Consider the following 72089-nt stretch of genomic DNA (forward strand, 5'->3'; position numbering starts at 1 on the left):
GGTTTCCAGCCATACAAGAGCTTGTGGGAGTAGAGATATTGACAGAGGAAAAGTTTCCCAAGCTCTGTAAATGGAGCCATGATTTTGCCACTCACCCTGTGATTAAAGAAGCATCGCCTTCTAAAGAAGAACTCATTGCTCTCTTCAAGCCTTATTTGAACCCCACCAACTGAAAAATGATCATCATATCATGTTATCTTACTAAATAATATTGGATGTTGTTATTGTACGTTTTATATCTATCTATCTATATATTCTAAGAGGACTTTCAGAAATCATTACTAGTATTTTTATAATTAAGCTGTCAATGAGTTCCAAATCTACACTTTTCTATGTAAATTAAGGCCAACAGTAACCTCCCAAGTTTGGCTTCAGCTAGTCAATATTTCACATTCATTGTCTAACTAAATCAATCTTCGGTTTTATTATGGCTCAAATTGCTTTGGTTAAGATATAGTCTTATCTGTATTTGAACTTAGCCAATGCCAAAACTAGTTTCTGCATTGATATTGGCACGAATGAATGAATAGTGATGACTGAGCTAATATGTTGGGCATTCAAGCATGACTAAATAAACAACTTCATGTCATATGAGGAGAATCAAAACGAATATGACAAAAATTCAAATGATAGATAAAGAGTTCTTGGGCAGAGATGAACAACTAAACCAAAAGTCCAAATAAAAAAGAAAAAAAAAACAAATGGGTTTTACTTTAGAAAGTATGAAGCAAGAGAATTAGGCAAAACATGAAATATTTAAAAATATCTTACAAATGCCCGAATCAAATGCCCTCACTATGTTTTGTCTCAAATTCCCGGTTGACGAAATCAACTTGTGGGGCATATTTTTCATGTGGTTAAGCTTTGACAAAAACAAATGGTGGGTATTGTAGTGGACAAAATCTGTGTCCATGTTAAAAAGTCCAACAAGTCAGTCAGACTAGCTAGCCAGATCCAATAAGCCAACCAGACTAGAGAGTCATGCCAAACCCAACATAAACGAGCTCACATATACTGAATGAACAACACCAATGATCAGTCAGACTAGCTAGCCAAGCCCAATAAGCCAGCTAGTCATGCCCAACCCAACATAAATGGGCTCACATATATTGAATGAACAACACAAATGGTCATTCCATACCTGGACCTGAATTTAGATACACGCAGTCAGCCGAGGACCTTGAATTGGTCGAGATATATGCAACCCTTCCCATGAATTTCGGAAAGTAACCACTTGAAAGCGAGTCAGAAGGATCAGGAGGGCAGGAGGAACAACAATAAGGAAAACAACTATAAGGAAGACCCTAAGGGGCTAATAATGAATCATTTGATAACCATTACTTTGAATACTCTCTTTGACGAGCAATATTCTCTCGAGCTGATCCGATCAAGCTCCGCTGTCACCCTGACCACGAACCAGTTAGACTGACCTGACCGAATTATCAAGTTTCATTGTCATCCTAACCACGAACGAGTCAGACTGAGACCGGGTTGTCAAGCTCTGTCGTCACCCTGATTATCATTCTACTCACTTATTCACTATTACATACGTAATATTTTATTTTTTTGGTTATCTTTAACGACAATCTAACTAACTTGAGTGTGGAGTCCTTTGGCTGACACCCCACCAGTGCTCCGAATTGAACTACTTCCTCTTTCTTTGTTCTTAACAGGTTTCTGGTGCCCGTTTAATGAATATGTTTTAATTTTTGATATATTAGAATGGAATGAGATATCTTCTGTCTTGAGTTAGGATTAAATCTATTTATATGTATATACACTTAAATAAATCTTGTTATAAAGCCATTTAGGAGTCTTTTTTTTTTTGCCTCATGACCACCTTGGTAACAAGAGTATTTAGATATACATTTTTTTTAAAAAAAAAATAGCTAAATATCCATTTAGTACCTTGTGTTTTATTGAAATATAAATTTGTTACATTCTGATTTGGATAATTATCAATAGATACTCATATTTGTAAAATGTACATACTTTAGTACCCTAAGTGGGATTAAATTTTTATTATTCCACGTCTACCCGTAAAATTTGGATTATTTTATCGTTTTGTTATTTTTTAAATGGTGTTATTTTTTAAAATTTGCACACGAGCCGCGACATGCCCCTCCTAAGGCCGCGACTCAACCTGCAAACCCAAAAAACTAGCTTTTCTCTCAAGTTTTTCCTGAGCTTAAACCCATATTTCACACCCCAAACTTCACCCAACCTCAGAATTAAGCCCAGAATTCATACTCATACAACCTAAACATCCCAACAAACTCATAAACCACTTCCTATGCCCATCAAACATTCAAAGCCAATCCAGAAAATCAATTCATGCATGCCTAAGTTCTAGCAATCAAAACCAGCAGAATTTCAGTTTATCAACAGGTTTGAAAGCTTACCTTGAACCTGAATAAGTCTCTGAACTAATCCCCTAAGTTCCAAGCTTCTAGCCCCCAAAGTTCCAACTTTGAATTCCTCCCTTGATCCCAAAGAAGATCAGCTCTTCTTCCTTTTCTTTTCTTAGCTTTTACTTTCCTCTAGAGCTTCCAAAGATGATTCCAGTATATGCCTAGGTGAAGAAAATGTGAAGGATTTTACCTCTACCGGTTCTAGCTATCCTTAAAGCAAAATTCCCTTTTTGCCCCTTAAACCTATCCTTAACCCTTAAGTAATCCCAAGGGCAATTTAGTCATTTACCAAATCCCGTTAAGTCCCCGAGTATTCCTATAAATCCCCATTTAATCCCAACATATCTCAGACATTACCAAATTACTACTTGCTACTCAATAATTCTCGAACATATATAATATTCCCAAAATACCCATAAGCTCCTCCCGAGCAGGGTATTTGACCCCGCTGTGAGTTTCTAGCTAAACTGCTCCCTATGACTGTCTCGGATCGTGCAACTCAAATATATCACCACTCACACGTGGTGTCAATCACAATAATCACAAATATTTCATTTATGCCCTCAACATGCTAAAATTACAAACATGTCCCTAATAACCAAACGGGGCCCACATGCATATTTAATTCACCTAAACATGCATTTTTAATCACGTACTCATCAAATTCACACATTAACATAATAAACCACTTATTACCCTCTCGACACACTAATCAAGGCCCTAAGCCTTATTAGCAAATTTGTGACGCTACATAATCGGTTGGTATGCTCATTAGCATTGAATTATTTGTGAATATGTGGTATAATCTATATTGAGCCATCGTGATGAACATGGGGCCAGTCGACCATCATGCTGAATGTGGGGTTGAACGACCATCGCATTGAGCTTGGGGCTGGTTAGCAAAGTATGTGGAACGTAGGTCATGAAGGCGAGTCCAATATGAGGGTGCAGTCCCCACTCGCTCGACATGAACCGTGAGCTGAGTGCCTGAGTACGCATCTCGCTCGGTTGGGTCGTTCGACAATGATGTTTTCCTAGGTTGTGTAATTGATTATATGATTTAAATGAATATCTTTGTAACTGTGGAACATGTTTACAATTTATATGATTGGAATAAATGTATCTGATATCTATGAAGCATGTGTTTAATGCTGTGAATATTTGAGACTATTGTTATACCGTGTGAGGTTTTCTTGTTGGGCATTGGCTCACGGGTGCTCTTTGGTGCAAGTAAGGGCAAAGAGAAACTGGATCAACCATGAGTTGAAGAGTTTCGGTGGCGTTGTATATATATGAGGCATGCTCGATCACCACGATTGAGGTTGCTTTTACAAATCTAGAATTACTGATTATTTTTTCGCTTAGGACCACTAATTTGTATATTGTTTGTCTTGTATTAGTTTATAAACTCTTTTCTGGGATCTCATGTATATATTAAACTATTTTAATGAAAAATATTACTTTGTTGGCCAGAAATTTTAATACCTAACCATTATTTAGTTTAATTACACGTTTGAGTCCAAATGACTCGTTTAGCGAGTTGAGTACTGTTTTAAACACTCAATGTAACAATCCTAGATTAGTAGGGTGTTACACTAGCGGTCTTCAAGTTTAGCATGGGGAGGGGGTCTAAAATTTAATTATAGCAAATTAATTGGTGTCTTGGCATTTCGACCCTTACTTATCCATAACCTTGGACAAAATCCTACACCAACAAACTTTTTTTTTTTAATTTCTATATTATAATGCTAGAATTTTACAATTGAGAATTTGTAAATAGTTAATTTGAAATTATTACTTGAGTGGGAATTAGATTTATGAACTCATAAATTAGATGTTCCTTACTCAATGTCTTTGTCTAAATACTCAATTTATAAAGATTAAAATCCTTCGTAGTTCTCAGATTAAATAGATTAAATTTAAAAGATATTTTAATGGGAACCAATTCATATCACTCCTTCAAAAATTTGATATATTGCGGAGATATTCTAGAATGATTATTCTTTGGGTTTGAATACATTAATTGAATTTAGTGGACCTAAAATGTATTTGATAAAATCTTATTTTAGCTATAAACATGTGGACTTGGAGCAATTTTCGAATAAAGTCTATGTATGTGGACAACCAATCCTTGCTGTTGTCTTAACGTGAGTGGACCAATCAAATTAAATTCGTATGCTATTACATCACCATTTACCTTTATAAACCCAATGAATTTTAATATTTATTTATATTTTGCTCTAAGTTTTAATATTTATTTGATATAAAGTTAATTCTACTACTATGTTAACAATAATAAAACTAATCAGTACTTGAACTTGAATACACTTTTCTTTTTTCAGTTAAGGTCCTTTTAACAAAAACTCCATAAAATGTAAAATAAGTGTTGTGATTAAAAAAGATTATTAATTAGCAATTTTAAAATTTTAGATAAAAATAAAAAGAAGTAACTACATGTAATTTCTTCACAAAGTATAAATTGTCTTGTTCATTCTAAAATAAAATCTATAGACTGTAAGAGAACGTGATCTAAATTCAAGATGGTTTTCTAGAAAAATATTGTAGTATCATTGAGAAATATTCGTTTAAAAATGTTCAAAACCACTTAGAAAAATTACAAATTCTAACTAAACGATCAAAATTAAGACTTAAAAGGACTATGATTTTACTTTCAAAATTCTTGTCAATTCTTTGTATTTCGTCATAAACTGTGACATTTTGTACAGCAGTCAATACATTAAGGGTGCGTTTGGTAAAATTTTTGTTTTTAAAATTTTTAAACACAAAAATGAAAATAAAATTTTATTTTTATTTCTTTATTTTTAAAAAATAAAAATATATTTGGTAACTATTTTTGTTTTTTGTTTTTAAAAACAAAAAATAATAAACGTGTTTGATAATTTTTATTTTTATTTTTTGTTTAACAATATAAGGTGTTAGTTTAAAGAAGAGAAGAAAAAAAAAAGGAAAAATTAAAAACTGTTTAAAAAAAATTTGAAAGTAAAAAAATTCTATTTTCAAAATTTAATAAATTTTAATTAAAATTTAAAAAAATAAAAAATAAAAATAGAGTTACCAAACACTATTTTATGTTTAATTGTCAATTTTTTAATTAATTAAATAAAAAACTGTTTTTTCAATGGTTACCAAACAGGTCATTTATGTTTAATTTTCAAATTTTTGATTAATTAAATAAAAAATTATTTTTTTAAGTGTTACCAAACAAAACCGTGTTTTTGTTTTTCATTTATTTTGGATTATTTTACAAGAAACTAAAAATTCTCAGCCCTCATTGTCAAAGTCCACATTCTAACATAGTGCAATGTAGAGTTTTCTTGTCATTATCTTCAGTCTTACCCATTCAAATTATGTTTTTTTTCTCTCTCACTTTGTAAGTTTATTTATTTTATACGAAATTCATGATAAAAGTTGTACTTAAATTTGTATTTTTCTTCTTTTTTATTGAATTATTTTAAGAGAAAAGAAAAATCAATTTGACATAGTCCATTACAAAACTCAAAAAATCAGTTACAAAGCTTTCTAAAGAGTCTAATTAGATAATAGCCATCCAACTTCCAAATGGGTATTGACAAACCAACACCTACAATGCTTAAGACCATCACTAATAGATGATGTATAATTTGTTCAAATTTAACTAAAAATGTGTCAAATAATATATTTGGCCAATTTTTACTTACATTTATACTCCAATACACAAAGTGCAAACTAGCTAAAAAAAAGTCAATATAATTATTGATGTTTACTGAAAATATACAAAAACAATAATTTTTTTTATTAAAATATAAATTAAAAATTAAAACATTAATAATTTGTATTAATGAGTGGCAAAGAAGTAATTAAAAAAATGATATCTATTGTAGGTTAAATTTGGCTCATGTTATATTTTGTTCTAAATTTTGCAAAATTTTAACATAGGTTAAATTTAACATATATTTTAAATCACTATTAGAGTTCAATTTTTTGAAAACGAACTAAAAAATTGTTATACTTTTATAGCATTCCATTGAAGATATTCTAAACACCACAAATCTTTCAAAACTCCAAAATTCAACAAAAGAACTTAGAAACTAAGCAAACAATAAACAATGATCCATAATAAGTGGCAGGTATATATCTATACCAACTAGCTAAAAATTTATTTTGAAAATTTGGAATACATTGATAGTTTAATTATGAAAAAACTAGCAATGACTTGAGTAAGTTTTATAAACTTTATTGTTTATTTATTTGATTTGATATAACTAATACATTATATCATTTTTGGGTGGGTGCCTTGCTGGTGGACAATTGAGGCTTGTAGAAAGCAATAAGGTCTTCTTTCGAAGGCGATGCTTCTTTAATCACAGGATGAGTGGCAAAATCATGGCTCCATTTACAGAGCTTTGGAAACTTTGTCTCTGTCATTATCTCTATTCCCATGAGCTGTTGAAAAATTGGTAACCACTGTGCTATGACGTTTCCTGCTATGTCCACTACTCCAATGCTTTCTCCTCCAAAGTACTTGCCTTTCAGCTCTTTCTCTAGAAATTCTAAGTACTCACTTGCTTCTTTTGCTTCCTTTTCCCTATCTTCCTTGACCCAGGCTTCCCTCAGCGTTGGCACGATCTGAGAAAATCATATTATTCACCACCCAATTGTGACTTTTAAATACGCACATAAGGTGTTCGACCAAAGTTCTAACTCAAAAAATGGAAGAGCTTGCAGGATATGCATCAGTTTTATCCAAAGTTGATTAATAATGCAAATATCCCATGATTGGAAAAATGCTAAGGTGAGCAATCAAAATTATTACTCTACAGAAATTATGCAATCAAAGTGTTCGATGAAAGTTCTAGCTGAAAAAAATGTTACCTTGTCATCAATGAAACGAGTCCAAAAACGGGCTTGAGCTCTTTCATAGAGGTCTTGAGGGAAGATGGGATTAGTCTTCCATGTCTCCTCGATGTATTCAAGGATGACAAGTGACTCAGCTAAGGGTTTTTCATTGTGAACAAAGGCAGGGACCTTCTTGTGAATTGGGTTGTATTCGAGGAGAGAAGCACTCTTGTTCTTCAAATCTTCTTCATAGTATCTGTATTCAACACCTTTGAGTTTCAAAGCTATGTCTACTCTGCAACTAAAAGGGCTTGCCCAATTACCATAAAGTTTCACTTCTTCTCCCATAATCCTATTTTGTTACTACCAAAAATCACTTGTTTTGAATCTCTAGCTTGTTTAGGCTTCTTTATTTCTTCAATATATAATGGTTTTGTTCAACTACTTTCTTGACTAGTAACATTGTTTGGTGATGTTATTTTTTTCTTCAGGATTATACCATTTTTTATTTGTTTTAATATGATTGATGTTGAATGTATTATTGTTTGAATCTGGTCAATGAAGATGAAGAAATCAATAACACGTTTTTGTCTTTAAAAAATTTGATTTTTGTTTCAGAAATGAATTATATAATAGTTTTTAATTATTTAAAATAAAATTTAATTAGTTTCTTATTATTTTTTAATCAATTTATAATTTTTTTAATAAAATATAAATTAGACGAATATTATGTTAACACCTGATATTTGAATTATTTTAATTAGCACTTAAGTGACGAATGAAATTAAAAATTGAAAATATTAAGTCGTTATATCGCAAATACCATCTTCGAAGTGAAAGTATATTACTTATTAAGGTATTAATTATTAATTTATTTGACTAACAAGATTTTTTTTAGCATTGAGTGATTTATTTTACAAAAAGTCTGATTTGAATTGAGATGTATTCAAATTGAAAGAGTTGTGAAAACTAAAAAGGACAAAAAGGAGAAACAATAGGAGAAATATATATATATATATATATATATAGAAACATATCACAAAAAAAGACAAAAAAATATTGTAATTAGGGCCATTAATACATTATTATTAATTTTTTTTGCAGTAAGAAAACTTCTTATTTATCACTTTTTTTGTAGCAGGGTTCAAGATGACACATGTAGAACTAACGTAAAACAATTACACTAATTACAAAAGGACAAAATACAAAAATAGCCAACAAAATAATAGAATTAGTCCTATTAAAGTTGGGAAACTTCACTAATTGAACCTAATTAGCCCTTATTTATAACTCTAACTCTTAGATAATGTTTTTCACATTTTTTAACAAAATTATTCCTCTTAAACAAACAATTAGAAACAAATCTAACTTTTACCTTTCTCATCTCTAAGCTTCTTATTGAAAATCTTCTCAAATCCAACCATCTTCAACGTTATCGTCGAAACTTTGGTAGTGTTGTCGTCTGCGGCCAGCACCCACCTCGTCTCCGCCACACCGATGCATGTCCCCTCAGCTGCATCATCGTCTCCGCAACAACATTTTTTACTTTTATATAAGTATAAAGTTTAAAATATGATAAACATTAAATGAGGATTAAAATTAGTATTATCCTGTAAAATATGGTCAATTCATAGAATTTTTCTTTCTATTCCAAAGAAATAAAATAAATTTAAGGTAAAAAAAATAACTTGCAACTCTTCAACTATACGAATCTAGTCAAGGATTCCCAACTAAATCTATAAAAACTATTCAACCACACATTTATTATATACAAAAATACATGAAAAACATCTTGCTGCTCAAGAAAATTGTGGCTACAAAACCATTATAAATAGAGGCAATAGAGAGGCCTAAACAAACACAGCTAAAGATCCAAAACAAGTATTTTTTTTTTGTTAGTAAGGAATACAACAATATGGGAGATGAAGTGAAGCTTTATGGTTTTAGGGGAAGCCCTTTCAGTAACAGAGTTGATGTGGCTCTGAAACTCAAAGGTGTTGAATACAAATACTATGAAGAAGATTTGAAGAACAAGAGTGGTTCTCTCCTCAAATACAACCCAATTCACAAGAAGGTCCCTGCCTTTGTCCACAATGAAAAGCCCTTAGCAGAGTCACTTGTCATTCTTGAATACATCGACGAGACATGGAACACTCATCCCATCTTGCCTCAACACCCCTACGAAAGAGCTCAAGCCCGATTTTGGAGTCGTTTCATTGATGACAAGGTAACAGTTAATTCTTCCCAAATAATCTTTTTTTTTTTTTGAGCTAGAACTTTCGTCGAACACTCTTTGATGTTCATGCGCGTATTGTAAAGTAATAGTTTTGACAGTGAATAATATGACTTTCCAAACTCGTAATAAAGCCCATATGATAAGTCAGACATTCTCTTTCATTTTTTGAGCTTGAACTTTCGCCGAACACCTTATGTGCGAATTGTAATTAACAATTTGACGTTGAATATGGTTTTCTCAGGTCGTGCCAACTACATTGAAAGTGATTTGGGTGAAGGAGGAGCGGAAAAAGGCATTAGAAGAAGTAACTGAGTATCTGGAGTTTCTAGAGAAAGAGCTGAAAGACAAGTACTTCGGAGGAGAAAGCATTGGGATGGTCGACATAGCAGGAAACTTCATAGCCCAATCGATTCCAACCATGCAAGAGCTTGTGGGAGTAGAGATATTGACAGAGGAAAAGTTTCCCAAGCTCTGTAAATGGAGCCATGATTTTGCCACTCACCCTGTGATTAAAGAAGCATCGCCTTCTAAAGAAGAACTCATTGCTCTCTTCAAGCCTTATTTGAACCCCACCAACTGAAAAATGATCATCATATCATGTTATCTTACTAAATAATATTGGATGTTGTTATTGTACGTTTTATATCTATCTATCTATATATTCTAAGAGGACTTTCAGAAATCATTACTAGTATTTTTATAATTAAGCTGTCAATGAGTTCCAAATCTACACTTTTCTATGTAAATTAAGGCCAACAGTAACCTCCCAAGTTTGGCTTCAACTAGTCAATATTTCACATTCATTGTCTAACTAAATCAATCTTCGGTTTTATTATGGCTCAAATTGCTTTGGTTAAGATATAGTCTTATCTCTATTTGAACTTAGCCAATGCCAAAACTAGTTTCTGCATTGATATTGGCACGAATGAATGAATAGTGATGACTGAGCTAATATGTTGGCCATTCAAGCATGACTAAATAAACAACTTCATGTCATATGAGGAGAATCAAAACGAATATGACAAAAATTCAAATGATAGATAAAGAGTTCTTGGACAGAGATGAACAACTAAACCAAAAGTCCAAATAAAAAAGAAAAAAAAAACAAATGGGTTTTACTTTAGCAAGTATGAAGCAAGAGAATTAGGCAAAACATGAAATATTTAAAAATATCTTACAAATGTCCGAATCAAATGTCATCACTATGTTCTGTCTCAAATTCGCGGTTGACAAAATCAACTTGTGGGACATATTTTTCATGTGGTTAAGCTTTGACAAAAACAAATGGTGGGTACTGTAGTGGACAAAATCTGTGTCTATGTTAAAAAGTCCAACAAGTCAGTCAGACTAGCCAGCCAGACCCAATAAGCCAACCAGACTAGAGAGTCATGCCAAACCCAACATAAACGAGCTCATATATACTGAATGAACAACACAAATGATTAGTCAGACTAGCTAGCCAAGCCCAATAAGCCAGCCAATCATGCGCAACCCAACATAAACAGGCTCACATATATTGAATGAACAACACAAATGGTCATTCCATGCGCGGTCCTGACTTTAGATACACTCAGTCAGCCGAGGACCTTGAATTGGTCGAGATATATGCAACCCTTCCCATGAATTTCGAAAAGTAACTACTTGGAAGTGAGTCAGAAGGATCAGGAAGGCGGGAGGAACAACGATAAGGAAAACGACTATAAGGAAGACCCTAAGGGGCTAATAATGAATCATTTGATAACCATTACTCTGAATACTCTCTTTGACGAGCAATATTCTCTCGAGCTAATCCGATCAAGCTCCGCCGTCACCCTGACCACGAACCAGTTAGACTGACCTGATCGAATTATCAAGCTTCATTGTCATCCTAACCACGAACGAGTCAGACTGAGACCGGGTTGTCAAGCTCTGTCGTCACCCTACTTATCATTTTACTCACTTATTCACTATTACATACGTAATATTTTACTTTTTTGGTTATCTTTAACGATAATCTAACTAACTTGAGTGTGGAGTCCCTTTGACTAATACCCCACCGGTGCTCTGAATTGAACTACTTCCTCCTTCTTTGTTCTTAACAGGTTTCTGGTGCCTGTTTAATGAATATGTTTTAATTTATGATATGTTAGAATGGAATGAAATATCTTCTATCTTGAGTTGGGATTAAATCTATTTATATATATATACACTTAAATAAATCTTCTTATAAAGCCATTTAGCAGCTTTTTTTTTTGCCTCATGACCACCTTAACAAGAGTATTCATTCATACATTTTTTTTAAATAAATAGTCAAATGTCCATTTGGTATCTTGTATTTTATTGAAATACAAACTTGATACCTTCTGTTTTGAATAATTATCAATCGATACTCTTGATAATTTTACAAAATAGACAAAGGAGATTTGAGAAAGAATCAAAAGGGAGACTAGGTTTTCATTATGTCGAAAGAGATAAAAATAAAAGTATAAGAGCAAGAAAATATATAGTCAAAATAATGAGAGGCTAAAAAACTAAACTACCCTTACATATTAATAAAACTTATATTATTAACAACCCTATATTTGCAAAACGTACATACATTAGTACCCTAAGCGTGATTAAATTTTTATTATTCCAAGTCTACCCCTAAAATTTTGATTATTTTATCATTTTGTTATTTTTTAAATGGTGTTAATTTTTTTCTTAATTAAATTTTAAAAAGAAAAAAAATATAACAATTAATATATTTTAAAACATAAAGAATATTAGAAAAGGCATCGATATAAAATTGGTTCCCTATCGTCTCTTACACGCCAAGGTATCTTGAGGAGGACGTCGATCACCTTCGACGGAGAAGACGAATAGAGTCACCACCTAAGAAGACGACGACAGTGGAAGGCGACACCGTGCGTATCGCCAACAACAACAGTGAGCCATCACCTTCGTCTCTTAGAATTTTGTTTTTGTTTTTTTTTGTCTCTATTATGGGTTTCTTTGTCCTTCATTGTTCTTCGTTTTTTGGGTATTTTTTTTCCTCAATGGTTTCTTCTGACCAGAATATATGTTTTTATTTTTCTGTTATGAGTGTTAGGCTTTGTTGGGATTAGTTTTCAAAAGGGGTCTGATGAAAAAAGGTACTAGGAAGAGAGTTTTGCCTGTACTTTCACCATTTTCATTTGAAATCCATGAATCAGTTAAAGCTCTTGGCATTGTGAATGCAAATGAAGAGCCAATTGAAGAGAATCCAATGGACCTTGTCGCTAGTGAGAATGAGCCAATGGCCCCTGCTGCAGTAGAAAATGATCCTAGTACCTTTGCGACTGAAGCTGACTATCATGGTTTTCCAACTCAACAAACGAAACTTGGAGACACAAAAATGCAACTCGGAGTGCAACTTCAATGGAACAAGACAATACATTAGCCTTTGCGAATGATGGTGCGTTGCCAAGCCTGACTGATGATAGTGGCATGGAATGGAAAAAAGGAAAAAATGACACTTCAAGTGATGAGGAGGACAGTTCTGAAATAGGCGAAGATTGTGTTGAATCTGACATAAAGGAAGAGTTTGGGACGTATTATGACAGTGATGAGGCAGACCACAGAAATTTCATAAGAATGGAAAAAAAAAAAGAGTTAATTTACCCAAATAGTAAATTGCCAAATCCAGAAAAAAGGGGGGGCGGGTTGGGGGTATGACATTTATCTGAATGGCAACATAGTGCTTAGAAAGTGGCTAAGATTTAGAGATCACAAGCAGAACTGGGATGTGGTGAAAGATTATGCTATACAAGAAGGTTTTGAGCTTCAGAAAGTGAAGCATGCTTCTAGCATAATTACTACACGTTGTAGAGCAATGCACATGGCGAATCCATGCTTCTAAGTCACCAGATGGTACTGAGTTTCTCATAAAAACATACAATCTTGAATATAATTTCCAGTGTGTTGTGAAGAATAGGATAGTTACAGCGAGTTGGATTGCCAAAAATCTCTTCGTAATAGCTTTGCTAGAAATCCTACAATGAGTGTCGACAAAATGAGAACTGAGTTGAGAGACCATTTTGGAGTTGAGGCTACAAACAGGCGACTATGGGCAGCTAGACAGAAAGCTAGAGGGGCTTCAGGAGGGGCTTATTCATATGCCAACTTAAGGCGTTATGGTGCTATGATCCTTAAATTCAATCCGGGGAGTGCTGCTATTGTCCAGACAAACTTAGAGCCAATTGAAGAGCATTTGGAGGGTGACACTAATGAACCATTGATTGGTGTGGAATCAGTAATGAAGCTTCAATTCAAGAGAATCTTTGTTTGCTACGAAGGTGTGAAATCGGGTTTCAAAGCAGGTTTCGACCTTTTTTTGGGTTAGATGGTTGTCATCTGAGAGGGTCATACAAGAGCATTTTATTAGCAGCAATGGGGGTTGATGCAAATCTTCATTTCTATCCCATTGCATATGCTATTGTAGAAGCAGAGAATACTAGTAGTTGGAAATGGTTCTTGGAGATGTTACTGGAAGAAATTGAAAGAAATTGGGGATTCTGCCAATGGCAAGCCATGGTGTGTTATGAGTGACAGACAGAAGGTACATGAGATTCACTGTTGTTGCTTGTTATTGAACTAATTTTTTATGTTTTATTGATCTATTTATGCCTATTATTGATATGTTATTTTTATTAACTTGTATAGATTTGTTGCTACCCGTTATTGAACCAGTTTTTTTATGCTTTATTGATTTTTTGCTGCCTCTTATTCATGCATATCTGTTGGTGGTCGACTATTCATATATATTATATATTTTATTACGTGAATGTATCATACATAATCTTTCTTTTCTTTGACAAGGACTCAAGTGAATTCTAGCATTAACATACATTTTCTCCTTTATACACTAATACAAATAAAAAAACATGTATATATAATCTATATATTTATGCGGCTGGTCTTTCTTTTTTGTCTTATTTAGCTTCATTTCTATGTCATTCATAAGATGTGCATAAATATTTTTATTAACTTGTACAGATTAGTTTCTGCAGGTTATTGAACTCATTTTTTCATGCTTTATTGATCTATCGTTGCCTCTTATTGATGCTTGTAGGGTTTAATTGATGCCGTGGCTAACATCCCAGATGTATCACAACGTTTTTTGTTGTTTTCATTTGGAGAACAACATGGTGAAGAAATTTGGGGCATCAGAACTTAAACAACTGTTTTAGGCAGCGACACAGACATCAAGCTTTGATAATTTCAAGCGTATAAAGACATTCAACAAGGAAGCACATGAGTGGCTACCAATATTGACTTCAACCATTGGTGTATGAGCAAGTTTAACACAAATGTTAAGGCGGAGCATCTTACAAAAAACTTTGTAAAATCTTTCAATGGTTGGATAGATGGCCACCAATACAAGCCTCCTATTGAATTACTTGAGGGTATAAGAATGCAGCATACCTGAATGATGTATGTTAGGAAAAAGATAGCAGACAAATGGTCTCACAAGCTAACCCCAAAGGTGAAATTGAGGGCCAATGAAATCCAAAAAAAAAGCACGTTTCGCAACTGTTACAAATGTTATAAATTAAGAATTCCAAGTTGTTTATTCTGCAAAAAGGTGTATTTTTCGATTAAATGAAGGATATTGCATATGTGGCCTATCACAGATAAGAGGAATCCCTTGTATTCATGCAGCTGCTTGCATAAATACTATAAGGGCGGACATTACCAATTATTGCTCGCCATATGTCACCACTGAAATGTTGAGGAAGAGTTTTGAGTATGCTATTCATCTGGTAAATGTGGCCTCAATTTGACGATGAGGAATTACTACCACCTATTATAAAAAAAACTCCCAAGCAGACCCAAAAAATATCATAGAATAAGGGTTGCAGGAGAGAAGCGACATTTACCCACTGTTCTTGGAAAACAACCAGTTAGAAAGGGAGTTTCTAGCACTAAGAAGTGCAAGAACTGTCTTGAATTTGGCCATAACAAAAGGTCATGCAAGAAACCACCAGCTCCTACCCCATCTCAATCACAACCTGAAAATGCACCAGCAGCATGTCGAGGAAAAAGAAAGGCAGCAGGTCGGGGCAGAGGTCAAGCCAAAAAATAAAAAAGAGGCACATCACATGAGGTAAAATATTATGCATGAATTATATGTTATCATGGTCAATTTATCTGAATCAATTTACCATTTTTTCAGGCTTCTGTTCCAAGCTTGGAGCCATCTGCTAAAGAAATCCAGACAAATGCACCACCAATGGATTTGTTCTAAGCCCAAGAGACTCAGTAGACCCACCAAGTATAACAACAACATTTGGCAAACTTGATTTTAAAGAAAGAACCTAATTTTGAAGAGCCTATGTTTTTTGTTTTTTGTTTTTTATAAGGATGTTACCTATAACTTTTTTGCAAGCTGCTTTTGTAAAACCTAAACCAACTGTTGTTGGATTTCTTTTGTAACGCACTTACACAGTGACTACTTGTGTGCTAATTATTTTTGTAAAGCCTGAAACAATTGTTGTTGGATTCCTTTTGTAAATCACTTATACGGTGACTACTTGTTTGCTAATTATTACAAACTTCCAGCTGTGACTTTTTAATGAGAAGCTAATGAAACTCATTTTGCCAAAATGATTTCTGCTTGAATTTTAATACTTATTTATGTTTTATTGCTTAATCAATAAATATGGAAGATTAGTCTAATATACAGAGCTTATAACATAGCCATAAATTGATATCAAAACACAAATTCCTGAACAAGGCACGAAACTGATATTACATATGTACTAAACATGTCCCTCTAATACAAACCATAAAATTTCATCTTCCAAAACCTGAAATTGATATTACTTTTGAATAATGCAAAACCAGAAAATTACAAGTTCATAATTAAAAACACGACCATTAACATCAGACAAATACAAAACACATACAAACTATTTAACATAAATTTTCCAATGGCTACTTTAGCATCTAATCTCTCTACACGTTCTAACATCTTTGAATCCCATGGACCTGAAGTTTCTTCGTGGTCCCAACCTCCATGACTACCCTAGTTCCAGATTTCTTAATTCCACCAACCAAAATAGTCACCACCTTTAGCCCTATTCGGACATCAATAGAATAGTCTGTTTCGGATTTGTCATTGTCTCGCTGATTTTCATAACACATCTTCTTCCCAATTTGCATTTTCTATTTTTGAACTTCAAACCATGGCTGCTAGAAGCGTGGCTAGCATATGATGCCATGTAGCTATTGATTCAACCAAAAAACATTTTGGCATCCCCCAATCATTCAACATCCACAAAACCTTGTCCATTATAGTCCTATTCATACGCTCAGCCACGCTGTTTTGCTGTGGCGTTTTAGTACATGAAAGATGTCTAGCTATTCCATTTTCAACATAAAAAGAGCCAAATTATTTGTTACAAAACTCTAAACTATTATTGTAATACTCTACTACCCAGGGACCGTTACGTTGTGCATTTTAAACAGTACTAAACTTGCTAACCGAGTCATTTGGCCATAATCGTGTAACTAAGTGTGATTAATAATTTAGGGTTAAAATTTTTGGTTAAAGATACAACGTTTCACTAAAACATTTACTGTATACATTGAGATCCCAAAATATATTTTAAAGGTTAATTACAATAAAATATTTACAACCAGCCGACCTAAGTGGAAAAATAGGGTTTAACCCTAGTTCCTCTTTAAACCATCGACCGTGGTGGTCGAGCAGCCACATATGTACACATCGTCACTTAAGCTCTCAAACTCAAGGATGGTCCATGTTTCTTTTGCCTTTACCTGCACCACATAGCATCCATGAGTCGACGCTCAGCAAGAAAACTCAATATCCTCATGAACAGGTAATAACATGTCACTGAATCATAATAGCATGCCTAGCAGTAATAGCCCTATTCATGCATGCAGACAAGTCCAAATAAATGATTATGGGCCCTGCCCCCTGTATAGATGACTATCAAGTCAATCTGGGAATAGATGGCTAATGTGTCCATCTTTGAATACGTGACTAATGAGTCACACACTTAGGCTCTGCACCCTAATCAGATAAGTGACTAATGAGTCACACACTTGGGCTTTGCACCCTAATCAGATAAGTGACAAATGAGTCACACACTCGGGCTCCACACCCTATTCAGATAAGTGACAAATGAGTCACGCACTTGGGCTTTGCACCCTAATCAGATAAGTGACAAATGAGTCACGCACTTGGGCTCTGCACCCTAAGCCATGTGATGTTACAGTCACCTGAGCCTTTTGGCCCTGGCTCTAAGTAACTAGCCTTTAGACTAGACAAGCATTTTTAGTTTTCATCGAACTTGGGGTCGGTCAAGCATTTAATGCTCATGATGATTCATTTGATGCTCATGTTGGTTAAATCTAATCATTTTGGCTCTGCGTTCAATACACTTATGCCGCTCTTGACTCATAGGTCAATTCCATACGACTCGTGCCATTTTTGATTAATGAGTCAGTACCATACACAAATAAGCAATGCACCCAGGCATATATCATATGTCAAATATCCAAATATAAGGCATTCAGCATGCTTACTCAACATTCACTAGCATAATTATGATCATGCACATTTACAGAGACTCAAGCTCTGATAAATTCCATATGCAATATTCATGCCATGCCTTAATCATATGTGTTGCTATGCATTTACAATGCAATCAATGTCCATATATAGAGCACTCAACATGCTTCATCAATAACCATGCATGTCACATACTGGGTGCAATTTTCTTACCTTTGACCCAAGCATAGGTTAGCAATAAACAATCCTTAAGCACGATCCTGTTTCCAAGCCTCTAGCGATAACCTAGTCACAACCATAATATAAAACCTCATAAAAAATGAGTAAATAAATACTTCCAAACCCAAACCTAGTCTCCGGGACGTCGAATCCTACTCAACTGGGTAGTAGGATCGATCCTAGGACCTTAGAATTAAGTTCCCACGATTAAAACCAAATCTAGGAAAAAATGCACAAGCCGGTCGCGGCTTGGCCTAGTGAGTCGCGACTTGCCCCAAGTCAGAGAGCCCCTTGCCTGGCCTCTGGGACGGGTCACAACTTGACCCCTCTTGGGTCACGGCGCACCCCTCAAGCTTCCTCCTCTTGGCCTTTAGCTTCATCCAAGTCGCGACTTGACCACGAAACCAGCCATTTCCTTCGACTTCTCCCACTTAAAACCTTCCCAAACATATCCAAATCCCAAAATCAAAGTTCACAAACATCGTAATCATCCAACACCAATAATACCCAAGCTTCAATTCATCCAAAAACTCATCAAAACCTAAAATCCAATCTTAAAACTTGGATTACCTCCGATTGAGTCGTTTCCCAACTAAATCATTTGGTTAATAAGCTTCTAATCTTTCCTAGAATTGCTATGCCTCGATCCTTGCTTGAATCCGAGTCCTAAAACTGGAGTTTCCTTCGAAAATGTGAATGGGTGTCGAAAAGGGAACGGGAGGGAGAGACAACGTTCTGAACGTTCTTTTATAATTTTAACAGGTTACTTCAAGCTTAAGTAACCTCCAGCAAATCCTAATGCTCGGGGTCCCGAAAACGCCTCCTAGGGGTAAAATAGTCCAAATTCCCATAATTTTCCCCTGATCTCACTAACTCCTAATTTATCATCAAATAATCATTCCCATTACCCAATATCCTAGTAATGTGCTAAATACCCGAATACCCATTCACTCACTCCGAGTCAAGTATGGATCCCGTTGTGACTTTCCCACTAGCTTGTTCCCTAGGATCGTCTTGTGTCGAGTAACCCAAACATAACCATATAATAATGTAGTACCACAACCATACCACATATATGCCAAATATACCCAAAATGGGCCAAATTATGAAAATTGCCCAATTAAACAGAAATGGGCTCACATACATATTTAATACACCTAAAGTCATATTATAATATTATTCACATAATGATACACATAAATATTACATAATTCCATAGTTTTCCATCCTGGACCCCTAATCAAGGCCCTAAGCCTTATTAAGAAATTTGGGACGTTACAACTATCCCCTCATTACAGAAATTTCGTCCTCGAAATTTTATCTGAGTAGCCCAGAATATCAATCCTGCATATCTGATTCCAGTTTCCAAGTCGCTCCCTCGACCTCATTGTTTATGTATCATACCTTAACCAAAGGTATAGCTTTGTTCCTCAGAACCCTGTTCTTTCTGTTAAAATCTGAACTAGCTATTCCTCATAGGATAACTTAGCTAATTCCAGTTCCTCATAACTCAACACATGAGTTTCATCAACCACATGTTTTCTCAACATGGAAATATGAAATATATTGTATACAGCTAACAATGCCAAAGATAAGGCCAATCCATAGGCAACATGACCGATCCTTTCCAGGATTTCACATGGTCCTACAAATCTAGGGCTCAACTTCCCCTTACCTCCTCACCTATTTTCCATGGTGAGACTCTAAGGAAGACACAATCTTCCACTTGGAATTCCACATTTCTGCATTTAAAATTAACAAAATTTTCCCATTTACTCTAAGAAGCGAGCATCCGTGCTCTAACCTTTTCAATAGCCTCAACGATTCTCTAAACTACCTCAAAATCCAAATATAACATCTCACCCATCTCATTCCAATGAATGGGTGATATACATTCCCTACCATAAACATCTCATATGGTGCCCTCCAATAACAGGATAACTCTCTCTGATTTACCGCCAGTCTGAGGATAATGAACGGTACTAAACTCCAACTATATACTCATCGCTTTCCACAACCTTCCCCAAGACTTGGAAGTAATAACAGGGTCCTTATCTGATAAGATAAACCTTGAATTCCATGTAGGCGTACTACCTCTCTCACATAGCGGTCTGTAAACTGATCAACTGTATTACTCGTCCTTACTAATAAAAGTGCGCTGACTTTGTATACCGGTCCATAATGACTCGAACCAAATCATGCTGACCCATACAATATGGGCAGCCCCACCGTGAAATCCATTGCGATGTTCTCTTACTTCCACTATAGGATACACAAGGCTACAATGACCTTACTGGTTTCTATTACTCTGTCTTGACCTGCTAACAGGTTAAGAACTTTGTCATGTATTCCATTACGTCCCTCTCCATCCCAAACCACCAATATAAAGCTTTCAGATCTTGATACATTTTTCATGATGCCTGGATGAAGAGAATAAGAGGGTAGTATAAGATTCATCCAGAATCCCTCGTTTAATCCCAGTGTCCATCGGATCCCAAGTTTAATCCTTATACCTCAATAAACTTATACCTGACACCACATAATCCTTAGCTAATCCGGCTAAGACATTCCCCTCAATTCTTCCCATCTATGGGTTCACTTAACTGTTTTCCTTTAATCCCCTCTGAAATAGTAAACTCAAATGTAATGTTGGCCACCTGGCCCACCAGTAACTCTACTCCAGTTATGGTCACACCCTTCAAATAACATGATGCTTGGGCAATCACTTTTCCTGTCAATAAGATATCATAATAACCTGCAAACTGGTTATGATTTGTAAGAAGACTCAGAACTCTTCCACAAAAACACATGTAATATCCTGCCCGTCCCAGGAAACTTCTACCCTCTAAGGTGTTCCTTGACCTTGGCAAATCTCCAACTGAGAGTATACCACAATACCGTCGATCAAGACGATCACAAATCCAATTTAGATAATCTTTGAATACTCTGTTCATCTAATCCATCAAAATAACTCGACATTAATCAAATCCTCAAAACATAACTCAGCACTCCAAGTGCCCTCATCTGATATAAAAAATAGTCTTCTACATATCCTTCTCTCTGATCTTCAGTTGGTAATAACAAAATCAAAGATCCACCTTAAAGAATATTGTCTTACTCAATAAATGAGTCTTTATTTCTTACAGCTCTGCTGAAGCCGTTCAATACAGTGCTTTAGACCTGGTTCTGTCCCTGGCACCAACCTAATCACCATTCTATATCTTTATATAAAGGTAATCCTGGAAATTCCCCTGGAAACACATCCAGAAACTCACAGACTAATCCAGTCTGTCCTGGTCCCACTGGCACGACCTAAGTTGTATCCACCACACTAGCTAAGAGTTCTATGCATCCTTCTACAATAGATCTCTAGCTTTAAATAAAAATGTCATAAGCATACAAGGTCCACGCGCAGGGCCAACAAATACAAAGGTTTTTCACCCTCAAGCTCAAGAGTTGCCATCCTTTCCTTACAATCTATCCTTGCCCCAAACTTGGCTAACCAATCCATATCCAGGATCATATCGAAGTCAGTCACAACCAACCCTATCAAATCAACTGATGAATCATTTCACACCATAATCTAACCCATCTCTTAAAACTACCAATAGAGTACCACTTTCTCATCACAACATAACCATATAACCTGCATATCAACTCTATGCCTCTCTAAATGCAACAAGCAAATAACACACATGGCACCAAAACCAATCAACATAATACAAGAATCAAAACCAAAAAGCTGACCTGCCACCACTGAGGAACCAGCCTCAGTCTCAGTCTCAATCTCTGACTCTGGCTGCATTAAAGCAAACACTCAAGCTGGAGTCGAACTGTCCACCCCCTTTTCCTTATCCTTCCTTCGCCTTGGGAAATTTCTCCTAAGATGCCCAGCTATCCCACATAAGAAACATGGCCTTGCTCGACATTCTCCCAAATGACGCCTCTTACACCGAGTGCATTCTGGGTAAACTTTCCAATCCTTGTTCTTGCCCGATCCAATAAATGGGGGTATCACTATCTGAGCTCCGCGCTCTCCAACACTCTCATTCTCAATCTCATTTCATGTGCTCTCAACAACAAGAGCCTTCCCTACCACCTGAGCGTAGGTAGAGATTTCATGCACTGGGGCGACTCTAATGCCCTGAGCTATTCTGGGATTCAATCCCTAGATAAACCTTTCCTACCAAGCTACATCCGTGGGTACCATATCAAAAGCAAACTTGACCAACCCATCGAATCTGTTAACATACTTTGTTTTTGTTGCATTTCCTTGAACTAGGTTCAGAAACTCATTCATCTTAGCAGTCTTGACTGCGTCACAGTAATATCTTTCATTAAACAGCTGCCTAAATTCTTTTCAATCCATCACAGCTGTATCTCGTGTTTGGGATATCACTTCCCACCATGTCTAGGCATCATCCCGCAACACATATGTAGCACATATCACCCTATCATGACCTACCACTCCCATACTGTCGAGGATGGAACTAACCATGCCCATCCATTGCTCAGCTCTGAATGGATCTAGGCCTCCCTCAAAGATTGGAAGGTTATATTCATGGAATCTTCCATAAATAAATTCCCACTTGTTTTCAACCCTAGGTTGAGCCAATATTGGTGCCACTCCTGGCATAGCAAAGAAAGAGGTGTTCCCTGATAGATGTTGCTGTTTCAAACATCTAATCTCTTGCTCTTGCCTTTGCAATATTAATTGCATATCTGTAAACACATGCTGGAAATTCTAAGGGGCAGGTGAAAAACTCAAATCCTGGTTGTAATTCCCAGCCTCAGTATAACCACCACCGAGTCTTATTAACTGCCTTGGATACATACCTTCTGATTGAATCTGCAATCAATAGCTTCACCCATTAAACATGATGAGCATATTCAAAATCCTTCCACACGGGAACAATCATACCACACTACATTCACAACCAGTGCAGTGCTAAAAACATGCCCATAACATTCGTACATCAATTCATAACCCCTGCTCTTCCAACATACACACTATGCTTTCAACTCCAGCATGCAAATAACACATTTATATTTTCAATATGCAGATAATTATATAATCATATCAATAATCAAGAGCCAGAATCTATCAGAATCTCATGCTCCCTAATACAGCGTGCAAGTAAAGCATTTACATTCTATTTAAGCAGTTAAGCACATAACCACATAAATAGTTACCACACCCTAAGTGAAGCTTGTCATTAGTGATGAGTGTACATGCACAACTTGTCTACAAGAACCCTTAACCTTGGCTCGCTCTGATACCAATTTGTAACGCCCTAATATACAATATATCACCGACATGCATACAAATATACAATTACGCCCTCAATAGGCCAAATTACTAAGATACCCCTGTCATGAAATGTGGACCCACATGCATGGATTTAACATCATATTATAATATAATTCACATAAACATGCACATAATCATTTAATGGCATAATAAAAGAATTATGGCCCTCCCGGCCTACTAATCCATCCATTAAACTGCATTAGGGATTTCAGGGCATTACAGAAGCTCATTCAGCCTTTAGTGGAAAGCTTAGGTGGTGCTGTGTACATATGCAACCGCTTGACCACCACGTCCAAGGAGTTCTTAGAGGAACTAGGGGGTTTACCCTATTTTTGCCACTTAGGTCGGCGGGTTGTAAAATTTAAACAGTAATGACCATTTTGAGTTGTGAATAACTTGTATATGTTTTTTATGGGCCTATGAACAACTTTATGTATTGAATAAAATATATCATTTCCTTTTGATTGGTTTTCCACCTTAGCCTGTTAATAACACTTAGAAGCACGTTTTTAACCAAAGAACTCGGGTAGCGAGTTAAATTTCCGGTTCACTTGTCACCGTAACTGTTCTGGGGTAACCAGGACGTTACATTGATGAAGCATGTTAAGGGCTCTATTTATGGATATATGTTGCATCATGAATGCTTGGTTTCATTGTTTACATGATAAACGCACTGACTTATCAGTCAGAAACGACAATAGTATTGAGCGTTGGTTGTGAAGTTTTGACTTATTAGTTAGGAACGGCAATAGTGCTTAGTACTAGTCATATGACATTGACTTATAAGTCAAGAGCGGCAATAGTGCAACAAGCGCAGATCAATATGATTAGATCTAATCAACAGAGCATTATCAATTTGATTAGATCTAATCAACAGAGCATTATACTCTCGTCCGACCCTATGGTCAAAGAAAAACTAAAGATCTTGGCTAGTTACTCAGAGCCAAGGCTAAATGGCCCAGGTGACTTGATGGTCACATGACTTAGGGCACATGTCTCCAGGTTGACTTAACAGTCATCTATTTAGGGCGCAGGACCCCGGAATGACTTCACAATCATCTATTCAGGGCACAGGACCCCAGAATGACTTCAAAGTCATCTATTTAGGGCACAGGACCCCAGAATGACCCAAAGTCATCTAATTAGGGCTGCGAGCCGCATAATGATTTCGTGATCATTTATTAATACTTATATGCATGCAGTAATAAGTTTTTTGCTGAGCCTTGGCTCAAGAGTGCTATGTTGTGCAGGTAAAAGGAAAGAAAAGCTTACCCAGCCTTGAGTGGAGAGCTTAGATGGCAACGTGTACATATGCGGCCACTTGATCACCACAACCAAGGTGTTTTAGAGGAACTAGGATTTTACCCTATTTTTGCCGCTTAGGCCGGTGGATTGTAAGTTTTGAATTTTAATGACCATTTTGGATTGTAAACGACTTTGTAAGCACTATTATGGGATCCCATGTACAGATTAACGTTTTTAATGAAATATCAATTCCTTTTTTATCGAAATTTTATCCCTGGATGTTAATAACACTTAGATACACGTTTATGGCTTAATGACTCGTGTAGTGAGTTAAGCAATATTTAAAGTACAGTGTGACGGTTCTGGCTACCCAGGGAGTTAAAAGTGGGCTAATGCCCACATTGAATTTTTTTCTTTTAAAATAAAAGTTTAATATTTTTTTACAATTTAGTCTTTTTATGTAAATTTTTATATTTATGTCCTATAAAATTTACAATTAACTAATTTTTTTATGTATATTTTAATATTTATGCACTCTTGAAATTTTTTTAAAAAAATTTCACCCTTAGTGAACAAATTTCTGGATCTGCCACCGTTCTCAAGTAAGCCCCCACTATTCACTTAACAACTAGCTGTAACATCCTAAAATTCCTAATAAGGCTTAGTGCCTTGATTAGGGTGTCGGGAAGGCATAACTGGAATTATACGTAATTTTTTTGATTATTTATGTGATTATTTGAATTACATGAGTCATATTATAATATGAGTGATTATGTATGTTTAAGTGAATTGAATGTGCTAATAGGTCCGTTTCTATTAAAAATGGCATTTTCGTAATTTCAACTTGTTGAGTGTGGTTGGAGTATCTTGAAAGAATTTTGAGCATTCAAGGGAAGCTTTGCAGCTGCAATCATCCCCCAGCAGACCTTAGATTTCATTTTCAGAGAGGTAAGCTACTCTGTTTTTAGAGTTCTTCTTCAAGCTTGATGTTCTTGAGTGTTGAGGAAATTTTGAGCTTTTGACTTATTTCCAATTTTGGTGTTGTTATTGTGGATGGGAACTGATTTGCTAGCTATTCTAGACCTGAAACTAAGGTTGAGACTCTTGATTTTGGCTTGGGATCACAGATTTGGGGTTTACCGCAAGGCTCGAGGCAGGGTCGTGTTTGGGGTCGTACGATTATTCGGACAAGACCTGAGGTAAGAAAAATGGTATATGCACATATAGCTAATCTGTAACACCCTACTTCCTTAGAGTCGTTACTAAGTGAGTTATAAACGTGCAATCAACTCGCTAATCGAGGTTTTAGGTTAAAAGTGTAGCTAATACGTAATAAAAGCCATAAAATTAGAAAATATCATCATTCATTCAAAATTATAAAGCGATATACAATTGGGATCCCAAAATACTATTTAGAAATATTTACAACTCAAAAATATAATTAAAGTCGACTAAACGACAAAATCAGGTTTAGTACAAACATCTCCCAAAAATACCTCTGGCCGTGGCAGCCAGGTAGGCCAAACATGTACGCGTCGCTTCATGCTCTCCATACTCATGGTTGGTCGACTTTCTCCTTGCCCTTACCTGCACCACAGAGCACCCGTGAGCTGAAGCCCATCAAGAAAACTCCACACAAGAAAATAACATATGCATATCTATCATTCAGCTTACAAATAAACTTCCAATGGGCTAAACACATATGGCCATGTCATCCCAGGCGCTTTACCAGACCCTGGGTTCGCAGTCCACACCGTGAGGATATCTCAGGTATCCTATAGGGGTCTCACCCTGGCAACTCGCACTCTGCGTGCTTAACGCTGCTCCCAGCCCCTTGTCGTACTCGGCCTTCACCGTTCCTGACCCTTACCGTTCTCGGCCTTCGCCGTTCCCGGATCTTGCCGTTCATTCACATATATGCACACATAGCATAATTAAACAAATACTTAAACACGTATGAACATATTCAATGGGGCTACGCCCTGCAATACAATATTAGGAGTGTGTCCTAAAAGCATGTAAAGACATTTGTTTTTTTCTATGAATAAATAAACACAATGGTTTATTATTATTGTCATATTTAGATTGTTAAATTATTGTTTGAATAATTTTGTAAATATCAGAAAATTTCCATATTCATTATTGAGGATGTGATCTTGTATTAGTACGAGAGAATTAAGATCACATGAATGAATAAAAATAGTCAACAACAACAAATTAAAGTTATGGAATTCTTTAATTGGAGTTGTAAGTACAGTTTACTGAGTATCATAATGATACAAATAATCTAGATTCGGATTATTGATGTGGTAAGACATCTTGGTAAATGTGCTTTATATAATATGATTATATATGACATGGACCGATATGAATTAAAGTCTTTATCCAAAAACCATTTAACAATAAAAACTTGTAATTCATATCATAACTGATGATCATTTATAGATCAACCTAAATCCTGAGTGTTCATGAACTCCTGTTCATGTTTATTAAATCTTTTGATTCATTCGTTAAGGTCTCTTCAAAGAATGAGGCTAATGACTTTTGTTTTGGAGATTTAATATCATGGATGGCTGGGAACATGTATCAACAATACGGAATCTAATATTTCCTAACGGATCGTATATTAGTTCCCTTAAGGGTTAATTCTGGAACTGAATGATTTTGAGCTCAAATCTATAATTAGATTATAGATTAATTATTCACTAGTGAATTAATGGTACTTAAGGAATAAGAAGTAAATTAGAAAGGTTAAATGGTAATTCTCCCATTCTAATTTATGAACTAATTAATTAGAGGGTTGAACTATTGTAAGATGGTTATATCAATGGACGACTTAAGAAAAAGATTTCTGTAAAAGTATATCTATAACATAAAGAGTGCAATTCTGAATTTATAGTGGAGTAATATCAGAATTAATAAATTAACTATTATAATTAAAGAGTTTAATTATTTAGTTTCAATTTATTGGAGCCTAATGTTATAGGTCCATGGTCCCCGAAATGGCTCAAATAATCACTGTCAAAGGCAAATACAAAATGGGCAAAAAGGACTTATGTGATAAGTAAAATATTTTTCTATGTATCAAACATAATTATTGTTTAATTATGTGTAATTAATTAATTATTTGATTTATCAAAAATATAATTAATTTAAAATTAATTTATTTTTGGTATTTAAATAATAATAAAAATTGGGAAAAATCACATGCCTGCACATGCATGTGGTACACGTGTGGCACAGTGCACATGCACTGTGCTACACGCATAAGAGATGGACTGAGTCTCTTGATTCCACAATTTTAGTTATTTAAATATTAAATAAATAATGAGATATTTTAATATGATTAAAATATTATTATTTAAACAAAAATCTGATAACTGATCAGTTATTTTGAATTTGTTTAAGATAACAAATATTTTAATATATTGGATATTATTAAATATGGGATATCAGTTTTCACATAACGTAATTTTTTCAGGGATAGAAAAATATCTAGGATTCTCTCAGAGAAAAGAGAACAGTGACAAAAACAAAGGTCATTGTTCTTCACAAAACCTAGGCCCAAACTTTATCAGATCTCATGTGTTGAGAACATCTGATAAATAGTTATTGCTTATTATTTGTATAGCGAGCCCACACTCGTTTTTTGTGTGCCTGAGAACATTTTGGAAGATCTTGGTGTGAGATCTCAAGGATTCAGCCATACGAAAAGATAGTAGCAAGGAAGGACCTAAGGTAATTTTTCTATTCTTGTCATTGATTCAATATATATATATGAGTGTGAAGAAGTAGATCTAGAAATCTTATGGGATTAATCTGACAATTTGATTGTTGTTCCGCTGCGCATAATCTCTGATTTAATCAACAAAAACCAACATACAATCATATAGGGTTGTGCCCTGCAACCGAAACTATAGGGCCTCGCCCTGCTCTACGGGTACAATATTTTTCTTACCTACGTCCCGAGCTGTCCAAGCACCGATGTCCCGAGCACAGTCCCCTAGTTCGAGCCTCATTGAAAACCTAGTCACAACGTATCAATAACATTCATCCATCAAGTTCTAATCCAATAAATAACTTCAGGTTACAATTCTAGTTTCCAAAACCTTGGATTCTATCAATCCGGGTGATAAAATCCATCCCGAGCCTTAACAATTGGGTTCCCAAGCCAAAAAAACCCACAAAACAGCCAACACCTTGAACCAAGGCCGCGACCCAACCCCTTAAGGGTCGCGTCATGCCTCAAAACAGAGGAAAAATGCCTCCTTGGGAAGAGACACGGGCCGCAACATGCTTAGCCCAGCGTCGCGGCGCTCCTCAAGAACAGAGGCTTCCCGAGGCCTCACACACACACGGGTCGCGACATGCCCCTCCTAAGGCAGTGGCTCAACCTGCAAACCCGGACCTGAATTTAGATACACTCAGTCAGCCGAGGACCTTGAATTGGTCGAGATATATGCAACCCTTCCCATGAATTTTGGAAAGTAACCACTTGGAAGTGAGTCAGAAGGATCAGGAAGGCAGGAGGAACAACGATAAGGAAAACGACTATAAGGAAGACCCTAAGGGGCTAATAATGAATCATCTGATAACCATTACTCTGAATACTCTCTTTGACGAGCAATATTCTCTCGAGCTAATCCGATCAAGCTCCGCCATCACCCTGACCACGAACCAGTCAGACTGACCTGACCGAATTATCAAGCTTCATTGTCATCCTAACCACGAACGAGTCAAACTGAGACCGGGTTGTCAAGCTCTGTCGTCACCCTGATTACCATTCTACTCACTTATCCACTATTACATACGTAATATTTTACAACTTGATTGTGGAGTCTCTTTGGCTGACACACCACCGATGCTCCGAATTGAACTACTTCCTCCTTTGTTCTTAACAGGTTTTTGGTGCCCGTTTAATGAATATGTTTTAATTTCTGATATGTTAGAATGGAATGAGATATCTTCGGTCTTGAGTTGGGATTAAATCTATTTATATATATATATACACTTAAATAAATCTTGTTATAAAGCCATTTAGCATACTTTTTTTTTTGCCTCATGACCACCTTGGTAACAAGAGTATTCATTCATACATTTTTTTAAAAAAAAAAAAATTACGGTACTTTGTGTTTTATTAAAATACAAACTTGATATCTTCTATTTTGGATAATTATCCATAGATACCCCATATTTGCAAAATGTTCATACTTCAGTACCCTAAGTGTCATTAAATTTTTATTATTCTAAGTCTACCCCTAAAATTTTGATTATTTTATCGTTTTGTTATTTTTTAAATGGTGTTAATTTTTTTCTTAATTAAATATTAAAAAGAAAAAAAGATAACAATTAATATATTTTAAAACATAAAGAATATTAGAAGGGAAATTTGATAAATCATGCTTACATTAGCTTAATATTTAAAATTTGAACCAAAGTTAACTACCATATGAAACAAATGCTCATCTTTCATTTAATACCAAAAATACCCCCATACCTTTCCTCTCTATTCTCCATCTTTCTCTCTACCTTTCATTTAATAGCTTAATAATTAAAATTTGAACCAAAGTTAACCACTATTTAGAATGCTGTTTAGATGTTGGATTTGTAGTTTGTTGGTATTTTTTTGTAGTTTTTTGGGTGAAAATCGTGTTCTGTGAAAATCTGCGTTTTTTTTGGGTTCCTTGAGTTTTTTTCGAAATGCCCGATAGTGTCCGATAGAGGCCCGATTCGGGCACGATAGTTGTTGAGTTTCAAGGTTAGGGATGAAGGTCCGATGGAAACCCGATGGTTGCTCGATAGTTTTGGTTACCCGATAGTTGCCCTATCGTGCTAATGTCGTACCATCATCGTACATTTATGGCAAAAACTACAGTATTATACACCATCGTACCCACTAGCGTCCCACTGTCGTACCATCATCGTACCATTGACAAAGTAAGTTAACAATTTGAAACTAACTATTATCGTACTACCATCGTACCTATATCGTCCCACTACAAATTCTAAAATTACGATGTTATAGTAACTACTTAACAAATTCTATCGTACACCTATCGTGCTAATATCGTACCATCATTGTACCCATTATGGAAATAACTACAGTATTGCACACTATCGTACCCACTATCGTAATACCGTCGTACCACCATCCCTAACCTTGACTATCGGGCAACCATCGGGTTGTCATCGGACCTTTATCCCTAACCTTGAAACTCAATAACTATCGTGCCCGAATCGGGCCTCTATCGGACACTATCGGGCATTTCGAAAAAAACTCAAGGAACAAAAAAAAACGCAGGTTTTCACAGAACACGATTTTCACTAAAAAAAACAGCAAAAAATACCAACAAACTACAGATCCAACATCTAAACAACATTCTAAATGGTGGTTAACTTTGGTTCAAATTTTAATTATTAAGCTATTAAATGAAAGGTAGAGAGGAAGAGGGAGAATAGAGAGGAAATGTATGAGGGTATTTTTGGTATTAAATGAAAGATGAGCATTTGTATCATATGGTGGTTAACTTTGGTTCAAATTTTAAATATTAAGCTAATGCATGATTTATCAAATTTCCCTATTAGAAAAGGCATCGATGTAAAATTGGGCCTTTTCTCATTCCCTCATTTTCCCTATCGTCTCTTACATGCCAAGGTATCTTGAGGAGCACGTCTATCACCTTCGACGGAGAAGACGAATAGAGACACCACCTAAGAAGACGACGACAGTGGAAGGCGACACCGTGCGTATCGCCAACAACGACAGTGAGCCATCACCTTCGTCTCTTAGAATTTTGTTTTTGTTTTTTTGCCTCTATTATGGGTTTCTTTGTTCTTCGTTTTTTTTGGGTATTTTTTTCCTCAATGGTTTCTTCTGACCAGAATATATGTTTTTATTTTTCTGTTATGAGTGTTAGGCTTTGTTGGGATTAGTCTTCAAAAGGGGTCTGATAAAACAAGGTACTAGGAAGAGAGTTTTCCCAGTACTTTCACCATTTTCATTTGAAATCCATGAATCAGTTAAAGCTCTTGGCATTGTGAATGCAAATGAAGAACCAATTGAAGAGAATCCAATGGACCTTGTCGCTAGTGAGAATGAGCCAATGGCCCCTGCTACAGTAGAAAATGATCCTAGTACCTTTGCGACTGAAGCTGACTATCATGGTTTTCCAACTCAACAAACGAAACTTGGAGACACAAAAATGCAACTCGGAGTGCAACTTCAATGGCACAAGACAATACATTAGCCTTTGCGAATGATGGTGCATTGCCAAGCCTGACTGATGATAGTGGCATGGAATGGAAAAAAGGAAAAAATGACACTTCAAGTGATGAGGAGGACAGTTCTGAAATAGGCGAAGATTGTGTTGAATCTGACATAAAGGAAGAGTTTGGGACGTTTTATGACAGTGATGAGGCAGACCACAGAAATTTCAAAAGAATGGATAAAAAAAAGAAGAGTTAATTTACCCAAATAGTAAATTGCCAAATCCAGAAGGGGGGTGGGGGTATGACATTTATCTGAATGGCAACGTAGTGCTTAGAAAATGGCTAAGATTTAGAGATCACAAGCAGAACTGGGATGTGGTGAAAGATTATGCTATACAAGAAGGTTTTGAGCTTCATAAAGTGAAGCATGCTTCTAGCATAATTACTACACGTTGTAGAGCAATGCACATGGCGAATCCATGCTTCTAAGCCACCAGATGGTACTGAATTTCTCATAAAAACATACAATCTTGAATATAATTTCCGGTGTGTTGTGAAGAATAGGATAGTTACAACGAGTTGGATTGCCAAAAATCTCTTCGTAATAGCTTTGCTAGATATCTTACAATGAGTGTCGACAAAATGAGAACTGAGTTGAGAGACCATTTTGGAGTTGAGGCTACAAACAGGCGACTATGGGCAGCTAGACAGAAAGCTAGAGGGGCTTCAGGAGGGGACTATGCTTATTCATATGCCAACTTAAGGCGTTATGGTGCTATGATCCTTAAATTCAATCCGGGGAGTGCTGCTTTTGTCCGGACAAACTTAGAGCCAATTGAAGAGCATTTGGAGGGTGACACTAATGAGCCATTGACTCGTGTGGAATCAGTAATGAAGCTTCAATTCAAGAGAATCTTTGTTTGCTACGAAGGTGTGAAATCTGGTTTCAAAGCAGGTTTCGACCTTTTTTTGGGTTAGATGGTTGTCATCTGAAAGGGTCATACAAGAGCATTTTATTAGCAGCAATGGGGGTTGATGCAAATCTTCATTTCTATCCCATTGCATATGCTATTGTAGAAGCAGAGAATACTAATAGTTGGAAATGGTTTTTGGAGATGTTACTGGAAGAAATTGGGGATACTGCTAATGGCAAGCCATGGTGTGTTATGAGTGACAGACAGAAGGTACATGAGATTCACTGTTGTTGCTTGTTATTGAACTAATTTTTTATGCTTTATTGATCTATTTATGCCTATTATTGATATGTTATTTTTATTAACTTGTATAGATTTGTTGCTACCTGTTATTAAACCAGTTTTTTCATGCTTTATTGATTTTTTGCTGCCTCTTATTCATGCATATCTGTTGGTGGTCGACTATTCATATATATTATATATTTTATTACGTGAATGTATCAACATAATCTTTCTTTTCTTTAACAAGGACTCAAGTGAACACTAGCATTAACATACATTTTCTCCTTTATACACTAATACAAATAAAAAAGCATGTATATATAATCTATATATTTATGCGGCTGGTCTTTCTTTTTTGTCTTATTTAGCTTCATTACTATGTCATTCATAAGATGTGCATAAATATTTTTATTAACTTGTACAGATTAGTTTCTGCAGGTTATTGAACTCATTTTTTCATGCTTTATTGATCTATCGTTGCCTCTTATTGATGCTCGTAGGGTTTAATTGATGCCGTGGCTAACATCCCAGATGTATCACAACGTTTTTGTTGTTTTCATTTGGAGAACAACATGATGAAGAAATTTGGGGCATCAGAACTTAAACAATTGTTTTAGGCAGCGACACAGACAGCGAGCTTTGATAATTTCAAGCGTATAAAGACATTCAACAAGGAAGCACATGAGTGGCTTACCAATATTGACTTCAACCATTGGTGCATGAGCAAGTTTAACACAAATGTTAAGGCAGAGCATCTTACAAAAAAATTTGTAGAATAGATGGCCACCAATACAAGCCTCCTATTGAATTACTTGAGGGTATAAGAATGCAGCATACCTGAATGATGTATGTTAGGAAAAAGATAGCAGACAAATGGTCTCACAAGCTAACCCCAAAGGTGAAATTGAGGGTCAATGAAATCCAAAAAAAAAGCACGTTTCACAACTGTTACAAATGTTATAAATCAAGAATTCAAAGTTGATTATTCTGCAAAAAGGTGTATTTTTCGATTAAATGAAGGATATTGCATATGTGGCCAATGGCAGGTGAGAGGAATCCCTTGTATTCATGCAGCTGCTTGCATAAATACTATAAGGGCGGACATTACCAATTATTGCTCGCCATATGTCACCACTGAAATGTTGAGGAAGAGTTTTGAGTATGCTATTCATCCTATACCAGATGAATCAATGTGGCCTCAATTTGACGATGAGGAATTACTACCACCTATTATAAAAAAAACTCCCTAGCAGACCCAAAAAATATCATAGATAAGGGTTGCAGGAGAGAAGAGACATTTACCCACTGTTCTTGGAAAACAACCAGTTAGAAAGGGAGTTTCTAGCACTAAGAAGTGCAAGAACTGTCATGAATTTGGCCATAACAAAAGGTCATGCAAGAAACCACCAGCTCCTACCCCATCTCAATCACAACCTGAAAATGCCCCAGCAGCGTGTCGAGGTAAAAGAAAGGCAGCAGGTCGGGGCAGAGGTCAAGCCAAAAAAAAAAACAGAGGCACATCACATGAGGTAAAATATTATGCATGTATTATATGTTATCATGGTCAATTTATCTGAATCAATTTACCATTTTTTCTGGCTTCTGTTCCAAGCTTGGAGCCATCAGCTAAAGAAATCCAGACAAATGCACCACCAATGGATTTGGCAAACTTTGGCAAACTTGGCAAACTTGATTTTAAAGAAAGAACCTAATATTGAAGAGCCTATGTTTTTTGTTGTTTTTTTTTATAAGGATGTTACCTATAACTTTTTTGCAAGCTGCTTTTGTAAAACCTAAACCAACTGTTGTTGGATTTCTTTTGTAAAGCACTTACATAGTGGCTACTTGTGTGCTAATTATTTTTGTAAAGCCTGAAACAATTGTTGTTGGATTCCTTTTGTAAATCACTTATACAGTGACTACTTGTTTGCTAATTATTACAAACTTTCAGTTGTGACTTTTTAATGAGAAGCTAATGAAACTCATTTTGCCAAAATGATTTCTGCTTGAATTTTAATACTTATTTATGTTTTACTGCTTAATCAATAAATATGGAAGATTAGTCTAATATACAGAGCTTATAACATAGCCATAAATTGATATCAAAACACAAATTCCTGAACAAGGCACGAAACTGATATTACATATGTACTAAAGCATGTCCCTCTAATACAAACCATAAAATTTCATCTTCCAAAACCTGAAATTGATATTACTTTTGAATAATGCAAAACCAGAAAATTACAAGTTCATAATTAGAAGGGAATTTACTAATTTGGTACCCTATGTTTTTGCAAAGTATCATTTTGGTACTCTCTGTTTTCAATAATACTCATATGGTAACCTGTATTTTAAAATTATACATATTTGATACCCTAGACTCAGATTTGATAGATAAATTTTTGTCAATATAATCAAACTGTCATCAGTTATATGTAATTAACTAATTAAATTTAAATTCGGAACTTACATAATTGACAGCAGTTTGATTAAATTGGTAAAATTTTATTAATTAAATTTGAGTTTAGGGTGCCAAATATATACGATTTTAAAATACAGGGTACCATATGAGCATTATTGAAAACATAGGGTACCAAAATGATACTTTGCAAAAACACAGGGTACCAAATGGTTACCCACCCTAATTAAAAACACGGCTATTAACATCATACAAATACAAAACACATACAAACTATTTAACATAAATTTTCCAATGGCTACTTTAGCATCTAATCTCTCTACACGTTCTAACATCTTTGAATCCCATGGACTTGAAGTTTCTTCGTGGTCCCAACCTCCATGACTACCCGGTTCCAGTTTTCTTAATTCCACCAACCAAAGTAGTCACAACCTTTAGCCCTATTCAGACATCGATAGAAAAGTCTGTTTGGATTTGTCATTGTTTCGCTGATTTTCAAAACACATCTTCTTCCACATTTGCATTTTCTATTTTTGAACTTCAAACCATGGCTGCTAGAAGTGTGGCTATCATATGATGCCATGTAGCTATTGATTCAGCCCAAAAACATTTTGGCATCCCCCAATCATTCAACATCCACCAAACCTTGTCCATTATAGTCCTATTCATACGCTCAGCCATGCCATTTTGTTGTGGCGTTTTAGTACATGAAAGATGTCTAGCTATTCCATTTTCAACACAAAAATAGTCAAATTCTTTGTTACAAAACTCTAAACCATTATTGTAACGATCTACTACTCAGGGACCGTTACGTTGTACATTTAAACAGTGCTAAACTCGCTAACCGAGTCATTTGGCCATAATCGTGTAACTAAGTGTGATTAATAGTTTAGGGTTAAAAATTTTGGTTAAAGATACAATGTTTTACTAAAACATTTACTGTATACATTGGGATCCCAAAATATATTTTAAAGGTTAATTACAATAAAATATTTACAACTAGCCGACCTAAGCGGAAAAATAGGGTTTAACCCTAATTCCTCTTTAAACCATCGGTCGTGGTGGTCGAGCAGCCACATATGTACACATCGTCACCTAAGCTCTCAAACTCAAGGATGGTCCATGTTTCTTTTCCCTTTACCTGCACCACATAGCACCCGTGAGTCGAAGCTCAGCAAGAAAACTCAATATGCTCATGAACAGGTAATAACATGTCACTGAATCATAATAACACGCCTATCATTAATAGCCCTATTCATGCATGTAGACAAGTCCAAATAAATGATTATGGGCCCTGCCCCCTGTATAGATGACTATCAAGTCAATCTGGAAATAGATGGCTAATGTGTCAATCTTTGAATGGGTGACTAATGAGTCACACACTTAGGCTCTGCACCCTAATCAGATAAGTGACTAATGAGTCACACACTTGGGCTTCACACCCTAATTAGATAAGTGACAAATGAGGCTCGCACTTGGGCTCCACACCCTATTCAGATAAGTGACAAATGAGTCACGCACTTGGTGCGGATCCGCACCCTAATCAGATAAATGACAAATGAGTCAGGCACTTGGGCTCTGCACCCTAAGCCATGTGATGTTATAGTCACCTGAGCCTTTTGGACCTGGCTCTAAGTAACTAGCCTTTAGACTAGACAAGCGTTTTTAGTTTTCATCGAACTTGGGGTCAGTCAAGAATTTAATGCTCATGATGATTGATTTGATGCTCATGTTGGTTAAATCTAATCATTTCGGCTCTGCGTTCAATACACTTATGCCGCTCTTGACTCATAGGTCAATTCCATACGACTCGTGCCATTTTTGACCAATGAATTAGTACCATTCACAAATAAGCAATGCACCAAGGCATATATCATATATCAAATATCCAAATATAAGGCATTCAGCATGCTTACTCAACATTCACTAGCATAATTATGATCATGCACATTTACAGAGACTCAAGCTCTGATCAATTCCATATTCAATATTCATGCCATGCCCTAATCATATGTGCTGCTATGCATTTACAATGCAATCAATGTCCATATATAGATCACTCAACATGCCTCATCAATAACAATGCATGTCACATACTGGGTGCAGTTTTCTTACCTTTGGTCCAAGCACCTACCTAATACTGAACCTACCTGTAGCCCGACCTTGAAGCATACCCAATCTTTCCTTGTTTACCCACCTGAATCCCTACTGGTCAGCCTAGTTTTCATTTAGTCCAACTAAAGTACTCCAGATGATATCCCCTACAATCCATGGTTGTCTCTTAACAAATTAACTCTCATTCTGACTCATGTCGAGGCTTCCATATGACGAGCTCTATTGCTCTCACCACGAACCTCTCGAGTACTTATATCCCAATTCCTCTGCCAGAAATTTCTAATTCCTCCTCAATAAATACTAGTATATTCATCCTCTCGCACAATACCCTTGAAGCATAGTCTCTATGTCTAAATCTCTCTTGGCTCATTCTTAATTCCGAGCTCTTCCAGCTTATTATATAACCAAAAACGTGAATTATCCAGTTAACTGACCGTCTCTGAGGAACTAGCCTTGGGCTTCGAATATAACAAGGCATTCCCGTCTTCCATTCCCTAATCATGGGAAAACCACCCTAACAACTACCTTTACAATCAGACCCCTTCCTATAAAAAACTAGGTGCCATAGCACTGTCTGGGGTTCTTCTACCTCAATAACCGAGAATCTGTCCTTACTGAATTCTACCAATGGAAGTACTGTCTTTTGCATCCCTTGCCCTACAACATTCATGCTTTATACCTCACCTCCCCAGATCTCAAATAACATGGCCTTCACTGCTGCCTAAACACAGATGAAGATCTCATACATTGGTGCGACCCTTACGATCCGGCCCTTCCCAGAGTTTGATCCTTATATGGGTCATCATCTCTAGCTACATCCACCTGTATCAATTTCCAAAAAAAATTACCCAATTCACAAAACTCACTGACATACACTATCGATACCTTATCATTTTAAATCAAGCTTAGAAGCCTATTAGTCTCCGCAGCTCAGACTATGTCTTTATAACCTCTTTTATCAAATCACCATCTGAGTTCTTACCAACCCATCATGCCAATATCTCAGTCTGAATACCATTTCCTGGCATCCTTCTGCCACAAATACTTAGCACAACTCCTTATTTATGACCTCTCATCTACACACAACCAAGGATGGAATTAGCTTTGCCCATCCACTGACCCAATTCCTAGGCAAACCCGAACTTTTCTCAAAACCAGAGGATAACGCCTTTTAAGCCTTCCGTTTAGTACTCTTTATCTGTCTGTATCCCTATATTAAACCAACACCATTAACCTTACTGTCAAAATATACAAAGCAGCTCCTTCTCCAGAGAAGTCTGCTGCTCTACCATTTAGTCTCAGCTATTAAACCACACCGTTTACTCACATGATAGCGAACATCTCTGCGACTTTCAGGGGCAAATGGAGGTTTCCAACCCCGAACATCATCTGCAACCCCCCTGTAATACAATGCCAGATCTACTTAACCATCCTGGACGCAAGCCATTTGAGTTCATCTGCCACTGCTTACTAAACTTCTCAGCCCTAAGGTTCACACTCCGAACCAAACCACAACCAGGTCCAAATAACCACAATAATCATGCACACATAAAGCATAATAACCACTAATCCACAATTCTACGCATTTATCTACCACATTTTATTACAACCAGGTATACTCATACTTTATCATGCTTCCTACAAGCCAATAAACAAGTATAACATATAAATTCAATTCAGGCAGTTAACCACATACAATCGGTATGCAAACCATTATCCAAATATTCATTCACATGCAACAACAATGCTGATTAGCACACCTCAATCTCATCACACAATAGTCAAGGGCCAGACCCTATCAGTTTTCATGCTCCCTATAGTCATAAAGCATAATACATTCATATTTCAATCAAAACTTAAGCATATAGTCTCATATATTCAATTACAGAACCCTAAGTCGAGCTTATCTTTAGCGGCGAGTGTACATGTCCAGCCCATCTCTAGGAACCCTTAAACCTAGGACGCTCTGATACCAAGTTGTAACGCCCTGGATAACCAAGACCGTTACACTGTGTGTTTGAAATAATGTGAGACTTGCTAATCAAGTCATTTAGACAAAAATATGAATCTAACGACACAAACATGTTAGGTTTAGAAGATTTTGGTTATAAATGAATAATTTTCAATAAAATAAATGTTTGGTGCATGGGATCCCGAATCAGAGTTTAAATAGCATAATTACAGAATTTCCAACTCAAGTAAATAGACAAGCCACTCTAATGGCAAAATGCACGTTTTAGGTTTCCGTCCCTGTTTAATCCCCCGACCGTGGCGGCCAAGCAGCTGACAATGTACACCTCGCCCCCAGAGCTCTCCAACTCATGGTCAACTTGTCTTACCCTTGCCTTTACCTGCACCACGTAGTACCCGTGAGCCGAGGCCCAGCAAGAAAACATAACAACATAGTACAATCAATATCAACAACTAAGTAGTTCACAGAGCATAACCAAATTATCCAGCAAGCCATAACATTCATTCAACCCAGGACATCAACTAATAACCTGTAGAGTCCAAGAACTTTACTTAGCTAGTTAGATAGTAGTATTATAGTATTTATAGCATTATCTTTGTAACTGTGGATTTTTGGTTCAGACCGGGAATTATTTGGACACTCATAGTAGTACTTGTAGATTTTCTAAGTTTAACCTATAGTTTAAGAATATTAATTTTAACCTAAGGTTTGATTAATATGACTGATATTGATGATGATATTTATTATATTATAAGGTTTAGATAAACCCAATAAGATAGTAACACTTGTCTTATGTATGATTATTAAGGAATTATTATTTTAATGATAAAATAAGAGAAATATAAGACTTAGTATTCACCAAAATCTGATAGGAGCATGATAATTGTCACAATTTTATTTATTTGTGAATTAGGTTGTAAATAGATTTTTCGTAACTTTAGGGTACTGTAACGTCCGACCTGTTTTTGACCTAGTTACATTAGGAATTTCGAAAAATAGTATTTCTTAAAAGTTGTAGATAATTTAATGAGCTTTCTAACAGTATAAAGAGAGTCCAAATCGAAGTTCTACAGCGTCAGATATGTTGATTTTACTGAAGGGGAGTTTAGAGTTACGAGATTTAGGGAGTTAGAAGTTAGGATTCTATTTGTTTTTATTATTTTAAAAATCAAGCTTTGAATCCTTAAATCTCTCTGAAAAATTTGAACAATTCCTAAGCCTTTAGCTGAAGGATATTCAAATATTTTCAATTAAATTTATTATTTTTATTCAAAGCTAAAAAGAAGATTTTTATTCCTAGAACTCTATAAATAGGACCTAGTACCCAGCCATTATTCATCTTTTACTCTAAGTTCAGAGGCTGCAAGATTTCTAGGAGAGTGTGAGAGTTAAACACTTGGGTGGGGAAATCATAAGCTTATCAAACACTTTGGGAAGTAAGGTTCTATAGTATTTCGGTTGTGGTGTAGATTGGTCTTACAAGTCTTTGAGGGAATCTAAGTTCTTGAGCACATAAGTTTTGGAGTGTTCCAAAAGTCCCAACTCAGTCCACATATCCCGGTAACTTTGGAAAATAGCTTTAAGAGGCGGTAAGATTCGTGGACGCTTAGAGAATGTGTATCGATGGTGAATGGAGTCAAGGAGCCGAGCGTTATTCGATTCGAGGATGTAGTTTTGTTTTATGTCTTTTTACATGTATTTTCCGCACTATTTATGTAATGTCTCTTTATTTTAAATCATGTTTTGTTTTTAAAGACAATGGGATCCCATATCCTTCTTGGTATTTATTTTGTAAGTAATTTTTACAAGTTACTTAATAAAATTATGGTATTTTCGTAAATGTAAGTTCTATTAAGGATTGTATGTATAGTTTCATTAATGGTCCAAAAGTCTAGATTAGTTGGTCGTTACATAACCCATGATCTAGTTCCAGATATTCAACATATCATACACAACAATTAACAAAGGTATGCATGTCAAGCAACAACTAGGGTCAACGCCCATGGGCCGCACCCTCTATTTAACCCACTGTCTTTGGCTTGCTTAAGCCAAGCCCAGTGCTCACCCCACTAACTCCGGCCCGCTTAAACCGAGCTTAGTGATTATTAAGCTGTCCTCAGCTACCAGTGGCTAAGCCGCGCCCTGTGCGCAAGTAATGATTTTGGCACTCTTAGGCCGTTTATCTCATGTCCGCGTGGCACAATACCACCTCATGACATTCGTACAATTATAGGGAACTCTTAGTCCCAACATGTTCACATGTTTTATCACAATCATTTAACAGTGCATACAAACATAGGGAACACTTAGTCCCATCCTATCCACATATACAAGTTCAGTTTTCTTACCTTTAATTCCAAGTGCTTTGATGACGAAAGACGACCCCCGAGCACAATCCTGCCCCGAGCCCAAGCGTATACCTAGTCAAAACCATGATAAAGGATTCCATCAATAATTGTATAAGGGTTTCCGGATAAAGTTCTAGCCTCCTGGACATCGAATTCCACCAAACACGGTAGTGGGATCGATCCCGAGCACCCTAGGTTAAGTTCCCATGCTTAAAATCCCAAAAACACAAATATCCTTAAGGGTCGCGGCTCAAGCCTCCCCATACCGCGGCATGGCCCCAAACAGAGGCTCAACCTCGCCCAGAAATAGACACGGGCTGCGACCCTACACACCCCATCCCGCGACCCGCCCTCCTTCTCCAGTACCATATGTTCTAGAGGGCCGCGGCGCACCAAGAACCATGCCGCGGCCCGACCCCTTCAAACCCATAAAAACCACCATTTTTTACACTCAAAACCACCCATAACCATCCCAATAACATAATCCAATTATCCCAACATTCTAACATGATCTCAACAACATATCCCAACAGAAACCTAGTCTAGAAACTCATCAAAACAACATTTCAATATTTGAAACCCACAAGCTCAAGAACACCAAAACTAGTCCGAAAAACCCAGAATTCAAACACAATATCATTAATTGAAGCTTACCTTCACTAAAGACTCAATCCTCCAAATAATTACTGAGCTAACTCCCAAGCTTTCTGCCTTAATTCAACCTTTAATTTCAGAACCCAAGAACTCTTAGAATTCAGCCCCAAAGCTACATAATCAAATGATCAAAAGTATAATTCAATGCTTACCTCAGTTCCCGGTTTGATTCCTTAGCCTCTACGGAGTTAATCTTCCAAAACCTCTACTCAAATCACTGAGTTCCAGCCAATTTCCCTTAGCTTTTCTGTAGTTTCCCTTGAGAGAGTAAGAGAAGAGAGAGGAGGGTCGGTTCTAGGTGTTTCTGCTACCTTCCTTTGTTTTGTTTTACCTTATTTACTTCACTTAAGTTAATCTCAAAGCTCGGGGTGCCAAAAACGTCCCTGAGGGAAAAATGGTAAAATTCCCTCGGTATTCCCACCTAGGCTTCCTAACGTCAAATATATCTCCAATTATTTATTTCCATAACCCGATAACCCAAATAACTGTCTAATACCCCAAATACCCCTTGACTCACCCCGAGTCAAGTATCGGGTCCCGTTGTGACTTTCCTGCTACTTGCTCTCTAGGATCGCCTCGTGTCGAAAGCTGCAAACACATACATCCACATAATAATGTGGTCTCAACAGTTTATCACAAATAATCACGTTTATGCCCTAATGGGCCAAAATTACAATTATGCCCTTACCAACCAAATAGGGCCCGCATGCTTATCCAATACACATAAACATGCATCTCACACCATTAATTCATATAACCTCCAATTATGCCCTCCTGACATACTAATCAAGGCCTTTAAGCCTTACTAGAAATTTTGGGTCGTTACAAAATCCTTTGGCTAATAAGCTTCTAATCTTTCCTAGAATCGCTATGCCTCGATCCTTGCTTGAATCTGAGTCCTAAAACTTGAGTTTCCTTCGAAAATGCGAACGAGTGTCGAAAAGGGAACAGGAGGGAGAGATAACATTCTGAACGTTCTTTTATAATTTTAACATGTTACTTCAAGCTTAAGTAACCTCAAGAAAATCCTAATGCTCGAGTTTCCGAAAAAGCCCCCCCCCCCCCCCCCCCCCCGGGATAAAATAGTCAAAATTCCCAGAATTTCCCCCTTATTTCACTAACTTCTAATTTATCATTAAATAATCATTCCCATTACCCAATATCCTGGTAATGTGCTAAATACCCAAATACCCCTTGACTTACTCCGAGTCAAGTATGGATCCCGTTGTGACTTTCTCATTAGCTTGCTCCCTAGGATCTTCTTGTGCCGAGTAACCCAAACATAACTATACAATAATTTAGTACCACACCCATACCACATATATGCCAAATATACCAAAAACAGGCCAAATTATGAAAATTGCCCAATTAACAAAAATGAGCTTACATGCATATTTAATACACCTAAACATGCATATGAAGTCATATTATAATATTATTCACATAATGATACACATAAATATCACATAATTCCATAATTTGTCATCATGTCCCCCTAATCAAGGCCCTAAGTCTTATTAGGAAATTTGGGACGTTACAATTATCTGTCCTAAGTCTCTTTATTCTTTTACTAGTTTGATTTTCTACTAAAGCTTTCTATGTTTTCTACTAAAGCTTTCCATGTTTTAAACACAAGACATAAAGAAGAAAATAAATAAAAATTAAACAACTAAATATTCAATTCACCACTATTTTCTTATAAAATCAAGTTTAAAAGTATGATAAATAACATATCACACCTTACTTCTCACAAAAATATTACCAACCCTCTTACATTTATCACACCTCTTAGAAAATTCATGAGAATCCTTGAAAATAGACGGCTAATAAAACTCCGATTGAAAAACCTTGGCTGCTGTCCTTTGACCCCCAAAATGCCCTCCATAAGGGGCTGAATGACAGTGCTCCAAAATGCTTTGAACTTCCTCTTCCGGATCACAACGCCTCATCAGATCCGAACATTGTTTATAAATAAATGGCTCGTACCAATAATAAAACTTCACATCATGAAGGAGCTTCTTGATTTGTTGGCCCTTCAAATCAGATGGAGTCCTCCCACTTGCCAAATAATTCACAAAATCAGCATACCATGGCATTGAAACTTGTCATACCACCAAGAGTTGCTTATTGAGGAATGTCTCCTTAATTGGTTGCTCAAAAGTCTCTTCATTACTATCTTCAAGTCTAGAGAGATGATCTGCCACTTTATTCTCTATTCCTTTCCTATCACTAATTTCCAAATCAAATTCTTGAAGAAGCAACACCCAACGAATGAGTCTTGGTTTGCCATCCTTCTTCGCAATAAGATACTTGATGGCAGAATGATCTGTGTACATTACAACCTTAGTCTCAACAAGGTAAGCTCTAAACTTATCAAAAAAAAAAAACACCACAGCCAAAAGTTCCTTCTCTATAGTAGTGTAGTTAAATTGAGCATCGACTAGTGTCTTGCTTGCATAATAGATGGAATGAAACACCTTCTCACTTCTTTGGCCAAGCACAACGCCTAGAGCAAATCACTAGCATCACACATTAGCTCAAAAGGAAGGGACCAATCAGGAGCTACAATAATAGGGGCGGACACAAGAGCTTTCTTCAAAGTCACAAATGCTTCTTAACACTCATTGGTAAACTCAAAAGCTCAATTTCGCTCAAGTAAAGAACAAAGAGGCTTAGAGATTTTTAAGAAATCTTTAATAAACCTCCTATAGAAACCCGCATGTCCCAAGAAACTTTGAATGCCCTTGACTGTAGTTGGTGGTGGAAACTTCTCAATAACTTCAATCTTTTCTCTATCTACCTCAATGCCTTTGTTAGAAATCCAATGACCCAATACAATACCTTCTTGTTCCATAAAATGGCACTTTTCCTAATTAAGTACCAAATTTGTTTCTTCACATCTCTCTAACACTTTCTCAAGAGTTGCCAAACAAGCATCATAAAATTCACCAAATACTGAAAAATCATCCATAAACACCTCAAAAGTTTTCTCACCATATCGGAAAAAATAGACTTCATACAACGTTGCAAAGTAGCGGGGGCATTACATAACCCAAATGGAATCATTCGGAAAGCAAATGTCCCACATGGACAAGTAAAAGTGGTCTTTTATTAATCTTTAGGAGCAATAAAAATTTGATTGTAGCCCGAATACTCATCAAGAAAGCAATAATGCTCCTTCCCCGCTAATCTATTAAGCATTTGATCAATAAAAGGCAACGGAAAGTGATATTTTCTTGTTGCCTTATTTAGTTTATGATAATCCATACAAACACGCCAAACCGTCACCGTTCTTGTGGGAATCAACTCATTGTTGTCATTTGATAACTCTACAAAATAGAGTTATTTTACCACTTTTTATGTGCTAATTGTTGCTTAATTCTTGAGTTTTTAAGTAATTTATTAAGTTTTTAAGTAATTTTGAATTTATTAGTCTTATTTTGATTTTATATGTTTTTGTGTGTTTTTATAGTTAAAATGTTGTAGTTAATTATTTGAATTATTATTGTTAAGTTAGTGGTAAAAAAATGTTGTATTATTGAACTTAAATGTAAAATATAAATTAAGTTATAATTAATATTTTCAAAGAATTAAATTGATTTATTTTATAAATTGAAAATATTGTATTATGATTTATTTTATATTTATTTTTTAGGGAATTTATGCTCTTGAAAAGTAAGGAAAAAGAAAGAAAGGAAAATGACATTTTTAAAAATGTCATGGATCAAGTTGCAAAGGCCCAAACGCCAAGCCCACGAAACTTCTCCACCAAAGAAGCCATGGCCCAAGCCCAACAACTCCTCCAAATACCACCTGCCACTACAAAGCTTCTCCTTGCCTCCAGCAAGTTCCTTTCAATCCGCCTGATGCAGCATCACACCTCACAGCAATGCCTTGCACCTTTCCCTCTTCAGCCACATATGCCAACAGCCCATCTTCTCTTCCCAAGCCCAGTTCCAATCAGGCCCAATGCCTCACGGGTCACACCTGCCAGCATATCCAGGCCCATCGCACCCCTGCCCAGCCGTGCCTGCTGCTTTCCCTGCCTCCAGCCGAAGTCACCAAGACCAAAGCAGCTGCCATTTCATTTTGAGCCCACAAAAAATATACCAAAGTACCATTTGTCCCCTTGTCCAAAAATATCACATTTTTACCCAACTTTCTACACATTTTACCCCAAAACATCATTATTATACCCTATAATTTACCCCTATTTTCCATATTATAATTAATTATATTAATTTAATCAATTTAATTATTTTAATGCCCGTTTTTTGGCTATAAATAAGGGATTTGGTGTCCATTTTGAGGGGGAGGTTACAATACCAAATTTTTTACACATTTCAAAACCTCTCTATTCTCGTCATCTTCTTCTTCTTTTTATTTTTTTCTATGTATTTTTAGAGGAAAAATTTGGGGGTTTCTCCTCCAAATTTTCCTATTTATGTTTGTAATTTTTAGTTTGTATTTGCTATTCTAGTTATGAGTTTCTAATCTTTTTAAGATTAATAAGGTGATGATGAAACAATTTGTAACTAGATAGTTTTTATTTTGTATGTTGATTTCCCATTTTGTGCAACAAAGTTTATGGAATTTTCTTCTTCAAATATCTTCTTTCATCTTAAATATCATGTATTTTGGATTGTTAGCACATATTTACACTTTGTTCTTCATTAGTGCTAAAACATAATATTCTTTGTGTAAGATGTGTCATTAAATTGTACACATCCATGCTTAGAAAAAAATATTATGTTTTGCCTTATAAATAATGTTCATTGATTTATTTGTTATTTCATTAGATTGATTTACACTAAATACTTTGAAATTATAATTTTGAAAAGTGAAGAAAAATCTTATCTTTTTAGAAGTAATTTGTGCTTAAAATTATAAATCTATTTGGAAAATGATAGTTTGATTTAGTTTAACTATCACTAAAACTTGGGAATCAATATACTTATAAATATTATTGAACTTATATTTTGTGGATTCTAATCCTTAATAATCTTATTTTACCATCTTGATTTCTGCTATTAATTTATGTTTATACATTGTCTTTAATTTCTTTATTATTGTCTTTTATTTTATTTTTATTGTTACAAGTTCTCTTCAATCTTTGGAGCTAGGTTAGAATTTATTACTTTTGATTTAAAATAGTTTTCTCTTTTCAATTTTAGAAAACTCATTTGGGTTCGACATCCTTGCTTACACGATCACTATTCTATTTGAACGATTCGTGCGCTTGTGATTTATAAATTTTTAAACATACCCGTTTTGGGTCCATCATCATTAGCTACCACCGTGACTCCACCTTTCTTGGGAACACATTGAACTAGGTTGACCCAAGAACTATCTGAAATTGGGTAAATAATCCCAGCATCTAACCACTTGATCACCTCCTTTTTCACCACTTCCTTCATAATGGGATTAAGCCTTCGTTGTTGCTCAACAGAGTTGCTACTTCAATCTTCTAGAAAAATCTTATGCATACAAAGTGAGGGACTTATACCCTTTATATCCTCCACAGTCCAGCAAATAGCCTTCTTGTATTTCTTCAACTCATCAAGCAACATATTCTCTTTTACAACTCCTAACATCGCAGAAACAATCATGGGAAAAGTCTCTTCATAACCCAAATGAGCATACTTCAAATGACTAGGCAAAGGCTTCAATTCCAACTTTGGTGGTTCTTGAATAGATAGGTTGGAAGGATTGAAATTTCTTTCCGATAACTCCAAGGACTCAAAATTCCTTCCAAATTTAGTAAAAGGCTGCTTGGATTCCACCCATGTAACTTGGGTTTCTTCCTCTTCACTCATTTCTTCAAGCTCTTCAAGCGAAATCACCCCCATTCAATATTTACAAGTTTCTTTTTGCAATTTTTCAGCGACAATAGCATCAATCACACTCAAAGAAGAGCACTCATCAATCTCATCATAAAACTTCATAGCATTGAACACATTGAAAGTCACTTGTTGGTCATTCACCCTCATAGTAAGCTCTTCTTTTTTAACATCAATCAAAGTCCTTCCCTTAGCAAGAAATGACCTCCCCAAAATTATTGGAACATTTCTATCTGCGTCATAATCAAGAATGATAAAATCTGGCGGAAAAATGAACTTATCAACTTGCACAAGAATAACTTCAATCTTGTCTTCCGGATATGCCATAGAGTGGTCCACTAATTGCAAAGTAACAGTGGTTGGCCTTGCTTCACTAATTTCCAACTTCTTAAAAATTGGCATGGGCATCAATAGAACAAGGAATTTTAAAACTGCCCAGATCCTTCAACTCATGAGGAATTTTATTCTTCAAAATAGCACTACATCCTTCAGTCAAAGCTACCATTTCAAATTCACCAAGCCTCATCTTCTTTGTCAAAATATCCTTCAATAAATTCACATAGTTCGGCATTTGTTCCAAAGCTTCCACCAAAGTTATGTTGATGTAGAGTTGCTTCAAAACATCCAAAAATCTCTGAAATTGGCCATCCTGTTGCTACTTTTGAAATCGCCGAGGAAAGGTGGTGGGGGTTTGACATTTGACTTCTTTGCCACCGTTTCCTGAGACAATGCTGTAGCATTCTAGGCAGAATCAACATTTAACAACCCTGAATTTCTTGCTTCTTTTCTTTTTTCCTCCTTGGTTTGGATTGAAGTGGGCTCATTTGTGCTTTTAGATTTTTCCTCATTCAACTCCAGATTTTTACCACTCCTCAAAGTGATCGCTTTGCAATGATCTTTGCCATCTCTCCTTGGATTTTTGGTATCACTAGGCAAGGTGCCTTGTGGTCTATTCCTCAATTCATTAGCTAGCTACCCCATTTGAATCTCAAGATTCCTCAAAGACACTGCTTGACTTTGAATTACTACATAATTCTTGGCCATATACTCTTCCATCAAATTCTCCAAAGAGCTTGTTTGAGAAACTTGTGGAGGAGGCAGTTGAGCTCTTAGTTGTTGTTGAGAAAAACCCAGTGGATATGTAGGCTTGTTTGGCATGGCTGGTCCACATGAACTAGCCCCTTGACCTTCCCAAGAAAATTTTGGATGATTCCTCCAACCCGGATTGTAAGAGTTGGAATATGGATTGTTGCAGTTTGCATTTTGATTCCCCAAGTAACAAACTGAAGCGGGATTAGGCAGACAACTATCAAATGTATGCCCATCTCCACAATAAACACAAGAAACCTCTGCTACTTAGTCCATAGGAGTAGGTTGTAAGTTACACCCCCCCCCCCCTCCCCCCCCATACTCATGGTCTTCAAAAGGTTGGTCATAGATGAAACTTGAGTGGTCAAAGTTGTAAAAGCATTTACCTCATGAATACTCGTTACTTTCCTTCCCGTTGGGGCTCTAGTATTAGACCATTGATAATTATTGTTCGCAATCCACTCCAAAATCTCATATGCTTCATTGCAGGACTTAGGGAGAATATCCCCATTTGTCTAAGCATCCAAAACCATGCGTGAAGAGGCGTTGAGACCCTTATAGAAAGTCCCCATTTGAATGCAATGTGGGATACCATGATGTGGGCACTTCCTCAATAACTCTTTGAACCTCTCCCAAGCATCACACACCGACTCATCCTCCCACTATTGAAAAGAAATAATCTCATTCCGAAACATGGTATTTTTCGTTGGAGGAAAATACTTCATCAAAAACTTCTTAGCTAGCTCATTCCACGTAGTCACTGAGTCGAAATGAAGTGTATTGAGCCAAACTCTAGCTATGTCCATTAGAGAAAAAGGGAACAATTTCAACCTCAAGGCCTCTTCAGTAACGTCTTGCAACTTAAAGGAATCTCTCACCTCCAAAAATGAATGAAGATGGAGATGAGGATCCTCTGTAGGCAGCCCACTAAATTGACCCACTATCTACAACATTTGGGACATCATGGGCTTCAACTCAAATTGAGCAGCTTGAATTTCAGGCCTAACAATTCCAGGATTCAGCTCATTAAAAATTGGGGCAGCGTACTCCATTATGGCCCTCTCTCTATCATCGACCATAACAATTGCGTTAGTGGCGTTGAAGGCACTAGTTGCATCATTAACAGCTCCAACAACCTTATTAAGCATGGGTTGAGCTCTCATTTGCTCAACCCCTTCACTTTCTTGAGCCATAGCAAGGTGAAGTTGAACTCGTTGTTCCCTTAGCCTTCTTCGAAATGTACGCTCAATCTCAGGGTCAATAGGGGCTAGCTCAAAATCTTCATGTTCATTCATGCAACAGAATCAATCTAGCAAAGCACAAGATCAAGCAAGCAAGATTAGTGCAAAATAAGAAAAACAAATTGCAAAGTAATTAATAATACACAAAATTCTAATTTCAATCCCCAGCAACGACGCCAAAAAACTTCTTGTGAAATTTCTATATTATCATTGTGCAAGTATACACAGTCACAAACACAAGTAATACAGTAAGTGACTATTTAGATTTAGATTGTGCAAATCAATACTAAGAAAATTGAAACTTGGAACAAAAATAATTGAGATGATATTTTGATTGTTTAAACTAATTAAACGAAATTTAAAATTCTTGGAGTAATCAACAATGAGTAGGAATTAACACAAAAGATAGATTCACCAATTAAAAGTGGACTTGGATTACTATATCTCCCTGAATCAATATTCTGCCGAGAATGCTACAACATTTTTGTTAGCAAAACCTCCCAGAGTAACGAAAATTCCCAATTGTTTCATATGATTTTCCAAAACTTATGATAAAAGTTCCTTAATCTAATTTAACATATTCCTATGCCAATTCAGATATGTGAACACGAATATAAGCACAAGGCAAATAATATATTCCTATACTATTCACTAAATACCACCTAATAAGGGTGCTATCTTGCATTATCCAAGTAATTTCCACTAAATCTAGACTTTCCAGCAATAGATCTAGCTTATCAACTTGCCATTGATGGCCAAACAACAACAAGAAATAGGCATTGAACACACTTAGATGAACAAAGAGAGATCTCACTTAATAATGCATTAAAACTTCATAACTATGAATTAGGGTTCATTAGTAATCCAAGTCTCAAAGAGTTTAGCTCATAGTAAAATTCACAAACCAAAACCCAAATTCAAATTCAATATCCATGGGTATTTAAAAATAATTATTCAAAAGAGAAAATAAAAAGTTAGAGAGAGGGGGGGGGGGGGGGGGAGAAAAAGAAGAATAAGAACAAAATTTCTTCAATGATGATGTGTGTTTTCTCCTTTTTCCTTTCTTAGACTTCTTGTACTTCTCCTTCTTCTTCCTATGTACTTTCTGTTATGAAAATTCTCTCTAAAATATGGCTGACTCCCCTCCATTACGGCTGGTACTCTCCTTTTTACTAGGGTACAACTTCCCTTCCAAAATTAGTAAGCCCAACTCTTTTTCTTTCCACCTTTAGGCCCACCTCCAACTGGTCCATCATAATTCTGAGATAAGTACGCCCATGTGACAATTTTTTACACCCCACGCCAGCTATCAAACCACTTTGCATTGACTTTTTTCAGCTAGGCTATGGTTGACCACGTAGCTCCAGAATGTTGCATCAATTTTTTTAGCAATTCAGCACATGTCAGCACTTTTCAATTTCTTCTTGCCAATTTTTCCACTCCTTTTGCTTCCCATTCTAGTTTAAGCTCATTTTACAGCGAAAATGAAAGCAAAATAATTATTTAATTCCAAAATAGCTAAAAACAAAACTCAACTCTAAAATTCAATTATACAAGACATAAATATGAAAATAAATAAAAATTAAACAACTAAATGCTCAATTCACCAATATCTTCTTATAAAATGAAGTTTAAAAGTAGGATAAATAACTCTATATCATAGGGTTATGAAATGTATATGGGTACATTGGACTAGGACTAATATTGATTATTGATAGATAAATAAGTATCGTTGTCATCGAATCCAATCAATGTCACAACGTTGACCATATGTCAAGTTGATCTTAATTTTGAGTGATAATATTCTGCTAATTATATTATTTAAATCTTTTGACTTGTTCGCTACCAGCTTACCCTATAGTCTAGCTCATACTTACTTCTTGGAGATTTAGTAGTCTAATTGAGTGAGAGTATTAATCATAGATATGAAATCTATATCTTCTGTATGAGAGGTGAAAATATGACTTCCTTAATAGCTTAGTCAAAAATGGTACATGAGTGAGTGCTCATATCTGTGATTAATTTCACATATTTATCATTTACAAGGGACTTAGTGCGAGTTAATGATAAAATGCAAATGAAGGGTAAAATGGTAATTTGTACCCGAATCGTTAGTAAGTCATCGATAGAGGATTGACTGAATGTAATGGTTTTAACAATGGATAACATATTTGTGGTTTGGAAAATACGTTCTATGAAATCAAGAGTTCAATTCTGAATCTATAGTGGAGTCATAGGAATTAATAAGTTGTGAGATAATTTATTTAATAAATAAACTCACGAAAATTTATTGAGCTTGTATTCATGGATCCATGGTCCTCGAATCATATTTGAGTAAATCATCTAGAATGTCTCAATTAATTGATTTAATTATGAATTATGATTTTTAAAGTTGACTAGGCCAATTTTGGAAAATTTTACAGAGATAAGAGATTTAGAGAATAAAAGAGAATCTTTGGGAAAATTTATTAATATTGATAAAATGGTGTCAATATAAATAAATAATATTAAATTAAATTTAAAATTATAATTAGTTAATTTGGATAAGGATTTCATTAATTAATTTAAAGATAAATAAATAAAAATGTTTTGATTTTAGGCCCAGTTGAGATTTAAATTCAAAACAAAGAGATTGGATCCAAGTCCATTTGTAGTAGCCCAAGGATTTTATTTTTTTGTTTATTAATTTTAATTAATTTAATTTTAAATTTAAATTTAAATAAAACTCATTAAGTTGCCTATATAAGGAATATGATATCTAGGGTTTTCAGAAGTCAGTCTCAGTTGGTTCATTAGGTAAGTGAAAACCTAGACAGTCTAATCCTTTCTTGGCCACTCACTCTCTTCTTGTTGTTTTCTAGATTCTATCTCATGTGTTGAGAACCAACCCACACTAGTTCTAGGTTGATCAAAGGCTTGGTGAGGAAGATTGTGTGTGTAATGCCCCGAATTCTCCGATGTGGTTTAATGGCGAGATTAGTAGGCCGGGAGGGTCATACTTGTTTAATTAAGCCATTAAATGATAATATGCATGTTTATGTGAATTACATTATGATATGATGTTATATGCATGCATGTGGGTCCACATTTGAATATTATGTTGTTTTGATAATCTGGCCCATTGAGGGTGAATATGTGTATTTGGGTGCATAATGTGATTTTTGAATGAGATCCCGTTAATATGGAGATATATTCGAGCTATTCGGCATGAGACGGTCATATAAAATGGATTAGCGGTTTTGTCATAACGGGGTCAATTATGGGGTAATAGAAATATTTATTTGAAGATAAATTGGGAATATTTGAGATCAGGAGGAAATTTCAAAGGTTTTGACTATAATGTCCTCGGGGGTGTTTTCGGGACCCCGAGCACTAGGTTTTATTTGAGGTTACTTAAGCATGAAGTAGCTTATCAGATAGAACGTACGCTAGAAAACCTCTCGTTCTCCCTTTCGTTAGTTCGTTTTACCGTTTGAGCCTTTTTGATGAAAACTCGAGTTCTAGGAGTCGGAATCAAGCGAGGATCGAGGCGTAGCGATCCTAGGAAAGATTAGAAGCTTCTTAACCGAAGGATTTTACGGAAAACAACACAATCGAAGGTAATCAAAGTTTAAGTTTTGAGTTTTTCGAGTTTCTAAGCTTTGAATTAGATTTCGTAAATTGTTGAGTTTTTGGTTGGTTTGAACCTTGGGTTTTGGAGGTTTGGGAAGCTTGGGAACTTTTTTTTGAGGATTGGGGAATGTTTATGTATGATTTTGGAGGCTTTGGAGTGTTAAAAACACGTTTGGGAATGGTCCAGAGTTGAGGGCCGCGACCCTGTTTTTGGGGTGCCGCGACCCTGCCTTGAAGAAGCAGGTGGGGCTCTTTGTGCTTGCTGGGCGCCGCGGCCCTTGATGAAGGGCGTCGCGGCCCTTGCTTCAGGAAGTTCTGGGGGCCGCGGCCTAGGGTGCTAAGGCCGCAGCCCTTGCCTAGTTTTCACCCCGTTTGCATGTTTTGACCCCGGGAACTTGGTTATAGGCCTCGGGAGTGTTCCTACTACTTGGATTAGTGGGGATTGATGTCTTGGAGGCTAGATATTGGTTTGGAAACCTATGTTGATCATTATTATTAATGATTTCCCGTGTTTGATTATGATTAGGTGACCGCTAAAGGACTAAAGGTTGATCGTTCTCAAGGGTCGTTCTTTTTATCATTCTAGCTCGAATCTGAGGTAAGAAAACAGTGTATGAATACAATTGCACCCTGTATATGTATATGACATGCGTGATTGTTATTGAGGCATGTTGGTTGATAAATGTGGACATGGATTGCATATTATATGCTAGCGAATGTTGTATACTTATATATGTACTGACTAGTCAGGGATACTGACCTAAGAGTCAGAAATGGCATAGCGTCATGAACGGAAGGCCAAATGAAGATTAGATCTAATCGATATCAGCGTTGAATGGCTCTAAGGCATTAATGCTGGACCGACCCTATGGTCGATGAACATATAAGCGCTTGGCTAGTCTAAGACTAGTTACTCAGAGCCAGGGCATGAGGCCCCGGTGATTGTTATCACATGGCTAGGGAACGATGTTCCAGGGTTATGACTCTATGGTCATGAGGAAGGTTGTGTTGGTGACTAGTCACCATACACCTATCCTGGTCAAACTTATGAAAAGTTCACTTATCTGTTAAGCCCTGGTGACCCTATCGTCACATGGCTAGAGGGGGCTATACCCACTTTTGTGACTTTTACGACTGTTGCCTATCTGTTTTGGACTGATAGTCCTGAATGATTCTTATGATCATTGTTGATATTATATCATGCTGTATTGAGTTTTCTAGTTGGGCCTTGGCTCATGGGTTCTATGTGGTGCAGGTAAAGGGAAAGAAAAGCTCACCCAGCCTTGAGTGGGAGAGCTTAGGTGGTGATGTGTACATATTTGGCCACTTGACCACCACGACCAAGGCGTTCTCAGAGGAACTATGGGGTTTACCCTATTTTTGCCGCTTAGGTCGACGGGATTGTAAATTTGAAACAGTAATGACCATTTTGTACTGAGAACAACTTGTAAATGTTTTGATTAGCTCTACAGAGCAGTTTGTAATGAAAAATATCCTTTCCTTTTTATTGGTTTCTCCACCTTAACTTGTTAATCACATTTAGAGCACGTTTTTAACCAAAGGACTCGGGTAGCAGGTCAAATTTCCAGTTCACCATTCACCGTAACTGTTCTGGGGTAACCAGGGCGTTACAGTGTGTCTGATCTAGTTCAACTCTTGATAATACTTTGCTAAAAAAAGGAATCAAGGGTTTGAGAGATTGAAGGAATGAGTTGTTCCAGTTCCGTTGCGTATTCGTAAGTTTCTACATATTTTTGTTTATGTTAATTTACGAATCTGATGTTCATATGTATGTCATGTTATTCTATGTGTTTACTTTTTTGGAAAAATAATAGGGAGCATGCATCTAGATTTATATTCAAAGATCCTACAGTAAGAACAACCTTATTTATCCAGCTGTCCTAGAGAAATCAGATTCATTTTCAACCCTGGTATGTGCCTAACCCCAGTCAAAATCGTGACTGTACCATCCCACAACTTTAGATATATTCTCCCTTCACCAACAACATCACATGCCTCGTTGTTGCCTATGAGTACCTTGTTTCCCTGAACAATTTTGGTAGTCAATAAACCATTCCCTTCTAAGTGTCAGTATACCCAAAATCTAAGACCCACTTGTCCTTTGAATTTGCATTACTGACTGTTAAACCATCCGAAACGACTGTCAAAACATCGACTGTACCGAACTCATCTGAGACAGCTGCTACGATTCCAAAAGTCTTTTTTCCTAACTTTTGATCCTTGTTAGACTTCCACTGAGGACATTGCCTCTTGTAATGACCCTTCTTATTACAAATCCAACAAACCTTTGATCCTTGAGCATCATTTCTTGACTATGACCTAGACCTTCCTTTTCATTTCATGTGATTTTCCCTATTCTCTGACCTTCCTCTAACACTCAAACCTTCCCCATTCTGTTTGGATTGCTTTCCATTAGCCTTCAAATCCAGTTTTTTGGGGTAAGCAACTCCTGTCACTTCCTCTAGAGTCAAAGTATCCTTTTTGTACTTAATGGTGTCCTTGAGTTGGTCATATTGCCGAGGAAGAGAATTCAAAAGAAAAATAGTTTGGTCTTCCTCATCTATTTTAACTTCAAGATTATCCAGAGGTGAAACTAACTTAGTGAATTCATCTATATTTTCATCAATGGTTTTGTTCTCATCCATCTTGAAGCCATAAAAATTTCGCTTAAGATAAATCCTATTTGGTAAAGCCTCTGTCATAGGCAACTGTTCTAACTTATCCCACATTTCACAAGTTGAAGTTCTTTGATTACCTTTCTTAGAACTGAATCGCTCAAACTCAGAATGATTGTGTTCCTTGCCTTCTTGAGAATTTCAACCTTGTTCTTAATTGAATCCCCCATCTAGGACTCACCTTTAAGAGCATCATCCAACCTGATATTTCCCAAATGCGCCATCATCTTTTGTCGCCATAGATGGATATCATTCTTGCCATCAAAATTTTCTACTTCAAATTTAGAGGTTAACATGATTGAAGAAGCTTTTGCCCAGGAAGTCTTTAACTAAAATTTCTTCTAGTAGAACCCACCTTTTGACACCAAAAACTTGTATTCTTTGAACCAAGAACTTCAATCTTCTAGCCAATTACACCAACCTGTCTTTGATACTAGTATGTTAGGATTAAACCTAAAGACAATAGATGAAAGATGAATACAATAATCCAGAACAAAGGCATAAACACACAACACCAAGTTTACTTGGTTCAGTAAACAAAAGCAATATGCTTTTTCTACCTACATCCAAGGCAGGGCAAAGCCTTAGAAGAAATTCACTATGAAAATGTAAGAGAATACAACCACCAATGTAATATACATAGATCTAAAGAACCACTCTCAAACCCCAATTGTGTATCATGAACAATTAGAATAAAGTTACAAACCCTAGAGAATAGTTCCCCAAGAACTAATCTCTCTCTCTAGAAACCCCTCTGAATTACAAAATGCACTCTCTAATTCGATTTGGATCGTTCTGAAAAAATGGGTAAATATAATTATAATAAAAGAACCTACCACATCAGCAAATCTCGTCAAAACTGATTTTCTAATATAAAAACCAGACATGTTGAGACATCCAAAAACACATGTTAAGACATGGGCTCAGGCCGCAGCCACTAACATTCTTGGTCACAGCTGTTGCTCTCAGACTGGGAGGCTGCGACCAAACATGATCCAGGCCGCGACCATTGTGTAAAAATGACGTAAATCTTCAATATACCCCAAATAATCAAGAAAGAACAACAACGAAAAATACACAACTAGAAACCAAAATTATAAGATGTGAAAAACAAGCAGTTAACACAATATATGAGCAAAGTATATGAAATGTATCTCAAGTAGGAAACAATACAAAAATAATAAACGTAGAAGACAAAAACACCTAGATTTATACTGGTTCGGACAATTTGTCCTACATCAATTTGAGCACCACTACAAGCTTTATTAATATTCGAACAACTTTGTGCAACCCTCCTTCACAGCTAAGAAGAACACACACTAAGTGACAGTACATAATCTATTGTACAATAAACTCCACCAAGTTTTCTCCCTTTCTTGAAGCTTTCTCTCACTTAAGACTAACTCGTTCCGTCTCTTTCTTAAAAGAATAAAACTACACAATACAAAGCTAACTCTTTCTCACTCTCTCACTAGAGTTTACAAAAGTATTCACGTCACCTTTATATTTTTAAAATGACTATCACAACACCTATTTATAGATACTAGGCTTGTAACCAACTCAACCTAATAAACTAATAGGAATGGACAGTTACTAGCTTGACCAATAGAAAAGTAACACCTGGTTAAGTCTAGAATGAACAATTGCCACATCATCTATCTTAATCATGGTTATGATTTCAAAAAAGAGAATTGCTTCTTTAAAAAGATGACGATGTTCATTTTGTATGTAGTTTATCTTGATAAAGTAAAACTTGATTGTGAAAGAAGCCACTGGCTTCAACTTCATGCTTTAAGAATAACAAATAAAACCAAGTTCAAAGTTTCAAGTGATTGGTGTGTACATCTCAATTTATAATGCTGAATTTTAGGTTATTGGTTTCACTACACCAAAATACATCTTTTGTGTCAGTCAAATGCGATAGTGAACAACGTCGTTGACAGAGAATTAGCATTTCTGTCAGTTGAGCACTGCCACAAATGCAAGGGTATTTGCCTTAGTTTCAATACTGACAACGTTAATAGGGAAAATTTGCATCAGTGGTAATATGACGTTAGCGTCAGTGCCTAACTGACGCTAACAGGAGGTTTGTGTCAGTGGGGCACTGACGCTAACGTCCCTAGACCAACTTACATTTACAACTTCATCCCCGATTGCCATTTGCACTAAAAGCTTCTAAAAAAATTCTCTGGGCAAAAACTCTCCACACCAGCGCCGCCTTCAACTTTCATGACCCATTTTGGTGAGTTTTTTTTTTTTTTTTTTTTTTTCAATTTTAAGGTTAAATTGATGAATATAATATGTTTATGAACCTTATAGATTTTTTTTTAATTTTTTGTATAGATTTTTTATTTTGAAGATTATTGTTTGAAAACCCAAAAACCCTCCTCTCTTGGGTTGTGAGTCGTGGGGTTCGTGGTTCGGGGTTGGGGTTCGTTTCTTTTCTTTTTTTCTCTTATTGGGTTTCGTTTTGCAGGAACCTCTTGGTGTTGGTCGCAGGGGTCGTGGGGGGAGGCTGTGGTCGCGGGTGGTGGGAAGGACTGGGGTCGTGGGGGTGGCTAGGGTTGAGAGGGTGGCTGGGGGCTGGGCACACAAGGTCAGGGTTAATAGCATTTTTTATTTTTTAAGATAACATTTGCGTCAGTGCCCAACTGTCACAAACATGGCATTTGTGGTTGTTTTCCACTAACACAAACGTTTGTGACAGTTGGACACTGACGCAAATGACATGCTGGTTTGTGTCATGGGATTCCTCGCCAGTTTCAAAACTAACGCAAAAAATCAATTGTGGCAGCTGGGAACTGTAATGCCCCAAAATCCCTAATGAGGTTTAATGGTTGGATTAGAAGGTCGGGAGGGCCATAATTGATTTATTATGCCATTAAATGATTATATGCATGTTTATGTGAATTATATTATTATATGATGATAAATGCATGCATGTGGGTCCACTTTTCATTATAAGGGTATTTTGGTAATTTGGCTCGTTGAGGGCATACTTGTATATTTTCATGCATGTTGGTGAATTATGAATGAGGCCACATTATTATGTGGATATGTTCAAGCTTTTCGGCATGAGATGATCTTAGAATGCAAGTTAGTAGTTTGGTCATAACGGGGTTAATTATCGGGCTCGGGGTGAGTTCGGGGGTAATTTAATGATTAGTACATTACCGAGAATTAAAGGGTAATGGGATATGATTTATTTATTATTTGAGAATATTGGGAATAACTGGGATTGGAGGACGTTAATTATGATTAACATGATTAGAGGAGAAATGACACTTTTGCCCTTGGTGGCTGTTAAGAAACTAATTAGGCATGGGGGCATTTTGGTCCTTTAACCTTAGGTTATATTTGACTAAGGAAGGTTGTAGAAATATAAAGCAAAAGACAGAGGAACTCCTTCTACCTCACAATCATCTCTCTCTCTCTCTTCCTTGTCCTTTGAATTTTTAAGCTGAGATTGAGGGTTCAAACTAGGAGATTAAGGCTTGAGGTTCTAGGCTTTTGTTCAACCATTTTTGGGGATGCAAACCTAAGTTTGAGGTGAGAATTCAGCCATGATTTTTTCTGGTTTTGCTCTGTTTTGAAGTTAGTTTTTGAGCTAGAACTTTTGTTTATAGAAGTGGTTATTTGAGGTGATTTTAATTAGTTTAAAGCTTGGGTTTTTTGGTTAAACTAGTGGATATGATGTGTTGATGGTTGGTTTTGATTTTGGGTTGGTTTAATGGAGGTTTGATTGAGGTTCTTGGCTGGTTTTAATGGAGAAAATGGTCAGGGGGCTTTGTTCGTGGGGGCAAGTTGCGACTTGGCCAGGCAAGTCGCGACCTGCCCTAGTGCCCAGGTTGAGCATGCTCTCTGACTTGGGGCGCGCCGCTACTTGCTAGAACAAGTCGGGACTTGCCCCTTCCTTTTGTGCCAGGGAGGAGTTTTCAAGGGTTTTGGCTTGGGGGTTCAATTCCTAAGGCTTGAGATCGAATCTACTAACCGTTTTAGTACGATTCGAGGTCCCAGGAGCGAGATTTTAGACCATGAACCTTTTATTGAGTTATGTTATTAATGGAATTACATATTTGGTTATGACTAGGTGACCGCTAAGGGATCAAAGGATCGATCGCTCTCAAGGGTCGTTTTTTAACTTGTTTCACGCTCGAACCAGAGGTAAGAAAACTGCACCCAATATGTGACATGCATGGTTATTAATGAAACATGTTGAGTGCTCTATATGTGGACATTGATTGCATATTAAATTCTTAGCAATCTAGCTTATATGTGAATGGTGTTGACTTATTAGTCAGAATCGACAATGGTGTCAATATTAACTGTGAAGTTGTGACTCATTAGTCAAGTTCGGCCGTGGTACGGTGCATTGGTCGTATGGTATTGACTTATGAGTCAAGAACAGTATTAGTGTGTTTGACGCAAGCCGAAAAGATTAGATCTAATCGACATAAGCATTATCGTCATAAGCATGAAATGCTTGATTGACTTTAAGTTCGATGAATACAAAAGCGGTTGTCTAGTCTAAAGGCTAGTTACTTAGAGCCAGGGCCAGAAGGCCCAGGTGACTGCATCATCACATGGCTAAGGGTGCGGAACCCAAGTTCGTGACTCACTCATCAGTCACTTATCTGATTCAAGTTTGTGACTCCATAGTCACCCATCTGGTTTAAGTTCGTGACTTACTCATCAGTCACTTACCTGATTAGGGCTACACACCCCAGCATGATTATCAGAATCCTGATACCATTTGATTAGGCTACACGCCGCAGCATGATTATGAGAATCTCAATATTATCTGATTAGGGCTACAAGCCGAGTATGATTATCATAATCATCATTTGATATTGTATACATGCAGTAATGAGTTTTCTTGTTGAGCATTGACTCACGGGTGCTATGTGGTGCATGTAAAGGGAAAGAAAAATTCACCCAGCCTTGAGTGGAGAGCTTAGGTGGCGATGTGTACATATGCGGCCGCTTGACCACCATGGCCAAGATGTTTCTCAGGGGAACTAGGGGTTAACCCTATATTTTTCCGCTTAGGTCGGCAGGTTGTAATTTTTATACTATAATGACTATTTTGGATTGTAAATAACTTGTAAACGCTTTTATGGACCCATGCACAGTTTTATGTTTTAAATAAAATATATTCATTCCTTTTAATAGAAAATTTTCACCCTAGCCTATCAATAACACATAGATGTACGTTTATAACCAAATGACTCGTTTAGCGAGTTAAGCACGGTTTAAAGTTCACAGTAACGGTCTTGGAGTAACCAAGGTATTACAGGAAATGTCACAAATAAGCATTTTTGTAGTAGTGTTTCAACTTTTTTGCTTTAAAAATAACAAATAAAGAGAAGTCAAAAGTTTCAAGTAATGGTGTGATTATCCGTACATCTCAATGTATAATGTCGAGTTTTAGATTTTGATTGAATGTATCCATTAAAATTTAATCTCATATAAAATTAGTTACATTTATTAAACCAAGATTGTTTTTGGATTCATATCTACTAATCACATTTTTGTTTTTGTTTTTGTTAGTTTTCACACACTAAATTCAGATTTTTAGTTCATATTCATTTTTTTTTAATTTAGTTTTTTAATCATGAACCATTCATTCAGCTCCATAATAACAATGCATTAACAATATTCTCTCTTTTTAGTCATATACTGGAAATAAGTTATTTTTCACACAATTATTAAAATAAAAAAACTATGACATTCTCAATAAACTGTGGAATACATTAAAAATCTTTATTTTACAAAGAAAATTGTAGATTCTGAACACATAGACAGCTTAATTATAAAAAATACTAGTAATGACTTCAGTCAGTCTTCTTGGAATATATATAAATATAACAACATCCAGTATATTATATATTATGATAACATGATAAGATATATAACTAAACTAAATCAGTTTTCAGTTGGTGGGGTTTAAACGAGGCTTGAAGATAGCAATGAGTTCTTCTTTAGAAGGCGATGCTTCTTTAATCACAGGGTGAGTGGCGAAATCATGGCTCCATTTACAGAGCTTGGGAAACTTTTCCTCTGTCAATATCTCTACTCCCACAAGCTCTTGTACGGCTGGAATCCATTGGGCTATGAAGTTTCCTGCTATGTCCACCATCCCAATGCTTTCTCCTCCAAAGTACTTGCCTTTCAGCTCTTTTTCTAGAAACTCCAGATACTCAGTTGCTTCTTCTAATGCCTTTTTCTGCTCCTCCTTTACCCAAAATGCTTTCCATGCAGTTGGCACGACCTGAGAAAACCATATTCAACGTCAAATTGTTAATTACAATACGCACATAAGGTGTTCGGCGAAAGTTCAAGCTCAAAAAATGAAAGAGAATGTGTGACATATCATATGAGCTTTATTGTGAGTTTGGAAAATCATATTATTCACTGTCAAAACTATTACTTTACAATACGCACATGAACATCAAAGAGTGTTCGACGAAAGTTCTAGCTCAAAAAACAAAGAAAGAAAAGATTATTTTGGAAGAATTAACTGTTACCTTGTCATCAATGAAACGACACCAAAATCGGGCTTGAGCTCTTTCGTAGGGGTGTTGAGGCAAGATGGGATGAGTGTTCCATGTCTCGTCGATGTATTCAAGAATGACAAGTGACTCAGCTAAGGGCTTTTCATTGTGGACAAAGGCAGGGACCTTCTTGTGAATTGGGTTGTATTTGAGGAGAGAACCACTCTTGTTCTTCAAATCTTCTTCATAGTATTTGTATTCAACACCTTTGAGTTTCAGAGCCACATCTACTCTGTTACTGAAAGTGCTTCCCCTAGCACCATAAAGCTTCACTTTATCTCCCATATTGTTATATTCCTTAGTAGCAAAAAAAAAAAAAAAAAAACTCTATTGCCTCTATTTATAATGGTTTTGTAGCCACAATTTTCTTGAGCAGCAAGATGTTTTTCATGTATTTTTGTATATAATAAATGTGTGGTTGAAAAGTTTTTATAGATTTAGTTGGGAATCTTTGACTAGATTCGCATAGTTGAAGAGTTGCAAGTTTTTTTTTACCTTAAATTTATTTTATTTCTTGGGAATAGAAAACCAAAACAGAAAAGAACATGATTTTTATAAAAATTTCCATTCTATATTAACTGAACATTATGGTTAATTTTGGATTTTAAATCATTTTAATATTAGCTTTACATTATAACATTTATCAAAATTAATCCTACATTCGATTTCGATCCAATTATTTTTTATACGATTATTTGTCATAATTTTAATATAATTTGGATTTATATTATTTTAAATTTTATGTTTGAACTCTATATTTTGATAAATTATGTTTTATACTCTTTATTTTACAAAGAATAAATAACATTTTTCTCTTGAACTTTTGACACTACCAGATTGTACCCTATAAAATATACGGTCTATTAAAATTTCTCATTAAACTATTAATACTATCAGATCGTTCCCCTTTTACGATTTGCATAAAATAATTAGTATTTTTGCCCAAACTTTGATAACTACCAATATGTGCCTTATTTAATTATAAAAATTTAAAAATATATTTTTTTATTAGTTCTCAAATAAAAATTTAAGAAAAATTATTAAAAAAATTCAATAAAAGACTAAAATTGTTTAAATTTTTTTTAAATACTTTTATTTTTTTTAAAAGAAAAACTAAATTGTTACAATTAAAAAAACATATTTCCCTCTTCTTTATTCTTTTTTATTATTTCTTCTAATTACTTTCTATTTTTTCATTTTTGTCCCCTAAAATCATTTTAAAAATTAAATATATATAAAATATTATAAATATAAAATGTATTAATTTTAAAAGAAATATATAAAACTTAATTAATTAAAAATATTGGGAAAAATGAAAGGATAGAAAGTAATTAGAAAAATATATTAAAAAAGAATAAAGAAGAAGAAGGGAATATATATATTTTATGAAAATAGAATTATATTGAAATTCAATCAACCAGATACAAAACAAGCTCAGTCCGAGCACTCCAACAGAAATTACACCTGGACAAATTGCTCAACAAATGCTAAGTCATTTTTCTTAGCTTTCAGCTTAGGAAGCCTAATCAGTCTAGTTTTCAAATAAAACTTGATCAATTGATCTACACTCCCTACAGTCATAGAGCAAGATTCAAAAATACACTTATTACGGTTCCACCAAATCAAATACACAACAACTGCCAGTGCAGCAGCAGCCAACTTTTGCTTCAGGCCTTTAGCCTTTCCAACCATCCAAGAGATCCATTCCTCATATCTACTCGACCAAATAGCCACTCCCAGCCAAGCCACCACATTAGCTCTAACCTGTTGAGAAAAATGACAAGCAAAAAACAGGTGGGAATGTGAAACCTGCTTCACTTCACAGACCGGACAAAGTAAGGAAGCTAAATTCAACTAGCAGTGAGTTAGCTTGTCTCGGGTGAGAAGGTGTCCCAGAGTAGCTTGCCACAATATAAATCTATGCTTAGGCACATCTATAGTACATCAGACCACATTAGCAAAAGGCACTCTATCCTTATTAAGCATCCGAGTATAGAGTTTTCTCATATTGACCTTACTATTCTTAGCTGCCTCCTCCATATTTTTAAAGGAAAAAACATATCTCAAATTGGCAAGCTTTTTCCAGAACCAGCTCACATCCTGTTGGACCTTATACTCCCAAAAATTATGCCCTTTAAGATAAATGGAATCTACCCATTTCACCCAAAGGATGTCTTGTTTGGAGGATATATCCCAAACAAATTTAGCTAGTAACACTTTATTCCATTTGACCCCTTCCTTAAAACCAATACCACCCTGGATTTTAGGCAGGCAGACTTGCTCCCAAGTTGTAAGATGCATTTTACTTCTATTCCTGTTATTTTCCTTGGTCCCCCAGAGAAAGATTCTGCATAAGTGATCTATCTCCTTAATAACACTCTTGGGAAGGAGGAAAATACTCATCCAAAAGATCTGATACCCAATAGAACAGAATTAATAAGTTGAGCCCTCCCAGCAAAAGAGAGGTGACGACTAGGCCAAGTGTGAAGCTTCAGCTAAACCTTTTTTATAATAATAGCACAATCGCTAGCCTTCCATTTTGTAGTCCGAAGAGGAACTCGAAGATATTTTAGAGGAAAAGACCCTTCAACAAATTGGAGCTTATTCAATAGCTGTTTAGTCTCTATCTCAGCCAAACCCCCAAAAAATACCTGAGATTTTTCCAAGTTGGCTGAAAGACCAGAAGCCAAACTAAAGGCAGTAAAACAATCTTTAATAATATGAACCGAGTTGTTAACTCCCTTGCAAAATATCACCAGATCATCAGCAAAGCAGAGGTTAACTAATTTCAGATTCTTACATTTCGGATGATATCTGAAATTCTTGTTTAGGGAAGCTTGAAGGAGAAGCCGAGTAAAATACAGGGAATATTTTTTTTTCTATTTGTAACAATTTAGTTTTTCTTTTAAAAATATTTTCAAACTTAAGTGTATTTAAAAGGAATTTTAAATAATTTTAGTTTTTCTTGATTTTTTTAAGAACTAATAGAAAAATGATTTTTAAAATTTTTATAATTAAATAGATATAATTTGGTAGTTGTCAAAGTTCGGAGGTAAAAATGTTAATTATTTTGTACAAATTGTAATAGGGGCACGATCTGATAGTATCAATAGTTCAGAGAAAAATTTTAATTGACCGTATATTTTAGGGACACAATTCAATAGTATTACAAATTCAAGGGAAAAAATATTATTTATTATTTTATAAAAAAATTCAAATAGAATAATTAAATCAAATGAAAGAAAGTGTTAATTTTGAGAATTTTTATGAAATAGCAAAATTATTATTAGAACATATATTTCTTAAAAAAAAAAATATGACTAATTTGGTGTATATATATAGCTAAGATTAAAAAAAACATGTATGTATTCGGGTTCAAATACTGAATTGGTTATTTTATTGTTAACGTACTATAAAAATTAACTTTATAAGAAATAAATATTAAAACTTGGAGCAAAATAAATAAATATTAAATCCACCTTGGAGCGAAATTAATTGGATTGTCCCCTCACGTTAAGACAACAGCAAGGATTGGTTGCCCACATACATTGTCTCGTAGTAACGAGAATTTTTCAAGGACACAAATCAATTTTTATAATTCTTTTTGAGAAAGAAAAGTCAAGTTTTTATTTTGACTCTAAATTATTTAAAATTATTATCAGAAAAAAAAAATATATATAATAAAATTGCTAGAAGTCCAAATTTTTATAGCTAAAATGAGATTTTTCTTCAAGGGTAATTGATGAAAATAATTTTTTTTTTTAAAGTCATTTTGTGCTATGGTGTAGTTTTGATAATTTTTTACAAAATGACATCTGTCTAAAATTTTGATGAGCTCTCTAAAATTTTTGATCAGTTGTCTAGAGTTTCGGCGTCTATTTTGCAAAAAATTATCAAAACTAGATCAAAGTGCAAAATGATTTTAAAAAATATATCATTTTGACAAGAAACCATTTTATCAAATATATTTTAGGTCCACTAAATTCAATGAATATGTATTGAAACCCAAAGAAAAATTATACTAGAATATCATCACAACATTTGAATGATTGATATAAGTAGGTTCCATCAAAATATTTTATAAATTTAATCTATTTAATTCGAGAACTACATCTTTATAGATGTACTTAGGCATAGATATTGTGTAATGCCCCGAATTCTCCGTCGTGGTTTAGTGGCGGTTTAGTAGGCCGGGAGGGCCGTAACTGTTTAATTACGCCATTAAATGAATTTATCCATGTTTATGTGAATTATATTATAATATGATGATATATGCATGTACGTGGGTCCACATTTGAAATATTATGATGTTTTGATAATTTGGCCCATTATGGGTAAATTTGTGTATTTGGGTGCATGATGTGATTTGTGAATGAGATTCCATTATTATGGAGATATATTCGAGCTATTCGGCATGAGACGATCCTATTTAGTGGATTAGCGGTTTTGTCATAACGGGGCCAATTTTGGGGTAATAGAAATGTTCATTTGATGATAAATTTGGGAATATTTGAGATCAGGGTGAAATTCTGGAGGTTTTAACTATAATGTCCCCGGGGGTATTTTCGGGACCCCGAGCATTAGGTTTTATTTGAGGTTACTTAAGCTTGAAGTAGCTGTCAGATAGAACGTATGATTAGAAAACCTCTCGTTCTCCTTCGTTAGCTCATTTTTGCCACTCGAAGCATATTCGAAGAAATCTTGAGTTCTAAGAGTCAGAATCAAGTGAGGATCAAGGCATAGCGATCCTAGGAAAGATTAGAAGCTTCTTGACTGAAGGATTTGACAGAAAACAACCTAATTGAAGGTAATCTAAGTTTAAAGTTTTGAGTTTTTAGAGTTTCTAAGCTTTGAATTGGACTTTGTGAATTGTTGAGTTTTCTGTTCGTTTGAACCTTGGGTTTTGAGGATTTTGGTGCATTGGGAAGCTTGAGAACCTTGTTTTGATAATTAGGGAATGTTTAGGTATGATTTTGGAGGTTTTGAGAAGTTGAAAACACGTTTAGGAATGACCCAGGGTTGGGGGCCGCGACCCTGTTCTTGAGCGCCGCGGCCCTAGCTCGATGAGGAAGGAGGGGGGGTTCTGTATGCGTTGGGCGCCGCGACCCTTGGTGTTGGGCGCTGCGGCGCTTGCCTCTGGATTTTCTGGGGGCCGCGACACAAGGTGTGTAACACCCTAAGTTGCTAATTAGGTTTAGGACCTTGATTAGCGTTCCTGGAGGGCAATATGTGAATTTAAATGAATATGTGATTATAATGCATGTTTAGGTGGTATAAATATGCATGTGAGCCCCGTTTGCATGATAGGGGTAAATTGGTAATTTTTAGCCCGTTGAGGGCATAAATGTGATAATTATACTTTGTGGTTTGTACCACGTGGGTGTGGTGATATTAATGTGATGCACATGCCGAGACGGTCCTAGAGAGCTAGATAACTTAAAAGTCACAACGGGATTTTATACTCGGCTCGGGAGGAGCCTAGGGGTACTTTGGGGAATTTTGTGAGTTGAGTTGAGAATTTGTGGTTAATGGTTACTGGTGATTGAGTAACCTGGGTAACCATTAGTTACTGCTGAGAGTAACAAGTTTAGGGGGAAGAAGTGGTAGACTTGCAATATAGGTGAAAGGACAAGAGTGCCCTTGAGATTTACTTAGGAAGGGATTTTGATGGAGGGATAAGATAGTCCTTTGGTAGAGGTTTAGATAACTCTGGCTGGGGGAAATGGATATACACGATCCTTTATGCTAGGTATGACTGAAATCAAGTTTTGGAGGGCTAGAGAAATTAAGAAGGAAGAAGAAAAACTAAGAGCTTAGAAGGCAAAGTGGAAGAGGAAGTGAGCTGAGTTCTTTGAGGCTAGTGAAGAGCTTAAGGGTGTGGAATCAAACTCAGGTCAAGGACTACTCTGAGGTAAGAATTTATCCCCTGTTTTGTAAAGTTTTGAGCTTAATTTTAGAAGGTAAGAATGAAAATTGAAGGATAGCCATGGCTGATTTTGCATGAGAATTCAGCTAGTTTATCAAGAGGAGTTTGGTTTAAAGCTGGGATTGGAGGGAGTTCAAGCTGAGTGATTGATTGAGGTAAGAGTTTAAAACATCTTTGAATTTTCGTATCTGATATTGTTTAAGGATTTGGAAGCATGGTTTAAGTTTCTCAAGCTTTGGTTTAAGTTTCTGGTTTATAGGTTTAAGTGTTTGAAATCTGAAACTCAAGTGTGAATGTTGGGTGTGATTGTGTGTTTGAGTTTGTTGGTGTTGTTTATAGGTTGATAGATGGTTTATTTGGGGTTTTGAATTGGTCTTGGGGCTTAGGTACTTGTTTGGGATGATTTGGAGTGGTTTTAGCTCGGGAAAAACGCAAGAGAAAACCTAGAAATCTGGGTTCGCGAAGGAGCGCCGCGAGGTTGCATCAGGATGAGGGAAAGTCGCTGGGCGCTGCGGCCCTTGAAGGGAGTGCCGCGGCCCTAGGCCATTTTTGACAGCCAAAAATTGTGTTTTTAGGGCTTTTGCCCGGGGACTCAGGGGATGGCTCCAATGTATTGCTTTAAGGAATTAGAGGCCCCGAGAGTACGGGATTGGTCCTGGGAAGTGGTTTTGGGATTGGTTAGTATTAAAAGTGTTTTATGTGTGTTGTGACTAGGATTTCGGAGAGGCTCGTGCTAGAGGACCGTGGTTGTGACCTTGGTGCATCGGCAAGCTCGAGATACAGGTAAGGAAACTGTAGCACCCGTAGAGCAGGGCTTGGGCCCATAGAATTGTTGCAGGGCGTGGCCCTAACTTGTATCGTTGCTAGGATGTAGCTTAATATGAATGATTGTATGTTTGATTGTTATTTGAGAATGCTGAATATGGTAAAAGCAGATTGAACGGCAAAGGTCCGGGAACGGCGAAGGGCCGAGAACGGCAGTGGAGCCGGGAATACCACTTAGCACATAAAGTGCTCGTGGTTAGGGTGAGACCCCAATGGATACATGGGATATCCTTACGGTATAGACCGAGATCCCAGGCTTTGGTAATGCTTCTGGGACGGCATGACCGTGTATGTGTTAGATTTTATGGACTGTCTGACTAGATATGAGTTATCTGTTATAGTGACTGTATATTATGCGTATGTTATGTATTGTTTGAGTTTTCTTGCTGGGCTTCGGCTCACGAGTGCTCTGTGTTGCAGGTAAGGGCAAAGAGAAAGTCAACCAGCCATGAGTACGAAGAGCGTGGGGGCGGCGCGTACATGTTTGGCCTGCCCGATTGCTTTGGTTGGGAATATTTTTGAGAAATGGTTGTACAAACCCTAGTTTTGATGGTTAATTACTTATAAACTTGTTTTGAGTTGTAAATATTTTGTAAACTGAGTTATGGGATCCTGAATATTAAACTCTTGAACTTTTAATAAAATAGAGTACTTTTTAGAGATTACAGCCTAATCTTCTATTTAATCACACTTTTGTTTTAAAAACCTCGTTTAACGAGTTGATTGCACATTTAAACTTCACTTGGTAACGGCTCTAAGGTAGTAGGGCGTTACAACTTGGTATCAGAGCGAGCCAAGGTTTATTGGTTCTGGAAATTGACCGAACATGTACGCACGCTGCCATTGAAAAGCTCGACTCAGGGTTGATTGGTATGGTTGATTATTATGTTTGAATATGTGCGTGGTTGTCCTGTTTTCCTGCTTAGTTTATAAAGAGCATGTTAAGTGAAATAACATATGCATGATGCCAGGGCAAGGCCCGTTGTGTGTTATATGCTATTTGTATTATATTTGGATTGTTGATTTTGGTTGATTGGAGAGAATGGGAGGTGGAATTGGATTTTGTTATCATGCCTGATAAGCGGTGTCACTGATTGCAGGCATATAGTTATAATGCCTTGGCAATCGTCCAAACTCCGTGGCAATCGGGCCGAGGATGACAATCAGGGTCAGGACCCTCCACCTGCCCCACAGAACTGGCAGCAAATATTGGCCGAAATGGAGGCTAGACTGCAGAGAACAGAGGAAGAACTCCGTCAGATGAGGCAACAAGCCCCTCCACAAGTTACAGGGTTGCCAATACAGCAGAATGTGGCGCCAGTGCCGGTTCAGCCTGTGATTGAGAACAGGTGGGAACCCTTGTACGAAAGATTCAGGAAGCAACAACCTCCTACCTTCGAGGGTGGATCGGACCCACTGCGGGCAGAGCAGTGGATGAACACGATTTCCTTGATCCTAGACTTTATGAGGGTTGAGGGAAGTGAAAGGATAGGTTGAGCTAGCTATATGTTTAGGGACGATCCCCGGATCTGGTGGGATGTGGTGAGACAGCGGAGAAATGTTGCAGTCATGACATGGGAAGAATTCAAGAGTGTC

The 72089-nt window shown here is 36.1% G+C and overlaps 4 protein-coding genes, 2 long non-coding RNA genes and 1 other non-coding gene across 7 annotated transcripts in view; 5 read left to right on the forward strand and 2 right to left on the reverse strand.

The window, feature by feature from the left end:
* Positions 1 to 278, forward strand: part of LOC133801280 (probable glutathione S-transferase) — a 1070-nt gene extending 792 nt beyond the window's left edge. Inside the window, exon 2 of the mRNA XM_062239452.1 lies at positions 1 to 278. This exon is cut by the window's left edge and continues 166 nt beyond it. Within this exon, the coding sequence (XP_062095436.1) occupies positions 1 to 173 (173 nt within the window). The 3' untranslated portion in view covers positions 174 to 278.
* A 6240-nt stretch (positions 279 to 6518) lies between these two features.
* LOC133801279 (probable glutathione S-transferase) lies at positions 6519 to 7740 on the reverse strand. Its single transcript, XM_062239451.1, has 2 exons — positions 7284 to 7740; positions 6519 to 7037 (listed from the first exon to the last, which is right to left on the reverse strand). Exons 1-2 carry the CDS (start codon positions 7593 to 7595, stop codon positions 6687 to 6689), a joined length of 663 nt encoding a protein of 220 aa, XP_062095435.1. The 5' UTR covers positions 7596 to 7740; the 3' UTR covers positions 6519 to 6686.
* Positions 7741 to 9099: 1359 nt separating this feature from the next.
* On the forward strand, positions 9100 to 10168 carry LOC133801281 (probable glutathione S-transferase). The gene is made up of 2 exons (XM_062239453.1): positions 9100 to 9474; positions 9725 to 10168. The coding sequence occupies exons 1-2, from the start codon at positions 9163 to 9165 to the stop codon at positions 10061 to 10063; spliced, it is 651 nt and encodes a 216-aa protein (XP_062095437.1). The 5' UTR covers positions 9100 to 9162; the 3' UTR covers positions 10064 to 10168.
* Positions 10169 to 13166: 2998 nt separating this feature from the next.
* On the forward strand, positions 13167 to 16089 carry LOC133801282 (uncharacterized). Its single transcript, XR_009876810.1, has 3 exons — positions 13167 to 14041; positions 14555 to 15589; positions 15659 to 16089. It is a non-coding gene; the product is annotated as an uncharacterized LOC133801282 (long non-coding RNA).
* A 15327-nt stretch (positions 16090 to 31416) lies between these two features.
* LOC133801283 (uncharacterized) lies at positions 31417 to 35154 on the forward strand. The gene is made up of 3 exons (XR_009876811.1): positions 31417 to 31562; positions 31715 to 33190; positions 33703 to 35154. It is a non-coding gene; the product is annotated as an uncharacterized LOC133801283 (long non-coding RNA).
* A 15073-nt stretch (positions 35155 to 50227) lies between these two features.
* On the forward strand, positions 50228 to 50334 carry LOC133802947 (small nucleolar RNA R71). Its single transcript, XR_009877690.1, has one exon. It is a non-coding gene; the product is annotated as a small nucleolar RNA R71 (small nucleolar RNA).
* A 12584-nt stretch (positions 50335 to 62918) lies between these two features.
* Positions 62919 to 64057, reverse strand: LOC133801284 (probable glutathione S-transferase). The gene is made up of 2 exons (XM_062239455.1): positions 63716 to 64057; positions 62919 to 63459 (listed from the first exon to the last, which is right to left on the reverse strand). Exons 1-2 carry the CDS (start codon positions 64025 to 64027, stop codon positions 63121 to 63123), a joined length of 651 nt encoding a protein of 216 aa, XP_062095439.1. The 5' UTR covers positions 64028 to 64057; the 3' UTR covers positions 62919 to 63120.
* Between the last annotated feature and the right edge of the window lie 8032 nt (positions 64058 to 72089).

Source organism: Humulus lupulus, chromosome 9 (assembly GCF_963169125.1).
Source record: "Humulus lupulus chromosome 9, drHumLupu1.1, whole genome shotgun sequence".
In the NCBI taxonomy this organism is placed as follows: Eukaryota; Viridiplantae; Streptophyta; class Magnoliopsida; order Rosales; family Cannabaceae; genus Humulus; species Humulus lupulus.

Bases quoted from the DNA above. Each gene is read 5' to 3' on its own strand.
- LOC133801279 (XM_062239451.1), bottom strand. From the start codon at position 7,595: ATGGGAGAAGAAGTGAAACTTTATGGTAATTGGGCAAGCCCTTTTAGT. The intron at 7,038-7,283 runs GTAACATTTTTT...TGATTTTCTCAG, and splicing joins CTCGTTTCATTGATGACAAG to ATCGTGCCAACGCTGAGGGA.
- LOC133801281 (XM_062239453.1), top strand. From the start codon at position 9,163: ATGGGAGATGAAGTGAAGCTTTATGGTTTTAGGGGAAGCCCTTTCAGT. The intron at 9,475-9,724 runs GTAACAGTTAAT...TGGTTTTCTCAG, and splicing joins GTCGTTTCATTGATGACAAG to GTCGTGCCAACTACATTGAA.
- LOC133801284 (XM_062239455.1), bottom strand. From the start codon at position 64,027: ATGGGAGATAAAGTGAAGCTTTATGGTGCTAGGGGAAGCACTTTCAGT. The intron at 63,460-63,715 runs GTAACAGTTAAT...TGGTTTTCTCAG, and splicing joins GTCGTTTCATTGATGACAAG to GTCGTGCCAACTGCATGGAA.